The sequence below is a fragment of the Engystomops pustulosus genome, chromosome 6 (assembly GCF_040894005.1).
Source record: "Engystomops pustulosus chromosome 6, aEngPut4.maternal, whole genome shotgun sequence".
NCBI classification, from domain to species: Eukaryota; Metazoa; Chordata; class Amphibia; order Anura; family Leptodactylidae; genus Engystomops; species Engystomops pustulosus.
Genome location: NC_092416.1, coordinates 34949320 through 35021408, shown reverse-complemented (window position 1 = coordinate 35021408; position 72089 = coordinate 34949320). Strand labels below are relative to the sequence as shown.

General features: G+C 45.7%; 2 protein-coding genes across 3 annotated transcripts; one reads left to right on the top strand and one right to left on the bottom strand.

The window, feature by feature from the left end:
* Window positions 1-30135: 30135 nt before the first annotated feature.
* BCL9L (BCL9 like) lies at window positions 30136-59607 on the top strand. Of its 2 annotated transcripts, XM_072155648.1 has the most exons (9): window positions 30137-30644; window positions 40808-41115; window positions 46369-46491; window positions 49055-49259; window positions 49458-49542; window positions 50100-50171; window positions 50869-52420; window positions 53511-53675; window positions 54515-59607. In XM_072155648.1, the coding sequence occupies exons 2-9, from the start codon at window positions 40854-40856 to the stop codon at window positions 55408-55410; spliced, it is 3360 nt and encodes a 1119-aa protein (XP_072011749.1). In that variant the 5' UTR covers window positions 30137-30644; window positions 40808-40853; the 3' UTR covers window positions 55411-59607. The 2 variants fall into 2 exon arrangements, with proteins under 2 accessions (XP_072011750.1, XP_072011749.1); XM_072155649.1 differs by lacking the exon at window positions 50100-50171 and having other exon boundaries at window positions 30136-30644.
* Window positions 59608-61817: 2210 nt separating this feature from the next.
* CXCR5 (C-X-C motif chemokine receptor 5) lies at window positions 61818-71234 on the bottom strand. Its single transcript, XM_072155650.1, has 2 exons — window positions 71092-71234; window positions 61818-64583 (listed from the first exon to the last, which is right to left on the bottom strand). The coding sequence occupies exons 1-2, from the start codon at window positions 71125-71127 to the stop codon at window positions 63525-63527; spliced, it is 1095 nt and encodes a 364-aa protein (XP_072011751.1). The 5' UTR covers window positions 71128-71234; the 3' UTR covers window positions 61818-63524.
* Between the last annotated feature and the right edge of the window lie 855 nt (window positions 71235-72089).

The following is a 72089-nucleotide window of genomic DNA, read 5'->3' as shown; positions in this document are numbered from 1 at the left end:
GAAGGTATTGGAAAATGTAGATATATAGCAAGGTGACTGAGTGGGTAGCACTTCTGCCTTGCAGCGCTGGAGTCCTTGGTTCTAATCCCACCCAGGTCAACACCTGCAAAGAGTTTGTATGTTCTCTCCCTGTTTGCGTGGGTTTCCTCCGGATCCTCCGGTTTCCTCTCACACTTCAAAACATACTGGTAGGTTGAGTAGATTGTGAGCCCCATTGGGGACAGGGACTGATTTGCCAAGATTTGTGCAGCGTTGCGTAATCTGTTTGCGCTATATAAATAAAGAATTATTATTATTTATTATTATTATCTATTAAGTAAGGTATAAAAATAGGTCTAAAAATCCTAGAATGGAGCAATATGATTGTGTCTTTGATGTGGCATAAATGATGCTCCTTTGTTGCTACCGGTAGTACATAGCCCCATGTATGCATGCGTGGCCGTCGGACCACCCGACGGATTCGGAAAAACCGCGGAATTTAAAAAACGAAATGTGCCGCAAGATCAAGCACTTACATGCACTGAGAAGAAGAAGGTGAACTCCGGCGGACCTCGGCGCAGCAGCGACACCTACTGGATATCGGGCGCATGACCTTAGTGAACCCGAATCCTCGTCGGAGAACCCGCCGCGGGATCGCGGCTGGACCGGGTAAGTAAATGAGCCCCAATGGGTTTATCCACATCCAGCAATGATCCTTACTACAAGTGGACAGTGATTAGGAATGAACCAGGGAAGCATATACCTTTGTAATTCCTTGCTCGGCAGAGGCTAAAAAACCTAAGGTGTTTCCCTAGAATTCCTGGAAAGCCTAGTAGGGGCCGGTTCCTACATTGTGCCAGTACTTTTGATCTTCACCACCTCTAGTCTGGCCAGAAGTGTGACAGAGGCTACTTTGGCCAATTTTTGCGGCCACCTAAGCACATGGGATGTCTCTTCTTCTTACATCACAGATGAATTTCCGTGGTCCAAGGACACCACCGATTGACCTAAGGGAGTCCTGTGACCCTTGGCAATTCCGGCCAAAGATGCTGAATACCATTGCAATTGGGGAACCAGAGCAGTTTCTGGTTTCTTCTTTATACCTATAAAATGGCTTATTAGCCTAAGCCATGCACACTGTACTGCAGTATTTTCGGGACCAGTCGGAAGCAGGGGGAAGTATCTCAGACTAGCAACGCACAGTTTGCATGGAGCGGTTGGAACAACTGGAAACAAGGGGAAACTAGGAATCATATGAACCACACCAGAACATTTCTGACATTTTTTGGTGGATTTTAATTTTTTTGTTGATGCTTCTGCAACTTGATTTTTTGGAATCCTGACACTTTTCCTGTGCTTCAAGGTTCCTAACACTTTTTTTTAGCCCCATTTTTGGCACGTAACTAGACCAACAAAAAGCTGGTCTAATAATAATAATAATCTTTATTTTTTATAGCGCACTTTATAAATCATACCAAGTTCTATTTCACCACGATGAGTCTGCTCAAACACTTTTCGTTCATGGGCCAATTTATTAAGCCCTATTTCGACAAAATCTAAAATCCCAGTCTAAAAAAACCCACCCTATTCTGGCACCAAAAAAAAAAAATGACCCTGCTACACAATTGATGTTTTTTAACTCGGGCAGACGGCTCACATGGGGAAAGGGGTTTTTTTTTTTGCAGAAACCATTGCCGTCTATATAAACCCATAGAAATACTTGAGGATGAGTGTTGGCCATTGAGACAACGACTGGCACACATCTCGGAACAATGTTCATGTGCACAAGGGCTAATAACCTAATATTTTCCATGATGTTTTTTTATAATCTCTCTATGTTTTTTATCTTTGATATTTTGTATAATTATTCAGCTCCCCATATTTCACCCCCCCCCATTTGTCTCATGCACACCCCTCTTCTCCATCACCCCTCTTCCCGACACATTACTGAGCATCCTTCTCTAGTGTATATATTCATATGAACTATCGCTCTCTTGTCGCTGCTATGATTTTTGTCCCCGGCCTGATCAGTTGTTCCAGAGTAACAGAGAGAGAGAGAGACAGAGAAACGGAGAGAGGAGGCGTCTGTGTCACAATAAAAGTCCCATTTGTCTGGATAACCCTGCGTCAAGCCTGCCATTCCTCAAGACTCAGGAAGGAGTCAGAGGTGCATCAGTGCGAAGAGAGAATCGGGGGAAAGAACATGAAGAGCGACCATACGAGATCACTGTCAGCGCTGAGGTCACATGTTTTATAGTAGAAGGTCTGTGACCGCTACATAGTAAAGACATCAGCCCGAAATGCGATATAAAATATAATAATGAAATATTGTACACAACGAGGATAATAATGTCATATCATGCAATACGTTTTAATGTTTAACCTCAATTTGCTTGTACCATAATTTGTGCCAAACGTAATATATAATTTGGCAAATTTGACCAGTTGCAGAATGGATTTAACGCTGTGTGCGGAGATCCACTGTTTTACATTTTAATTAATTTAATTAATTAAGCTTTTGTTAAAAAAAATTTCTTTGCTCCGGTGGCCTTATTTGGACATGTTTAACCTTTTGATATCTTTAGTTAGGAAGATCTGCTTTGTACCATTTTGATAATTTTTGGAAAAATTTTTGGGCAATAAATTTATTTTTGTTCACCTTTTTGACTTTTAAACTGATTTATAACCCCCACATCCAGGTGGTTTAAATATGTAGTTATTAGAACTCTGTAGTATTAAAGGGAGCGTGTCCCAAATCGCCCCCTACATGGTCACATGAAAAAAGAACATTTATACTTACCTGCTCCTGGCACCTGTGCATTGCAGCTGGTGACGCCTGTGTAGTACAGCATGGCATTGTCTTGGGTCCCGGCTTCACTTGCCATAATGTTTCTAATATGACTAGCTGTAGCCCCTGGCATTGCCCACAGTAGTAAATAATTGCTCTGACCTATAACATAATAGTATGGGTTAACAAAAAAATATTTTGCACATAAAGATCAGTGTGACCGGGTGGACTTTTCTGCTATAGTGAATACAAATTGCCCAGTGTGACAGGAAAGGAGCTAAATTGGTGGAGAAGGCATTGTTAATCTGTAGATTAGCAGTTAGGTTACTAGACATATTTTTTGGCAAATAATTGGATAGTGTGGGATGAAAATTTCACCTTAAAACATGATCTATGATGTTACCTGAGTTACAAGGCATCTGTGCAAAATTTTGTGCTGTGACACTGAAGATTCCTTTAGCGGACATACACATTATATAACTATGTATAGATGATTGCATCACTGGATGTGACTGGAGTATCAGAGATGATATAACAGCAGATTGATACTCCAGTTACATCCAGAGCTATTGTCATCTGAGATGACCGGAGCGTCTGAAGTTATCACACTATTAATAGACAATTAATGCTCTGGATGTGACTGGAGTATTACAGTTGATAAAAGAGTCGTAATCAAGAACACATTACTTCATACATAATCTGCCTTATAATAAGAATGATAACAACAGACTGATACTCCAGTCACAGCCATAACTGCAATAATCTGAGATGATATAATGGTAGATAGATGATTGCAATTCTGGATGTGACTGGAGTATCAGTCAGGCAGGTGTACGGCTCTTTATATATCCCTGATCATGTGATGCCACACAGGTACACGGCACGTTTTATCACACAGCTCTGATTACTCTCTGTGATATAATCAGCAGGGCACCAGTGTTATATCACATGACCAGGGAATGGTTATTATCCACCAAAAGTAAACATAGAAGGTTCCCATAGAATGACAGCAAGCAGAGATCTAGAAAACCTCTGGAATTGTTGTACTGTTAGACAGTTATCGGAGATGATCTGACAGTATATAGATGATTGCAGCTCTGAATGTGACTGGAGTATATAATGGAAAGGATAAGACTGCCACTCTGGGTGTGAATGGAGTATCACATATGATATAAACATTGAAATTGAGAATATATTGGGGGTCATTTACTAAGGGACCGATTCGCGTTTTCCCGACGTGTTACCCGAATATTTCCGATTTGCGCCGATTTCCCCTGAATTGCCCCCGGATTTTGGCGCACGCGATCGGATTGTGGCGCATCGGCGCTGGCATGCACGCAACAGAAATCGGGGGGGGCGTGGCCGAACGAAAACCCGACGGATTCGGAAAAACCGCCGCATTTAAAACAAAAATTCTGTTGCGGAGCTTGCACTTACCTTTATCGGTAAACTCCAGCGCGTTCTGATGCTTTTCGGCGCAGCAGCACCAACTGGTGGACGGCGGAGGAACTACCTTAATAAATCCCGGCCGGACCCGATTCCAGCGCAGAGAACGCGCCGCTGGATTGCGAATGGACCGGGTAAGTAAATCTGCCCCATTATCTCACATTACCTCAAATATTGCCTAACATATTACTTCACATATTCACCCCTATAATCTCTCATATTACCTCACATCTTACCTCACGCATAAGCCATCTTATACTCATTGCCTATAGTAACCTAACAAAGCTCAGAGCTCATAATAATGACCTGTGGCAAAATAGAAACTGAGGTGTGATTGGTTGCTAGAAGCTGAGATGTGATTATTTGCTAACTTCCACAGCAGCCAGCAGACAATGGTCCACATTTATTAAAGCCTTAGAGACAGTTTTTTGCCTGACTTTGCACAAATAACTGGGAAATGTGATTGACTCGAATATAAACCTAGGAAGGTAAATGCATTGGTAACAGCTTTCTTGCCTAATGAAATTCCCAGCAGCCTCTCCAGTAATGAAATGCCCTGCTGCCAGCCCCCCATTGATGAAATGCCCTGCTGCCAGCCCCCCACCTATGAAATGCCCTTCAGACAACCCCCCACTTATGAAATTCCCTGCAATCAGCCCCCCCTCCCCCACTAATGAAATGCCCTTCAGCCAGCCACCCCACTTATGAAATGCCCTGCAGCCATCCGCCCTCTATTGATGAATGGCCCTGCAGCCCCTTTGTGTATAAAAAAAAAAAAAAAACATACTCACCTTCTGGCACTCCCTGATGCCTTTATAGGTAGATTTGTGGTGGTAGGTTTCTTTTAAGCTCTTCATCTGTAACAAAGTGTGTAGAGGCGGCTCATTTTATCCCTAGTCATGTGCACAGCTCGTCATATCCCTGGTCATGTGATGTGACACAGGTGCATGGCTCGTCATATCCCTGGTCATGTGATGTCACACAGGTGCACGGCTCATTATAACCCTGGTCATGTGATGTGACACAGATGCATGGCTTGTTATATCCCTGGTCATGTGATGTGACACAGGTGCACGGCTCATTATAACCCTGGTCATGTGATGTGACACAGATGCATGGCTTGTTATATCCCTGGTTATGTGATGTCACACAAGTGCACAGCTCGTCATATCCCTGGTCATGTGATGTCACACAGGTGTACGGGTAATTATATCCCTGGTCATGTGATGTCACACAGGTGCACAGCTCATTATAACCCTGGTCATATGATGTCACACAGGTGTGCGGCTCATTATATCCCTGGTCATGTGATGTCACACAGGTGCACGGCTCGTTATATCCCTGGTGATGTGATGTCACACAGGGGCACGGCTCATTATATCCGGTTTTTATCTAGTTTTTTATCCGGTTTTTATCCGGATTTTTATCTCGTTTTAACGTTTTTTATCCACTGAAAGTAAACATAGAAGGTTCCCATAAAATGACAGCAAGCAAAGATCTAGAAAACCTTGAGGAATTGTTATTCTGATATTTTTTAAAGGAATTCCAACATTCCCACTGCTTCTTTTTCTGACAGTAGAACCAGATATATGTGATGGGAACCCGACCTTGTCTTCAGGTTATTACACAGTTTAACACTATTTCTGCGTCGGGAGCGCCGCATAGAAGCAGAATCCGAAACTCACCTGACCTCGTTCCCCCCAAAGCGGTGGTCTCCACTGCACATGATGACGTCATCGGAGTTGGCGCATACAGCGGGCGAATGCTGAAGAAAGTTGCGTCGGAGTTCACTGATCTCTTCCTGGTGCATGTGAGTATGGCCCGTGCGACCAATTTTTTGTTTTAAATGCAGCGGTTTTTCCGAATCCGTCGGGTTTTCGGTCGGCCGCGCCCCCTGTGTACAGGGGGAGGGGGGACAGCATAGCTAGAGAGGGGATACAGTGTGCCTACGCGGGGTAGGGGGGGGAATGTGTGGCTACTGGAGGGCGGCCCATGAAGGGGCCAACTGTGGCTCTATCGCCCAGGGGCCCACTAAAACCTGGAGCCGACACTGGTCACAGATGACCAGAGATGCTGCTCTGCCCCTCTTGTCATGAGAGGCAACAATGCGCCACCTGCTGGTGAGAAGTTGCACTTACATACATCAGAAGTTGTGTGTCTAGGTAAAACACTAGCCCTTATCTCATAAATTATTACTTATAGTTTTGCCTTTATCATTCATACTGATGAAACAGAACAATCTTTATTCTGCTGTTAATGCGACCAGAATAACAGAAGTGTATCTGTAATATTTTGTCTCCACATAGGACACCATTGAAGGATACAGTGCCTAAAAGGTCCACATCCACCAAGTTAGAGGCGACACTTTAGCATGTTCCCTCCATTGCTTATCACGTTAATGGTAACAGGAATTCATCCTTTTTATTATTTGAGAAGCAACAACAAAATCCCTTGATGATCGGGAGAATTTTGGTCCATGGGGGGAGATTGAGCAGGGTTTTACATCAGTTTTATGGTGTACAAGCCCTGAAATAATCACAATTACTATTGAACCACCATGGTGGGGGTGGGGGGAGGGTTGAAGGGGTAGTAATATTTAATTTAGTGTGATTCCCTTCTTCCTTTCTCTGGCCCAATCTATCATGAAAAAGTTGCAATTCCTGACACACACCACGTACTTTGTGACTTTTTGCCTCTTTTGTACCACACATGTCAGGCACGGCTATGAATCAATGTACATGCACAGAGATTCGTATGCACAAAGAAGATTGTATCAGAGGGATCGGGGACCCCAAAGGTAAATACAATGGGGGTCATTTACTAAGGGCCCGAATCGTGTTTTTCCGTCAGCTTGCCCAAATATTACCGTTTTGCGCTGAATTGCCCCGGGTTTTTGGCGCACGCAATCAGATTCTGGCGCATTGGCACCGGCATGCATGCAACGAAAATGAGGAGCGTGGCCGTCGGAAAACCCGACGGATTCGGAAAAAACGCCGTATTTAAAAAGAAAAATGTGTCGCTTGACACGCACTTACCTGCACGCACGATAGGATAGTGAACTTAGGTGAACTCCAGCGGACTTCAGCGCAGCAGCGACACTTGGTGGACATCGGGCGCACTACCTTAGTGAATCCCGGCCGGACCCGAATCAGTGTCGGAGAACTCTATTGCCCAAAAAATTGTACTGGGGGGGGGGGTACAAATGTTAGTTTTTAATTATAGGAAATCTACCATTTGTTTTCATGCATTGTGAACCAAACATACATTGAGAATGCTGAAGCAACACTGATGCAGAAACATATCTTGTTTAATCCCTGAACGGTTTTGCTCAAAACAAAATTCAGAACCTTTGAAAAGCTGTTTGCTGTTTGGCTTCTGTACATAAACACATAACTTCCACATACACAGGAGCTGCAATTAGCTTTGAGGTGGTTTTAGGTGCAGTTTTGTCAATTTAACGGGTGAAAGACAGGAGCGACAGAACCTCATTATCATAATTTTATAATTGTTTTTTCAGCAAAACCACTCGGATCAGTGATTTAAGAAGTTATGTTTCTGCATCAGTGTAGCTACAGCATTCTCAAGCTATGTTTGCTTCATAATACAGCAAATCAAACGGTAAAGTTCCTTTAAGTGGGGATAATTAAGAATTTTTTTTAGCAAGGTGACAAACGCCTTCAACTTATTATATGAATGTATGGGATGGTTTAGATGATATGCTAATGTGTGAAATTCAGGAGACACTGAGGCACATTTACTTACCCGTCCGGGGGAGTTCACGAGGTACGGAGTGTCTGAAGATAATGCACTGTGTCGCGATTCACTAAGATCGTGCATCCGATATCCTGCATGTGTCGCTTCCCCGCTCAGGTCCTCCGAAGTTCACCTTCTTCTTCCCGGTGCATGTAAGTGCGTTGTCTTGCTCAGTTTGAATCAGTCGGATCGTCTGACGGCACGGCCCCCGATTTCTGTCGCATGAGAGCCAGCGCAGCTGCGCCACATCCGATCGAGTGCGAGACACAATCCCCAGTTAAATACCTGCCACAGCGGCGCAAATCCCGAAAACTTCAAAAATCCGGCGAAAGTGTGATCCCCGGACCCTTAATAAATAAGCCCAATTGTCTTGCACTACACAAGAAGGGCCCTCTTAGCTATGGGGACCATCAGTGAGTTCACCTGTGGGCCATTCTGAGACACTAATGTGCTTTTTGCCATGATTTCACACAAAGTATTCTTCTTTTTGCTCATGTACTGGTGTTAAGGAGCTGCCCCATCCATGATATGATCCCCCCCCCTGCCCCCTCCAAAAAATTTTTTATAATTTTCTAAACTTTTATAACCTTTGATTGCTATGGACAGCGACAAATTATCAATAATATCCAAAATGGTCTCCACTCTGCAGAACATGTCACAGTGTGCTATGAATTTTCATAGATTTCGGCTAATCCTATCACTAGATATTCTACAAGCAGATTCATTTGTCATGAACAATAAGTACAAGATGTTCTTTCTCAAGAATCATTGGGCATGAAAAAAAAGAAGAAGAACTACACGTTCAATGCATCGCCTAGAACAAATGGCTGCACAGTCAACTGAGATTTGCTTTCTATTAATATTTTATCTCTACCTTTTCGGCCTGTAGGTACCTTACCTGATCAATAACCTGATCTGAGATACTGAATATTTGCATTTATAAAACGGCCTAGATAGCAGCGTAACCAGTATCATGGGATTACAAATGTCTAAATTTTGGCTGGATTAGATTGACGTCATGTTCTGATTTATACTTGGAAGGACATTGGGGCACATTTACTTACCCGGTCCATTTGCGATCCCGCGGCACGTTGTCCAACGTTGATTCGGGTTCTGCCAGAATTCACTAAGGTCCGTGCGCCCATGCGCTGAAGTCCGCTGGAGTTCACCTTCTTTGTCCCGGTGTATGTGAATGCTATTCTTGCGACTTCCGACGGCCACGCCCCCCCCCCCATTTCTGTCGGTTGAAAGCCGGCGCCGATGTGCCACAATCCGATCACGCGCCAAAATCCCGGGGCAATTCGGAAATATTCGTGAAACCTGGCGAAAAGGCGCGAATCGGACCCTTAGTAAATGAGCCCCATTCTGTGCAAAAGTTTTAGGCAGGTGTAGAAAATTTTTCTGCACAGTAAAATATAAAAGAGTTAGTGGAAGTTAGTTTAAAGTGAATCTTACACACCAAACTAACAGACCCAAACTAAGAGTACTAGAGATGAGTGGACTTGCCCTTGGTGTCTGGGTTTGGCTAGTTGTTAAGGACATACAATTGCCGGATTGACTGTTCAGCCACCAATCCGGCAATATGTCCAGGTCGGAATGGCGGAACCAGAACACTGAACGTGGACATCAAGACTGCATATCTCTAAAGACTATCCTCTTGTTGCTCGGTAAGTTAAAATATACCAGCACCTGACTTACCCGGGCAAGTGCTATGGACCAAGCGTGCTGGAGGGGCCCACTCAGGTGCCGAATTTAAAAATGTAGCCCCCGGATCAGCGTCACTTTAAGACACAAATGATCACCTTCTGGCTCCTCCTAGTGGGGGGGATAGTGTGGCTACTGAGGGGTAAGTGTGGCTTATGGGGGGGTGAGAAAAGTGTGGCCTCTGGGGAGGGCCACAGTGTGGCTACGCGTGGCAGTGTGGCTACTGGGCAAGGGGAGACAGTGTGGCTACTGGGGGGTAGTGTGGCTATTGGGGTAGGGGGCACAGTGTGGCTACTGCGTGTGTGGGGGGGACAGTCTGGCTACCACTGGGGGGAGGGACAGTGTGGCTACTACTGGGAGACGCAGTGTGGCGCCCACTAAGGCTCCGTTGCCCAGGTGCTTACATATACCTGGAGCCGGACCAGCCTAGAATGTCCCGTTTCTTTTCGTTCAGTTGACTTAATATACTCATTTTGTAAGCAGTCAGTGTTTGCTTGTGATGGGACTTCTCCCACTTCTGTCTCTCTATACCTGCTTTTGTTCACTAAGGAATTTTTTTTTAAATCCTTGCAGTGGGGCATTGTATCCTAAAGCTTTCCTGTGCCATCGACAGGGGCAAATTAAGACTGCCATGCACTATATGAATTCCTACAATTCTGAGAGTCTGTCTGCTTTCAATCTGCAGCTTAAGGACCTTTGAAGGACCTTCAAACGGCCTGAAATGCATCCTGTGTACATGTGTATTGAGAGCAGGAACAGATGTATGAGGATTTCATGGGTGAAAATCCTTCTCATTATAAAATTTGGGGGGTGGCCATGAGACCCCTAGAAAGCTTGCACCGCAGGATACCGCCCAACCCGCCTGTATTATAATCCACTACCGGCCATCGATCACGAACCCACAAGCCACATTAGGCCTAGACTTCCGGTCTAGTTAGATCTGCCTGTGACCTGAGCAAGTGTATGTGATGATGGCTTCTGCATCCTAGACCCTGGCTGATAAGTTGGCAGTCAGAGGTCAGTATTTATTTTCTGATTTGTAAGGAGGACAGGAGACCATGAAAACGGGGAAAAGTGCAACATCTCCACTGTCATGGGTGCTCCTGCGACCCATGTATTGGGTCCCGGGTGCACCCGTGTACCTCCGTGTTATGGTACAGCGCCTGTGGTTCGGTGCATACGTTCCCGCCCCTAGGGCCTGCATGCGTTGGCTCTGTGAAATTTAAAGACTCAGTGCGCCGCTAATTGGCGCTGGCCACCCGCTGCCCTGCTATATAGCCTGCCTCTTCCTATAACTCTGCCTCCTGCCTTGACCGCCTGCTACGTCCCGACTCCGATCCTGTGCCGCTGGTCCGGACCTCCTGCCTGACTTCTATTCTGACTCTGTATGCCGTTCCTGTACCTCGGCCACTACCGCAAGCAAATCACGCCTGCGGAGCGACCTGGTGGTATCCCATTGCAGCAGGTCCAACCCGCTTTGCGCTTCGCTCCCAGGTGTCAGCTTACTTATCGCTTGGGGTGATTCAGTGGGTCCACCACCAATCCTGACGCCCACAGGGGGCTGACAGTGAATGAGGGCAAATACAGAACACAGGAGAACCTGCGATCCAAAACAGGGCCCACTTGAAAGGGAGCATTCTTATACACAAACATTAATATGACCCCATATTATTTATTATATGATAGTAGGCACATATATATAAGGTAAGCAGCAGGTTGCAGGGTTTGTATGTCAATAATCAGAAAAGAGAGGAAGAAAAATGGAAAACTATTTGATTATTTTGCAAATTCTGCAGAGATGAGTCATGAATGGAAAAAGTCACCGTGGCCAAGCGACTGGGCCGAAGGAAAACACTGACACAGTGAGCAAATACTCCACAGTCAACCATGACAACTGTGAGTCACGAGATTTAAAGGAGTTTAAAATAAATAAATAAATAAATAAATATATATATTGAGGACCTATCCTTAGGATGGGTCACACTGGCATTGTGTTATATTTATTACAAAAGGGACCCTGTGTAGTAATTATGAGGATGGGGCACACAATACTATTTAATATAATATGCCTACAATTGAATTAATTATATTACATTGAACAGCACTAATTACTAAATTACTAATTTATTAAACTATATAGAGGGACCACCATTATAAATTTAAGGAAATCTACCACCAGAATGAAGGATTGTACACCAAGTACACCTACATACTGGTGTGTGCCCCCTCTGACAGGATCTGTTCTTCTTTTAGCTTCTAATGTCCTGGCTTTTACCAAAAAATGGCTTTTATAACTATGCAAATGAGCCTGAAGAGCTCAAGGCTCCATTAATATCCATGGAGCTTGGAGACCCCCAGGCTCTTTGCATAATTTTTAAAGCCTTTTTTTCTTAAAAACCATAGGAAGCTTAAAGAAGAGCAGATCCTGACAGAGGGGGCACACACCAGTTTGTCAGTGTGCTTGGTTTACAAACCTTCATCCTGGTGGTAGATGTCCTTTGCGTTATACAACGCACCCCCAAAATTAATTATATTGAGGCCAAATCTATAAAATAATTAATGTAGAGAGGAACTCTACAAAATTCATATTTAAATATGTGAAGGCCTGTATGTTTTATAATTAATTGGAGGACTCTATATTATTATTATTATTGAATGAGTTAAAGTATTTTGTATATACTTTAACTCATTTACCAGCCCCCGATGTGTGAGAGGTGGTACTCACATTACACCAGCCCCCGATGTGTGAGAGGCGGGGACTCACATTACACCAGCCCCCGATGTGTGAGAGGTGGGGACACACATTACACCAGCCCCCGATGTGTGAGAGGTGGGGACACACATTACACCAGCCTCCGATGTGTGAGAGGTGGGGACACACATTACACCAGCCCCTGATGTGTGAGGGGTAGGGACTCACATTACACCAGCCCCCGATGTGTGAGGACTCACATTACACCAGCCCCCGATGTGTGAGAGGTAGGGACACACATTACACCAGCCCCCGATGTGTGAGAGGTGGGGACTCACATTACACCAGCCCCCGATGTGTGAGAGGAGGGACTCACATTACACCAGCCCCCAATATGTGAGGTGTGAGGACTCACATTACACCAGCCCCCGATGTGTGAGAGGCGGGGACTCACATTACACCAGCCCCCAATGTGTAAGAGGCGGGGACTCACATTACACCAGCCCCCGATGTGTGAGAGGCAGGGGCTCACATTACACCAGCCCCTAATGTGTGAGAGGCGGGGACTCACATGACACCAGCCCCCGATGTGTGAGAGGTGGGGACTCACATTACACCAGCCCCCAATGTGTGAGAGGCAGGGAATCACATTACACCTGCCCCCGATGTGTATGAGGCAGAACCTCACATTACACCAGCCCCTGATGTGTGAGAGGTGGGGACTGACATTACACCAGCCTCTGATGTGTGAGAAGCAGGGACTCACATTACACCAGCCCCCGATGTGTGAGAGGCAGGGACTCACATTACACCAGCCCCCGATGTGTGAGGTGTGAGGACTCACATTACACCAGCCCCTGATGTGTGAGAAGCGGGGACTCACATTACACCAGCCCCCAATGTGTGAGGTGTGAGGACTCACATTACACCAACCCCTGATGTGTGAGAGGCGGGGACTCACATTACACCAGCCCCCAATGTGTAAGAGGCGGGGACTCACATTACACCAGCCCCCGATGTGTGAGAGGCAGGGGCTCACATTACACCAGCCCCTGATGTGTGAGAGGCGGGGACTCACATGACACCAGCTCCCGATGTGTGAGAGGTGGGGACTCACATTACACCAGCCCCCAATGTGTGAGAGGCAGGGAATCACATTACACCTGCCCCCGATGTGTATGAGGCAGAACCTCACATTACACCAGCCCCTGATGTGTGAGAGGTGGGGACTGACATTACACCAGCCTCTGATGTGTGAGAAGCAGGGACTCACATTACACCAGCCCCCGATGTGTGAGAGGCAGGGACTCACATTACACCAGCCCCCGATGTGTGAGGTGTGAGGACTCACATTACACCAGCCCCTGATGTATGAGAAGCGGGGACTCACATTACACCAGCCCCCGATGTGTGAGAAGCGGGGACTCACATTACACCAGCCCCTGATGTGTGAGAGGCGGGGACTCACATTACACCAGCCCCGATGTGTGAGAGGCGGGGACTCACATTACACCAGCCCCCGATGTGTGAGAAGCAGGGACTCACATTACACCAGCTCCAGATGTGTGAGAGGCGGGGACTCACATTACACCAGCCCCCGATGTGTGAGAGGTGGGACTCACATTACACCAGCCCCTAATGTGTGAGAGGAAGAAACTCACATTACACCAGCCCCTAATGTGTGCGAGGCAGGGACTCACATTACACCAGCCCCCGATGTGTGAGAAGCAGGGACTCACATTACACCAGCGCCCGATGTGTGAGAGGAGGGACTCACATTACACCAACCCCAATGTTTGAGAGGTGGGGACTCACATTACACCAGCCCCCGATGTGTGAGAGGTGGGACTCACATTACACCAGCCCCCGATGTGTGAGAGGAGGGACTCACATTATACCGGCCCCCGATGTGTGAGAGGTGGGGACTCACATTACACCAGCCCCTGATGTGTGAGAAGCCGGGAGTCACATTACACTAGCCCCCGATGTGTGAGAGGCGGAGACTCACATTACACCAGCCCCCGATGTATGAGAGGTGGGGACTCACATTACACCTGCCCACGATGTGTGAGAGGAGGGGACTCACATTACACCATCCCCCGATATATGAGAGGAGGGGACTCACATTACACCGGCCCCCGATGTATGAGAGGTGGGGACTCACATTACACCAGCCTCTGGTGTGTGAGAGGCAGAGACTCACATTACACCAGCCCCCGATGTGTGAGAGGCAGGGATTCACATTACACCAGCCCCCGATGTGTGAGAGCCAGGGACTCACATTACACCAGCCCCCGATGTGTGAAAGGCAGGGACTCACATTACACTTGCCCCCGATGTGTGAGAGGTGGGGACTCACATTACACCAGCCCCTGATGTGTGAGAGGTTGGGATTCACATTACACCAGCCCCCGATGTGCGAGTGGCAGGGACTCACATTACACCAACCCCAATGTGTGAGAGGTGGGGACTCACATTACACCAGCCCCCGATGTGTGAGAGGTGGGACTCACATTACACCAGCCCCCGATGTGTGAGAGGAGGGACTCACATTATACCGGCCCCCGATGTGTGAGAGGTGGGGACTCACATTACACCAGCCCCCGATGTGTGAGAAGCCAGGAGTCACATTACACTAGCCCCCTGATGTGTGAAAGGCGGAGACTCACATTACACCAGCCCCCGATGTATGAGAGGTGGGGACTCACATTACACCTGCCCCCGATGTGTGAGAGGAGGGGACTCACATTACATAATCCCCCGATATATGAGAGGAGGGGACTCACATTACACCAGCCCCCGATGTTTGAGAAGTGGGGACTCACATTACACCGGCCCCCGATGTATGAGAGGTGGGGACTCACATTACACCAGCCCCTGATGTGTGAGAGGCGGGGACTCACATTACACCCGTCCCCAGAGTGTGAGAAGCAGGGACTCACATTACACCAGCCCCCGATGTGTGAGAGGCAGGAATTCACATTACACCAGCCCCCGATGTGTGAGAGGCAGGGACTCACATTACACCAGCCCCCGATGTGTGAAAGGCAGGGACTCACATTACACTTGCCCCCGATGTGTGAGAGGTGGGGACTCACATTACACCAGCCCCTGATGTGTAAGAGGTTGGGATTCACATTACACCAGCCCCCGATGTGCGAGTGGCAGGGACTCACATTACACCTGCCCCAAATGTGTGAGAAGCAGGGACTCACACTACACCTGCCCCCGATGTGTGAGAGGCGGGGACTCACATTACACCAGCCCCCAATGTGTGAGAGGTGGGGACTCACATTACACCAGCCTCAGTGTGTGAGAGGCAGAGACTCACATTACACCAGCCCCCGATGTGTGAGAGGCAGAACCTCACATTACACCAGCCCCCAATTTGTGAGCCACGGGGCCTCAAATTACACCAGCCCCTGATGTGTGAGAGGTGGGACTCACATTACACCAGCCCCTGATGTGTGAGTGGCGGGGACTCACATTACACCAGCCCCCGATGTGTGAGAGGCCGGGACTCACATTACACCAGCCCACAATGTGTGAGTGGCGGGGACTCACATTACACCAGCCCCCGATGTGTGAGAGGTGAGGACTCACATTACACCAGCCCCCGATGTGTGAGAGGCGGGGACTCACATTACACCAGCCCCTAATGTGTGAGAGGTGAGACTCACATTACACCAGCCCCCGATGTGTGAGAGGTGGGGACTCACATTACACCAGCCCCCGATGTGTGAAAGGTGGGGATTCACATTACACTAGCCCCCGATGTGTGAGAGGCAGGGACTCACATTAAACCAGCCCCCAATGTGTAAGAGGCAGGACTCACATTACACCAGCCCCCGATGTGTGAGAGGCGAGGACTCACATTACACCAGCCCCCGATGTGTGAGAGGTGGGGATTCACATTACACCAGCCCCTGATGTGTGAGAGGTGGGGATTCACATTACACTAGCCCCCTATGTGTGAGAGGCAGGGACTCACATTACACCAGCCGCGGATGTGTGAGAGGCTGGACTCACATTACACCAGCCCCCGATGTGTGAGAGGTGAGGACTCACATTACACCAGCCCCCGATGTGTGAGAGGTGGGGATTCACATTACACTAGCCCCCGATGTGTGAGAGGCAGGGACTCACATTACACCAGCCCCCGATGTGTGAGAGGCAGGACTCACATTACACCAGCCCCCGATGTGTGAGAGGCGAGGACTCACATTACACCAGCCCCCGATGTGTGAGAGGCGGGGATTCACATTACACCAGCCCCTGATGTGTGAGAGGCGGGGACTCACATTACACCCCCCCCCCCCCTCCGATGTGTGAGGTGTGAGGACTCACATTACACCAGCCCCCGATGTGTGAGAGGCAGAGACTCACATTACACCAGCCCCCGATGTGTGAGAGGTGGGGATTCACATTACACTAGCCCCCGATGTGTGAGAGGCGGGGTCTCACATTACACCAGCCCCAGATGTGTGAGAGGCGGGGACTCACATTAAACCAGCCCCTGATGTGTGGGGGGCGGGGACTCACATTACACCAGCTCCCGATGTGTGAGAGGCAGGAATTCACATTACACCAGCCCCCGATGTGTGAGAGGCGGGGACTCACATTACACCAGCCCCAAATGTGTGAGAAGCAGGGACTCACACTACACCTGCCCCCGATGTGTGAGAGGTGGGGACTCACATTACACCAGCCCCCGATGTGTGAGAGGCGGGGACTCACATTACACCAGCCCCCGATGTGTGAGAGGCAGAACCTCACATTACACCAGCCCCCAATGTGTGAGCCACAGGGCCTCAAATTACACCAGCCCCTGATGTGTGAGAGGTGGGACTCACATTACACCAGCCCCTGATGTGTGAGAGGTTGGGATTCACATTACACTAGCTCCTGATGTGTGAGAGGTTGGGATTCACATTACACCAGCCCCCGATGTGCGAGTGGCAGGGACTCACATTACACCTGCCCCAAATGTGTGAGAAGCAGGGACTCACACTACACCTGCCCCCGATGTGTGAGAGGTGGGGACTCACATTACACCAGCCCCCGATGTGTGAGAGGTGGGGACTCACATTACACCAGCCCCAGTGTGTGAGAGGCAGAGACTCACATTACACCAGCCCCCAATGTGTGAGAGGCAGAACCTCACATTACACCAGCCCCCAATGTGTGAGAGGCAGAACCTCACATTACACCAGCCCCAGTGTGTGAGAGGCAGAGACTCGCATTACACCAGCCCCCAATGTGTGAGCCACGGGGCCTCAAATTACAACAGCCCCTGATGTGTGAGAGGTGGGACTCACATTACACCAGCCCCTGATGTGTGAGTGGCGGGGACTCACATTACACCAGCCCCCGATGTGTGAGAGGCCGGGACTCACATTACACCAGCCCACGATGTGTGAGTGGCGGGGACTCACATTACACCAGCCCCCGATGTGTGAGAGGTGAGGACTCACATTACACCAGCCCCCGATGTGTGAGAGGCAGGGACTCACATTACACCAGCCCCCAATGTGTGAGAGGTGAGACTCACATTACACCAGCCCCCGATGTGTGAGAGGCGGGGACTCACATTACACCAGCCCCCGATGTGTGAGAGGTGGGGATTCACATTACACTAGCCCCCGATGTGTGAGAGGCAGGGACTCACATTACACCAGCCCCCGATGTGTGAGAGGCAGGACTCACATTACACCATCCCCCGATGTGTGAGAGGCGAGGACTCACATTACACCAGCCCCCGATGTGTGAGAGGTGGGGATTCACATTACACCAGCCCCTGATGTGTGAGAGGCGGGGACTCACATTACACCCCCCCCCCCTCCTATGTGTGAGGTGTGAGGACTCACATTACACCAGCCCCCGATGTGTGAGAGGCAGAGACTCACATTTCACTAGCCCCCGATGTGTGAGGTGGGGACTCACATTACAGAAGCCCCTGATGTGCGAGAGGCAGGGACTCACATTACACCAGCCCCCGATGTGTGAGGTGGGGACTCACATTACAGAAGCCCCTGATGTGCGAGAGGCAGGGACTCACATTACACCAGCCCCCGATGTGTGAGAGGCGGGGACTCACATTACACCAGCCCCCGATGTGTGAGAGGCGGGGACTCACATTACACCAGCCCCCGATGTGTGAGAGGCAGGGACTCACATTACACCAGCCCCCAATGTTTGAGAGGCAGGGGACTCACATTACACCAGCCCCCGATGTGTGAGAGGCAGGGGGCTCACATTACACCAGTCCCTGATGTGTGAGAGGTTGGGATTCACATTACACCAGCCCCTGATGTGTGAGAAGCAGAACCTCACATTACACCAGCCCCCGATGTGTGAGAGGCAGGGGACTCACATTACACTAGCCCCCGATGTATGAGAGGTGGGGAATCACATTACACTTGCCCCCGATGTGTGAGAGGTGGGGTTTAACATTTAATTTGTGTTGCAAGCCAAGCAATTACATGCGCCGGGAAGAAGAAGGTGAACTCCAGCAGACTTTACAGGGGAAGCGACACATGCAGGATATCGGGCGAGCGATGTAATTGAATCACGGCAGATGTGCCTTCTCGTCTGACAAAGCACCTCGAGGAACGCACATGGACGGGTAAGTAAATGTGCCCCACTAGGGCACATTCTAAGAATGTCAGAAACTTCATTAAAAGTGCTCTGCCCGTGTATAATTCTGGGTGCAACACTTTCATTAAGAACCTACGCCAGAAATCATGAATCTGGCGCTTCCCTGTACTGGCCCGACAGAGTTCACCAACTTTTTTGTGGTGCACCTTTAACGTGGCCGAACGAAAACCCGACGGATTCGGAAAAAACGCTGCATTTTAAAAAGAAAATCTGTCGCGGAGCTTGTACTTTCCTTTCACACAATGGGGTGAATAGCTTGACACAATGGGGGTCATTTACTAAGGGCCCGATTCGCGTTTTCCCGACGTGTTACCCGAATATTTCCGATTTGCGCCGCTTGTACATGAATTGCCCCGGGTTTTTGGCGCACGCGATCGGATTGTGGCGCATCGGGGCCGGCATGCGCGCGACAGAAATCGGGGGGGCGTGGCCGAACGGAAACCCGACGTATTCGGAAAAACCGCCGCATTTAAAAACCGAAAATGTGTCGCTTGGGGAGCGCTCACCTTCACCTTCTATGGGATGGTGCATTCCGGGGCGTTAAGATTATTTTCGGCGCTGCAGCGCCACCTGGTGGACGGCGGAGGAACTACCATCTTAAATCCCAGCCGGACCCGAATCCTGTGCAGAGAACGCGCCGCTGGATCGCGAATGGGCCGGGTAAGTAAATGTGCCCCAATGGGGCAGATTTACTTACCCGTTCCATTCGCGATCCAGCGGCGCGTTCTCTGCGCTGGAATTCGGGTCCGGCCAGGATTCATTAAGGTAGTTCCTCCGCCGTCCACCAGGTGGCGCTGCTGCGCTGAAAAGCATCGGAACGTGCTGGAGTTCACCAAGCCAGGCTGAGTGAAAGTAAGTGCAAGCTCCGTGACAGATTTTCTTTTTAAAATGTGGCGCTTTTTCCGAATCCGTCGGGTTTTCGTTCGGCCACGCCCCCCGATTTCCGTCGCGTGCATGCCGGCGCCGATGCGCCACAATCCTATCGCGTGGCAATTCAGGGGAAATCAGCGCAAATCGGAAATATTTGGGTAACAGGTCGGGAAAACGCGAATCGGGCCCTTAGTAAATGACACCCAATATGCATGTTAAATCTGGCGCATGGTCCAACTGAGTGTTGGAACGCCCCCTAATTTGTGTTGCATGGAAGCCAGCGTAGCTGCTCCACAAAGGGGTCGCGTGCGACACAATAGTGGCACAGACACTTTTGAAATACCTGTGCAAGCCGTTTACACCTAGATAATGTGCAAAGTCCATCAGAAATGCAGTGCAAAGCCTTTAGTAAATGAAAAAAAAAAATGGTGCATTCTGCTGGAGAAGTGCAGGGGGCGCCACATTCATTAATCTGCCGCACATTACACCCTCTACACATAGGGGCAGATTTACTTACCCGGTCCATGCGCGTTCCAGCGGCGCGTTCTCTGCGGAGGATTCGGGTCTTCCGGCGATTCACTAAGGTAGTGCGCCCGATGTCCACCAGGTGTCGCTGCTGCGCTGAATTCTGTCAGAGTGCACTGAAGTTCACCGTCCTACGCTGGGTGCAGGTAAGCGTGCCAAGCAACACTTTTTTTTTTTTTAAATGCATCGGTTTTTCCGAATCCGTCGGGTGTTCTTTCGGCCACGCCACCCAATTTCTGTTGCGTGCATGCCGCTCACTGATACGCCACAATCCGATCGTGTGCGCCAAAATCCTGGGGCAATTCAGGTAAAATCAGCAATATTCGGATAACCCGTCAGAAAAACGGGATTCGGGCCCTTAGTAAATGACCCCCATAGAGCAGTTTGCACCAATTTAGATACATGCGGGCCAATGTGTATTTTTCAAGATATCCCCATTTTTGAACAATTTTTTTTACCCATCTTGATTTTTGGCGCTCTGAATGAAAATGACTTGAATTTTAATCAATGTAATTTTTCCTGGGGAATCCGAATATGAAATAAAACATGGGGGTTCCCAATCAGGGGGTGGGGTAGGGACCAGGTGTGGTACCATTGGAAAGTTTTTTGACACATATATTTTAGTTTTTCGATCTGATGTGTATTTCACGAGATATTCCACCGTCCGACCTGTTTGTTACAACCTGTATAGCACTGTGCAGTCTGGGAGAGCCATGGGGAGTTTCACAAAATGCAAACTGCAAAACCTGTTTGCATTTTGTGGATATTCTGTGTTTGACTTGGCTAAGCTTTAGTTTGTATATCTGCTTACTGATCCTGTCTATATAATCCAGATATAGGATTGAACTGATCCAATGTGACTTCATCTCTAACCCAACCAGCTACCTGCAGTCTACTGGAGAGCATAACTGCTGAACATAACTTGAGTAGTTGACATCCAAGTCTACTCGCCTGGCTGATTACCTGGTTACCTTAGACCCAACACTATAGTTTAGACTAAATCAATTATTGCCTCAATTCCATTTTTTTGGAGATTACAGGAAATCTACCATCAAACTCCATCATGACACTTACTCATAGATCCAGGCACCGTGACTGTGGTAATCTTCTTATATTTGTTATGGCCTCCTTCCTTCTAAAGCCAACTTTAATAATTATGCTAATGAGCATAAGGGGCTCTGCTTTACAGACTGTTACACTGTCTCACTCCCCCCCTGCCCCCTCAGTAGGAAGTGCTCACTGCATTAGGGCTGGAGTAGGAGGAGGGGCAGTGTAACAGCCTGTAAAGCCAGCTCACAGAGGGGATAGAGAAGCCCCTGAGACTCATTTGCATGATTTTAGAAGTTGATCTTAGAAGGAAGGAGGCCATGGATAACAAATATAAGAAGATTATCACAGTCAATTGCCTGGATCTATGAGTAATGTCCCTGGTTTATCATGCTAGATTTTGATAACGGATAACTGGATAATGGATAACTGGCTTCCATGAATGTACTTGTTATCCCCCCTACTATTATCTCTTCACCATGTGAAATCAAGATTGCCCCAATATCATGGATTGTTTATAGTTTTATGTTTTGTTAAATTATATCTAATTGTAGAGCATTTTCAGACTTATAGTAACAGCCACCAATAATAATAATAATTATCAGGTATGTACTTATAACTAATAGCAAGTAAAGCCAGATCCGGAAAAGGAGAAATATGAACCAACTGGGGCTCATTTACTAAGTGTCCGCAGACCGCACAAACGTCAGATATTCCTACAATTACCAATTTGCGCCGCATTTAAAAGGCTATTGTGGCGCAGGCGATCGCATTTTGGCGCAATCACGTCGGCTTTCATGCGAGCACAAATCCGGGGACTTGCCATCGGACAATCGTACGGATTCAGTCTGCAAGCCATGCACTTACATGCACCAGGAAGAAGGAGAACTCCGGCGGACCTGAGCGGGGAAGCGGCACATGCAGGAAATCGGGCGCAGAATCTCAGTGAATCATGCCAGAGTCCAACATCGTTGGAGAACGCACTGCGGGGATCGCGTCAGGACCGGGTAAGTAAATGTGCCCCACTGTGTAGCAGTGTATATATCAGTGCATACATAAGTGTATAAATGTGTGAATATTTAAATATATATATATTTTCTGAGGGTGTAGGGGGGGCCCATTCAGAAGTCTGCTTAGAGGCCCTGCCTCATCTAAGTTATGCTCCTGACCACAACCAGACCCCAATATAAGCTTGTGCTCTAACTGAAATATATACCTGGACAACTATCAAAAAAAAAGAAAATAAATCTCCAGGATCTTCCTCCTTGGATCAACAATTGCCTTGAGGTTGTGTTCTCATATTCAGGTTTTGCAATGCAGTTATTCAAGCCAAAACTTATCGATACACAAGCAAAGAGTCTATAAGGAACAAATGTACATCAGTGACTTTTGAATAATCTTTGCATAAATATAGTGTACAAGTGAATATAAGAGACTCTGTAAAATACCTTATCAAGCTAAATTGCTTCCTGAATATTTCCGCAATCGGATTGTGTCGCATTGGCGCCGGCTTTCATGCGACACAAATCGACTGATTTGGACAAACCGCAGTATTTAACAAATTTGTGTTGCAAGATCTGCACTCACACCGGGAAGAAGAAGGTGAACTTTGGCGGACCTGAGTGGAGAAGCAACACATGCAGGAAATTGGACGCACGATCTTAGTGAATCGGGGCAGCTCCGAATCCTCGTCGGACAACGCACCTTGAGGATCGCGACGAGACGTATATGTGCCCCACTGTGACAGTCTTCTAATATTTATTATCCATAGCCTCCTTCCTTCTAAAATCAACTTTTAAAATTGTTAAAGAGTCTGAAAGGATCCCTGGGTTGTTACCAGAGCCTCTCTGAGCTTCACAGGTTGTTACACTGTACACGGAGCACTTCCCCCTCTCACAGTGTGGTCTAACTTCCTCTGTTGCAGTGAGATTACATCAGGGAGAAAGAGGGGTAAGTACTGATAGCAGAGAGAAAGTGGGAGACAATATAACAGCATATGAAGCTACTAGAGGCCCTGGTAACACCACCTAAGGAACACTTTCAAGCTCATTCACAATATTTTAAAACCTGGCAACGGTAAGATGAATGTAGTATCAAAGAAAAGTTCTCTAGCAGTTCAGAAGATAAAAATTAAAAACTTGACTTTATTGAAACATGATGAAAATTGTGCAGTATATCCAGATTCTGTTTGTGGATGTACAACACAAATTTATATAGAGTCTCTATAGTGTTCTCTGAAGTGCTGGAGAACTTTTCCTACCTGGTTCATCATACTTGATTTTGATGGTATATTTCCTTTAAGCTTCCTGGCTTTCTTCATAAAAAAGCAAAAAGCACACAGATAAAAAGAAGAAAACCAGATAAGGAAGATAGGGAGAGAAAGTATATAAAGGAGAAAGAGGGAGAGGCGAGGTAAGGATATGGAACCAAGAGGAAGAATCTAAACTCTCTGCTGCAGCCCACGTTGCTGCAGATGGTGCTGCCTGAGGCAAGAGGCTCAGGGCTAATGCACCCATGATCTGCCTCCCATTTATCCGCATAGGATATTTGCATTCTACTGTATATGTGGAGTGAATTGGGTCCGAGTATACCTGCAAATTAAGACCCAAGGGATGTGGTTATAAAAAAAAGTACATTAAATGAGGCATGAGGGCTTGGGGGATGAAGTGATAAAGTTTCTTGTACCTTTCAGAAGAGGGGAACCCAAAACAGGATTTTAATTACTTAAAGTAAGTCAAGAGAAAGGAGATTATATGTTACACAATCCATTGCTCACCTGGGATCTAGGAGAGATCAGGTGAATATGCAGAAGGAGAAATAGGGGTAGGTGGGATGAGATAAGGCCTTGGGGGAATCCTTTTGAGGTCCATGTGTGTAATGTACCAGAGTTAAGCCATTATGAATCCACACCTGGGGTTCAATGCTATATGGACCCAGTGGAACGGATCAGTCTACTGAGGTTTTTAGCAACTCATGTTCAGAAGTTCACATGTAGGCTTCACAGGTTCACAAGTAAGATAAGGGCCTAAATCCTGGTCATAATTGCATTTTCTTCCCCTCTAGTTAGGCTGCATGGAACAACACTACCACCATGTGTTGGAAATAGGTAGACATCTGTGCAATGCTTTTACATGTACTACTGTGTAACCCAAGGGTTAACTTCAGTTCTGTTGAAACTAGCTTGAAACATATTGTATCAATCCTGTGGTAATCCAGGCTTGACATTGGCTGGCACCTCATAGCATGGTTACAAGAAGACCAGGGCTGCAGCTCGGAGTCAGTTTTGCCCAGTGAGTCTATGGGAATGGAGCATACATTTTGACATGGATTGCTGAGCTGCTACTGCAGCAGAGCCAAACAGGCTCCAAAGGAGGTAATGCAGACTACTTTACCCATAGGTCCATTGCTGTGGCACAAAAACATTCCTACAAGTAAGGATTGGTACCCACACCAGAAGCCAGCAAAGAGACAGACCAGAAACCATTTCCAGCCTATTACATGCTGTTTGCCATTAAAGGAACTGTACATTTTATCCATGTTATTTCAGTGTCTCCAGTGTGCATCCCTGGCCTGCCCTTAACATCAACAGCCTCCCTCCTGTCAGTGATTGACCACCTCTATACACCGGTAGGGCCCCAGGGGGGGGGCTATCTACCATACTGTTCTACTAGATAAGAACTTTGTTTTGGTCATCTTTTTGTATATTTCAATTGTTTTAATTTGTTTGGGATATCTTGTAGTTTGACAGCACATCTGCCGATATTGATTGCATCTGTAGTTCTGTAGTTGTAGAGTCGTGCTATACATCTGGTGTCTGCGGCTATAGACTTAGACTTCTTGAGGCTCACTTTGCCATGTTTCCTCAAAGGGACGCAGCATTTATCCTTATGTACGTTGGGTCCTCCGAATGAATTTAGTAAATCTTTTCCTTACCCATTTATGCCCCCTCCCCGACAGATGGCAGCATAAAAAAGGACATTCGCTATTGCAATTTCGTAAAACAGCTTCACTATTTCTGTGCATATATTACACCACTTGAGCCTTCTTAAGAGGTACAATCTGGACATTGCTTTACTGTACACCCTTTCGTTGTTTGTTCTCCAATCTAGCCTGTCAGCATTGTACACACCTAAATACCTGTACGATCTGACCTGCTCAATAGGTTGCCCTTAGATCACATTCTGTTTTGGGGCTGTTTTGTTCCTTCTCAAATCAATCATCTTTGGCAATATTAAGAACCCTAACCTCCCCATCGTTCATGCTGATACAATGTGGACCTCTCTACCCTGGTAATGGAGCCCTGCCATAGGATACAGCCTCTGTAGTGTCCTCCTCCTCCTCTCTTCCCCCTTAGCCTCTGTAGTATCCTCCTCGTCCTGTCTCCCCTCCTCAGCCTCTGTAGTGTCCTCCTCCTCCTCTCTTCCCCTTTAGCCTCTGTAGTATCCTCCTCGTCCTGTCTCCCCTCCTCAGCCTCTGTAGTGTCCTCCTCCTCCTCTCTTCCCCCTTAGCCTCTGCAGTATCCTCCTCGTCCTGTCTCCTCTCCTCAGCCTCTGTAGTGTCCTCCTCCTCCTCTCTCCCCCCTTAGCCTCTGTAGTATCCTCCTCGTCCTGTCTCCCCTCCTCAGCCTCTGTAGTGTCCTCCTCCTCCTCTCTTGCCCCTTAGCCTCTGTAGTATCCTCCTCGTCCTGTCTCCCCTCCTCAGCCTCTGTAGTGTCCTCCTCCTCCTCCTCTCTTCCCCCTTAGCCTCTGTAGTATCCTCCTCGTCCTGTCTCCCCTCCTCAGCCTCTGTAGTGTCCTCCTCCTCATCTCTTCCCCCTTAGCCTCTGTAGTATCCTCCTCGTCCTGTCTCCCCTCCTCAGCCTCTGTAGTGTCCTCCTCCTCTCTTCCCCCTTAGCCTCTGTAGTATCCTCCTCGTCCTGTCTCCCCTCCTCAGCTTCTGTAGTGTCCTCCTCATCCTCTCTTCCCCCTCAGCCTCTGTAGTGTCCTCCTCATCCTCTCTTCCCCCTCAGCCTCTGTAGTGTCCTCCTCATCCTGTCTCCCCTTCTCAGCCTCTGTAGTGTCCTCCTTGTCCTCTCTTCCCTCTCAGCCTCTGTAGTGTCCTCCTCATCCTGTCTCCCCTCCTCAGCCTCTGTAGTGTCCTCCTCCTCCTCTCTTCCCCCTTAGCCTCTGTAGTATCCTCCTCGTCCTGTCTCCCCTCCTCAGCCTCTGTAATGTCCTCCTCCTCCTCTCTTCCCCCTTAGCCTCTGTAGTATCCTCCTCGTCCTGTCTCCCCTCCTCAGCCTCTGTAGTGTCCTCCTCCTCCTCTCTTCCCCCTTAGCCTCTGTAGTATCCTCCTCGTCCTGTCTCCCCTCCTCAGCCTCTGTAGTGTCCTCCTCCTCATCTCTCCCCCCTTAGCCTCTGTAGTATCCTCCTCGTCCTGTCTCCCCTCCTCAGCCTCTGTAGTGTCCTCCTCAGCCTCTGTAGTATCCTCCTCGTCCTGTCTCCCCTCCTCAGCCTCTGTAGTGTCCTCCTCCTCCTCTCTTCCCCCTTAGCCTCTGTAGTATCCTCCTCGTCCTGTCTCCCCTCCTCAGCCTCTGTAGTGTCCTCCTCCTCCTCCTCTCTTCCCCCTTAGCCTCTGTAGTATCCTCCTCGTCCTGTCTCCCCTCCTCAGCTTCTGTAGTGTCCTCCTCATTCTCTCTTCCCCCTCAGCCTCTGTAGTGTCCTCCTTGTCCTCTCTTCCCTCTCAGCCTCTGTAGTGTCCTCCTCATCCTCTCTTCCCCCTCAGCCTCTGTAGTGTCCTCCTCCTCCTCTCTTCCCCCTTAGCCTCTGTAGTGTCCTCCTCGTTCTGTCTCCCCTCCTCAGCCTCTGTAGTGTCCTCCTTGTTCTCTCTTCCCTCTCAGCCTCTGTAGTGTCCTCCTCATCTTCTCTTCCCCCTCAGCCTCTGTAGTGTCCTCCTCATCCTCTCTTCCCCCTCAGCCTCTGTAGTGTCCTCCTCGTCCTGTCTCCCCTCCTCAGCCTCTGTAGTGTCCTCCTCATCCTCTCTTCCCCCTCAGCCTCTGTAGTGTCCTCCTTGTTCTCTCTTCCCCTCCTCAGCCTCTGTAGTATCCTCCTCGTCCTGTCTCCCCTCCTCAGCATCTGTAGTGTCCTCCTTGGTCTCTCTTCCCTCTCAGCCTCTGTAGTGTCCTCCTCCTACTCTCTTCCCCCTTAGCCTCTGTAGTGTCCTCCTCGCCCTGTCTCCCCTCCTCAGCCTCGGTAGTGTCCTCCTCCTCCTCTCTTCCCCCTTAGCCTCTGTAGTATCCTCCTCGTCCTGTCTCCCCTCCTCAGCCTCTGTAGTGTCCTCCTCCTCCTCTCTCCCCCCTTAGCCTCTGTAGTGTCCTCCTCGTCCTGTCTCCCCTCCTCAGCCTCTGTAGTGTCCTCCTTGTTCTCTCTTCCCCCTCAGCCTCTGTAGTGTCCTCCTCCTCCTCTCTTCCCCCTCAGCCTCTGTAGTGTCCTCCTCGTCCTGTCTCCCCTCCTCAGCTTCTGTAGTGTCCTCCTTGTTCTCTCTTCCCCCTCAGCCTCTGTAGTGTCCTCCTTGTTCTCTCTTCCCCTCCTCAGCCTCTGTAGTGTCCTCCTCGTCTTGTCTCCCCTCCTCAGCCTCTGTAGTGTCCTCCTTGTTCTCTCTTCCCTCTCAGCCTCTGTAGTGTCCTCCTCCTACTCTCTTCCCCCTTAGCCTCTGTAGTGTCCTCCTCGTCCTGTCTCCCCTCCTCAGCCTCTGTAGTGTCCTCCTCCTCCTCTCTTCCCCCTTAGCCTCAGTAGTATCCTCCTTCTCCTGTCTCCCCCCCTCAGCCTCTGTAGTGTCCTCCTTGTTCTCTCTTCCCCTCCTCAGCCTCTGTAGTGTCCTCCTCGTCCTGTCTCCCCTCCTCAGCTTCTGTAGTGTCCTCCTTGTTCTCTCTTCCCTCTTAGCCTCTGTAGTGTCCTCCTCACCCTCTCTTCCCCCTTAGCCTCTGTAGTATCCTCCTCGTCCTGTCTCCCCTCCTCAGCCTCTGTAGTGTCCTCCTCTCTTCCCCCTTAGCCTCTGTAGTATCCTCCTCGTCCTGTCTCCCCTCCTCAGCCTCCGTAGTGTCCTCCTCCTCCTCTCTTCCCCCTTAGCCTCTGTAGTATCCTCCTCGTCCTGTCTCCCCTCCTCAGCCTCTGTAGTGTCCTCCTCATCCTCTCTTCCCCCTCAGCCTCTGTAGTGTCCTCCTCGTCCTGTCTCCCCTCCTCAGCCTCTGTAGTGTCCTCCTTGTTCTCTCTTCCCCCTCAGCTTCTCTAGTGTCCTCCTTGTCCTCTCTTCCCTCTGTAGTGTCCTCCTTGTTCTCTCTTCCCCCTCAGCCTCTGTAGTGTCCTCCTCGTTCTCTCTTCCCCTCCTCAGCCTCTGTAGTGTCCTCCTCGTTCTCTCTTCCCCTCCTCAGCCTCTGTAGTGTCCTCCTCGTTCTCTCTTCCCCTCCTCAGCCTCTGTAGTGTCCTCCTCATCCTCTCTTGTCCTGTCTTCTGTTGTCCTGTCTTCCTCCTCATCCTCTCTTCCTCTTCAACCTCTGTAGTATCCTCTTCATCCTCTCTCCACTGTCTCCCCTCAGGCTCCGTTGTCCTGTCTCCCCTCGGCCTCCGTTGTCCTTTCTTCCCCCTCAACCTTCCCTGTCTCCCCTCAGCCTCCGTTGTCCTGTCTCCCCCATCAGCCTCCCCTGTCTCTCCTCGGCCTTTGTTGTCCTGTCTCCCCCCTCAGCCTCCCCTCGGCCTCCGTTGTCTTGTCTCCCCCCACAGCCTCCACTGTCTCCCCTCGGCCTCCGTTGTCCTGTATCCCTCCTCAGCCTCTCCTGTCTCCCCTTGGCCTCCGTTGTCCTGTCTCCCCCCCCTCAGCCTCCGTTGTCCTGTCTCCCCCCTCAGCCTCCCCTTCTCCCCTCGGCCTCTGTTGTCCTGTCTCCCCCTTCAGCCTCTCCTGTCTCCCCTCGGCCTCTGTTGTCCTGTCTCCCCCCTCGGCCTCCGTTGTCCTGTCTCCCCCCTCAGCCTCTTCTGTCTCCCCTCGGCCTCCGTTGTCCTGTTTCCCCCCTCAGCCTCCTCTGTCTCCCCTTGGACTCCGTTGTCCTGTCTCCCTCCTCAGCCTCCCCTCGGCATCCGTTGTCCTGTCTCCCCCCTCAGCCTCACCCCTCAGCCTCCTCTGTCTCCCCTCGGCCTCCGTTGTCCTGTCTCCCCCTCAGCCTCCCCTGTCTCCCCTCGGCCTCCGTTGTCCTGTCTCCCCCTCAGCCTTCCCTGTCTCCCCTCGGCCTCCGTTGTCCTGTCTCCCCCTCGGCCTCCGTTGTCCTGTCTCCCCTCGGCCTCCGTTGTCCTGTCTCCCCCTCAGCCTCCTCTGTCTCCCCTCGGGCTCCATTGTCCTGTCTTCCCCCTCAGCCTCCCCTGTCTCCCCTCGGCCTCCGTTGTCCTCTCTCCCCCCTCAGCCTCTCCTGTCTCCACTCGGCCTCCGTTGTCCTGTCTCCCCCCTCAGCCTCCTCTGTCTCCCCTCGGCCCTTCGTTGTCCTGTCTCCCTCCTCAGCCTCCCCTCAGCATCCGTTGTCCGGTCTCCCCCCTCAGCCTCCTCTTCTCCCCTCAGCCTCCCCTCGGCCTCCGTTGTCCTGTCTCCCCCCTCAGCCTCCCCTCGGCCTCCGTTGTCCTGTCTCCCCCCTCAGCCTCCCCTGTCTCCCCTCGGCCTCCGTTGTCCTGTCTCCCCCCTCAGCCTCCCCTCGGCCTCCGTTGTCCTGTGTTCCCGGGCTGCGTGTCCCAGGTGTGCGGGAGGCTGGGAGGACTGAGCACAGGAGACAGGAGGAGGAGGGAGAGCAGGAAGCAGTTACAGGGGAGAGGCTCTTATTTTGACAGCGGGCAGGCAGAGCGTCTGTGGATCCAGTGTCTTCCCACATCCGAGCTCCTGAGCCCCCGGGAGGGAGCGGGGAGAGCAGTGCTGCGCCGCGGGGAGGGGGCTCGTCCTTCCCGGGGTGCGCGTCCATTCTGTGGCCGGATTGTGAGGCGGAGGTGGCGGGCAGGCGGCTTCCATGCAGCACGGAGGAGGGGGCAGGATGAGAGGGGGCTCCGTGCTCCGTGCCCCGGCTGCGGCTCCCTCTCCCCCTCTGTCCCCGAGCTGCGGATGCTGAGAAGGGGAAGGATCCCCCTCCAGGAGGCCGGAGACAAGATGGGAGGCCGCAGGGGAGAGCAGTGACAGGTAAGGACAAGGCGCCAGGTGCGGGCACCGTGCCCATCTGTGCTGGCATCTGGTATGTGTGCCCGAGCAGCCATACAAGGAGCTGCCATACATGTGACATCATAATCACCAATACGTGTAACATGGGACGTCATAGCCAAAAGGGTAACAATTGTGCAGCGTATACGGTCATATTCACACCTGGTTATCCTCTGACCACTGTTGTAATGTGGTCGTGGCTCTTCCCCCACGTGTGACCAAGGCCTAGGGGTGTCCATAAGGGTATCGCGTCCGATTAATCATCATTAGGACCGTGGACAGCACCCATGACCCATTAGGGATCTACCTACGTAGTCACAGAGACGTCAGCTAAAGTGTAGTCGTAGTCAGAACAAAGTATCTTCCTTACAGTTTGCTATGTAGAAAATAAACCGGATAAGATGGAGAAAAATAAACATCGGAAATTAAAAGTAATCGAAGTGGCAACGTGTGTTCTGATCACGGCTGGAGCACTCACTCCCTTAGGTGGTCATTTCATATTGCAGATTTCACCTTCTCCCATTGAAATATGAGATTTTTTTTATACACAAGACCAAATGTTTCTGTGTATTACAATACCTTGTGGTTACAAAGTTACTGAGATGAGCCATGGATTGTATAATGTGCCGCATGTTGTTATTCCGCACTGGATTTCTCCCCTCTGAGGCCGGAGACAGGTGACCGTGGTCGGTCTGTGAATCCTGGATCATGATTCCAATTCGGTCCCTCTGTTTTGAATGGAAGCAGGGACTCCTTGCATCATTATGAACGTGATCCTTGGAGTCCCGTCCACAACACTGTGTTTTGTCTGTGAAATCAGGCCTACACAAGCACAGGGATCCTAAGATCTGAAAGATTATCTGTGGGTTCTGGAGAAAGTCTGAGGTGAAGCCACGATTTTCCACATACATTTAGGGGCACCAGAATCCGTATGGATGTCCATCTTTGGCTCGGGAAACCTAGTTCATGCTTCCTTTTGACCGCAGCTCGGCTGAACTGGACCCACAACATCATAGATCTCTACAATACAATACTACAGACGGTCCCCTACTTAAGGACACCCGACTTACAGATGACCCCTAGTTACAGACGAACCCCTCTGCCCACTGTGACCTCTGGTGAAGCTCTCTGGATGTTACTATAGTCCCAGACTGCAATGTTCAGCTGTAAGGTGTCTGTAATGAAGTTTTATTGATCATCCTTGGTCCCATTACAGCAAAAAATTTTGACACTCCAATTGTCCCTGGGGAAAAAGAAAACTTTGTCTCGATCTACAATTATAAAATATACAGTTTCGACTTACATACAAATTCAACTGAAGAACAAACCCAAGGAACTTATCTTGTACGTAACCCAGGGGCTGCCTGTATTGAGTTCTGTTCCATCAAGCTGTGATTGGTCCTTACAAATTTGTTAACTTTATTTTATAGGCACCTGTGTCTGTCCTTAGTGGATATTCCCATTCAGCAGAATTGTTGCAGGTTTTCGGATTGAGGCTGTGTTTAGCGGGAAGCACATGGACTTTTGCAAACCCTGCTCATGTAAACGGAATAGGACCTGCTGTATGTCAATACCGCCCATACATGGATTATAATATTGGCGTTTTCTGTGATAGTCCAGGGCCTAAACCTTCTTAGGTGCCCATGGCTACCCAAATCACCCACAAAATGTTTATACTGAGAAGGATCTTCACCCTTGAAATCTTCTTACATCTGTTCCTGCACTCAATACACATGTACACAAGAGCCATTTTAGGACCTTTAAAGGTCCTGGAGCAGCAGAAAGGACACATCCTCCATTCCCTAAGAAGCTGATTCTAGTATGAGATGTAGGAAGTGACTCCAGACTTGTAGGGACTATAATATTCATACAGCCCAGGGCCTATGGCAGTCTTAATCCGCCCCTGATTCATCCTAATAGTTTCTATCACTCAGCACAGGTTCTATTTTCACGGCAGATTATCTGCTGCAGATTTGCCGGGGTGTAATCCTTTGTTATATAGAGTAGCAGCAAAGTGGTGGAGATTAACCCAAGTCAGATCCACGCCTGCACGAGCTGCCCGGTGGTGTAAGGCTGCAGCATGTCGATTGATGCTGCAGGTTTTTCCCTATGTGGATTTAATGTATCTTTTATGCAATGTATACTAAATAAGGAAAGAACGTAGCAATGTTTCTTCCCATAGGTGTCTAGTGTTGGCCAGTATAATAAGGTCCTCAGCCTTAAAGGGGATGTTTGGTTTTTAGAAGTTGATCAGCTTTCCTTAGCACCAACTCCACTTCCATCCATCATATGAATAGGGTCAGTGTACAATGCACAGTACAGGCGGTCCCCTACTTAAGGACACCCGACTTACAAACAACCCATAGTTACAGACAGACCCCTCTGACCTCTGGTGAAGCTCTCTGGATGTTACTATAATCCCAGATTGCAATAATCAGCTGTAAGGTATCTGTAATGAAGCTTTATTGATAATTCTTGGTCCCATTACAACAAAAAATGTTTAAACTCCAAATGTCACTGGGGCCCAAATTTTTTTTTTGTCTGGATCTACAATGATAAAATATACGCTTTCGATGTACATACAAATTCAACGTAAGAACAAACCTCCGGACCCTATCTTGTACGTAACCCGGGGACTGCCTGTACTGCTGCTATACTAGTCCTCGGGTTACGCACAAGATAGGTTCTGTAGGTTTGTTCTTAAGTTGAATTTGTATGCAAGTCAGAATTGTGTATTTTATAATTGTAGATCCAGACCAAATATTTTTGGTCTCTGTAACAGTTGGATTTTAAAAATGTTGGATTGTCATAAGAACCAGAATTAATAATAAAGCTTAGATAATAGCCGTTTATTGTAGTCTGCAATCACACACTTTGTTTGCGTTTAACGCATGCATTTTCCAAACAGCTGTAGAGGAGATTTGCCTAATTACATTGTTGTCAACATTGTGTTAACTTTTGCGTTTCATTTTGTAACCGCAATGTCAACACACTTGTTAACAAAGGCATGTGTGCCTTTAACTCATTTGTTAAAGGGATTATCCGGGTATAAAATTTTACTTAGGACCGGGCTAAAAATAATAAACGTGTACTTACCTCCTCCAGCGCTGCTGATGTCCCGCGCCGCGGTCAGTCTCCTCTGTGCGCCGGTTTGGTTACTAGAGCACACAGGGAGCTTCCTGCCGGCCGGAAGTTCCCATCCGACAACGTCACCCAGCACTTACAACGCTGAGAGATAGGGACGGATGGGAGGAGCTGACCACATCGCCGGCTGGAAGCTTCGTGTGCGCGGCTTCTGTGGCCCTGTAAACAAACAGGGGCATGGATCAAACGGATTGTGGCACGGGACATCAGCGGCGCCGGAGGCGGTAAGTGCATGTTTATTAGTTTTAAATAGCACTGCCCTAAGTACATTTTTATACCCGGATAACCCCTTTAACGAAGTGTTAACTGTCCAATCACAGCCATGTCTAGTTTCTAGGAGCGTAAAACTGATTGGCTTCGTTTGGCGCAGCTTCCGAACAGAAGATGCGGAACCGGAGGGTGGTGTCACACGGTCAGTTTTTCAGATGCAGTTTTTGATGCCCAAACCAGGCGTGGAGTGAAAATAGAGGAGGAGTAGCACTTCCTAATGATGATACACATCTGCTTTTGGCTTCAAAAACTGCATCGGAAAAACTGAACGTGTAGACGCACCTTTAAGTTCGGGAATGCTCATCTCTAGTAAAGATTAAAATGATCAAATCGATTATTTTAGCCATCAGCAATACAATGACTTTTTTTTATTAACTGTCACCAGATGGAATAAAGTCTTGCGCCTTCCGTGAATGTTTTTTCATCCTTGTAAACTGAATATTTCTGTCCATTTCTGTCTAGAGGCCTGCAAACACAGGAAATTATTGTCTAAGTGCAAATTTTAAAAAAGGCACAATTTGTTGTGCAAATCATACCATTGCGCTCATATAGGCGCATATCAATGTTACAAAAGGCGAAAACACCTGGAAGCCGGAGAAATACTAGGACAAATAAGGCTCAAACCAGGAGCTACTGGAAAAAGGTGCAAAAAATTGTGCAATAACCCAAAGCGCTCAAAAAGTCACTAAAATACAACCAAAAAAGGCGCATCAGACTAAGATAAATGACCCCCATTGGGCATGGGGGAGTATGGTGTACGGCTTCCTAAATATTTCTGGCCACCTCAGTGCTGTATATCCGGCATATTTTGTCCTTCCTAGTAGTTTATCCATCACATGTTGCTTGTGCCACATCACTAATAGATGTTGGCTCTCTGTGCACTGACTTCCTGATGAACTTGGATTTTGGATGCAATCAATGGAATCTACCATCCAAATCCAGCCTGAACAACCAGGGGACACTTACTCATCGATCCAGGCACCGTGACTGTGGTAATCTTCTTAGGCTGCAGTCAAACATGGCGTTTTGAACCCATTTTTGGTCCGTTTTTAAGCAATCCATTAAAAACCGCATGCGTTTTTGACAGGTTTTACCAATTATCTTAATTAGAACTTGTCAAAAAATGATGCGTTTTGAGTTTTAATTAAGATAATTGGTAAAACCTGTCAAAAATGGATGCGTTTTTTTGACGGACTGATTAAAAACGGGCCAATAACAGGTTCGAAACGTAACGTGTGACCGCAACCTTACATGTGTGATCCATGGCTTCCTTACATCTAAGGTCAAACTTTAAAATCATGCAAATGAGTCTTAGGGGCTACCCTAGCCCCTCTGTGATCTCACTTTACAGACTGTTACATTTTCTAAGAAGGGGACTTAAAAACGGAAACGCAAAACTGGAAAAGGACCTGGTAAGAAAAGGGTAAAACATCCCCCCCCCCCTCCTAGACGATAAGATTTTGCAGGTTTAGGATTGAGTTTCTTTATTTGGCCCTGCAGGATTGGTTGAATAAATTAGCGCCATGTGTGATATTATGGTCCGGATGAATACAGCTGACGTGTGATGCAACAAAATGGAAATGTAAAAGCAGAAAAGAATTTGATTGTGAACCCTTTGCAGACGTCTCCTTTTCCCGTGATGGATGTATTCCTGTCCCTGCGCATATATAATGCATATTTTATACTTGGCGAGTGACCTGAGCTCTGCTGTGTGAGGAGCAGCGCACCGCTGACAGTCATGTGACAAGGACATCGCTGCGGAGGATAACACACAACGCTGTCCCGGGGGCTCCTCAGTGTGATGTTTATCAGATGTCTACAAATAACCCGGCAGATCTCTCCTGATCACATGCCTGTCTCTGTCACTTGTACATTTCTTCTACACTGTCAGGTTGTGAACATGTGAAACACTTTATGCAAATATGCAAAAAAAAAAAAAAAAACTTCTATCACCGGGGCTGGGGGTCCATGTGCTGTGCCCACTTACATGCACCGTATTGGCTGGGATCATCAGGGGTCACAATCCATTGCTGGGACAGTCGGGAGTCTCTTAGAGACTCATAGAGCGATCTGTAATGAAAAATTAACTAACAATCATAATCATGATAGTAACGATCTATCATAATATAAAAACAATTACTCCTGGTGGTAAACCTATAAAAAAAAACACAAAAGTTTGAATCATCACTTTTTCATCCGACATAAAAATTAGCATTAAGAAAGGCCCCAAAAAGGCTCAGAAGCGTAAAAGTTATTGGCCGTAGAATAAGACATTGCGACAGTTTTTTCCTTTCTCAAAAGATTAAAATTTTCTTAATGGCGTAAAAACACAAAAGAAAACATAAATTTTGTATTTCTGTGATCATACTGATTTAGCTTCCAATAAAATCCCCCGACCCATTGTTTTTACTATAGTCACCAGCGGAGACTAGAGCTAATCGAAACAATCCTGGTCTAAACAGGTCTGACAGGCCGGAGCCTATAAGTCGGTTCTGCGCGCTGTCCACTGGTGTGGGGGGGGGGGGGGATTTTAAGACTGGGTGCAAAGCGGCAGTTTTAAAGGGGTTGGGCACTCTTTTTCAAAAGTTGCTCATGTGCTTTTACTGCCTAAATAATAATCCCTTAATGTTCATCAAGTTATTAAGTAGTCCCGCTACCTACTTTGTGCAAACTTTCTGTGATTCTTTGTTTATATGTCTGAGCTCTGCTGAATAGGAGGAGCTGTAGCAGGAGAGTTATGACACATCCTGATCCCTCCGTTCTTCCTTTCTATCAGTGAGGATGGACAGTAAAAAGAGAGACACAGTGGGTGACGCCATGAGGACAGCCCAGAGCAGTGAGAGGAAGCTGTTTTATATGCAAAGGGCAGCATGGTGAGAACAGGGAAAGGCTGAACATATCAAAGGAGGCAAAGACAAAGATTGAAAAGTGGACAACCCCTTTAACTGGTTCATGACCGGTTCATATTCACAGCGGGCGGTGGGTCCCGGTGCATGGAGAGGGCTCACGGGCTGAGTCCTATCCATAGCCGGTAAGTCTTTGCTGCATATCCCAAGGCTATCTCGTTTTAACCCTTTCATTACAATGAATGAGGAGGAAAATCCCCATACACTGCCACACTGTAGTATGGCAGTATATGATATGATCGATCAGACAACCTAGGGTTAAAATATCCTATGGAGTCTGAAAAATAGTAAAAAGAAAAATGTAAAAAAGTTTTAAAAAAAACTAAAAATCCTAATCCTCCCCCTTTCCCTAGAACTGATAAACAGTAAAAATCATAAACACATTAGATATTGCTGCGTCCAAAAATACCCGACCTATCAAAATATAATAACGTTTTTTTTACTGCATTTAACCCGTAATGGAAAACAGCGCCCAAAGTCGAAAATGGCACTTTTTTGCCATTTTGAAAAATATTTAAAAAATATATAAAAAGTGATCAATAGGTCGTACAGTCCTAAAAATGATATCATTGAAAACATCATCAAAAGTCGCAAAAAATGACACCATCCACAGCTCCATAAAACGAACTATGAAAAAGTTATTAGCACCAGAAGATGGCATAATCAAAAAACAATTTGTACAGGAGGTTTTAATTTTTGTAAATGTATGAAAACATTATAAAACCTATACAAATTTGTTATCCCCGTAATCGTATTGACCCAAAGAATAAAGTAGACCTGTCATTTGGGACACACAGTGAAAGCCGTAAAATCCGAGCCCACAAGAAAACTGCAAATGCGTTTTTTCACCATTTTTCACTGCATTTGGAATTTTTTTCCTGCTTACCAGTACACGGCATGGAATATTCAATACCATCACTATGAAGTGCAATTTGTTACGCAGAAAACAAGCCGTCACACAGCTCTTTACTAGTAAAAATTAAAAAAAAGTTATAGATTTTTGAAGGTGGGGAGTGAAAATTGGAAATTTAAAAAAATTGGAAAGGGCCTGATCCTTAACCAATGAGAGCTAGCTTCCTAACTGGGTAATTTTATAATGTTGGCTTCCCTTGACTTTTACTTTCCTGTTGATACAACGTGGTGATAATATGTAGCAGAAGTTGTCAACTCTCCCCAAAATATTTTGCTAAAGAAAAAAATTAGTTCAGTCTTAAGCTACGGTTCTAACTCCTGATTCACTGGTTTAAATTTTCGGGTGCAAGGTTCCTTGATTTTTGTACGGTTCGGTATTTTGTGTTCCGGCCCTGGTTGTCAGCTGCAGGAAGCCGTGTAGCTGGGTAACCGGTTTGTTTTGGAAACACGTGGGACGATGTGTGTATGTGACAGCTTATATAATGTACAACAGGAACAGTTTGTTTGCAGGATTTTCTGTTCCACATCCTTGTTGTCTCCCGATCTCCCTGCTGTTGATTATTGAATGCGCCTAACAGAATTCAGCAGTCACCTTGCCAAATCACGGAGAACATGCAGACTAATGGAGGGGGACAACACAGAACAGCCAGAACTTCTGCATTTTCTGGGCAATGCTTGCAGATTCTATTTTCTTTTTGAAACTTATCTGAAGATTCCAATTCCGGAGGGAGCGGCTGACCATCTAATGTATATGGGGTCATCCTAACTATCCCCCAGCTGCTGCTCATACATAGCCAACAATCTCCTCCACCCACAACATTAATGTGCCTGCACGTCCCGCTTTCTTTACTTCTATTGGGAAAAACCGAGCAAGCTATGTTTTCGTTTTCTGCTGGACTTAAAGGCAACGTATCAAGGATATTTGGGGCACTAAACCAGGCAAATGTTTTAGTGATTTAGTGTCCCCAAAACACCTATACGGGTGCAGTAGTGAACCATGTTCAGAAATCCAACTGGTTACCCAGGTCCTTTTCCATTTTTTTTTTGCCCCATTCCAAAAAAAACAGAACATTTTTAGTTTTTATGGACTTGTATTTTGTAGGACAAATTGTACTTCCTGATGGCACTATGTAGTGTTCTGTGCAATGTACTCGGCAGCTGGTAAAAATTTCCTGGTAGCTGATGGCTTCCTTGGCTGAGATTTTTTATTTACACAGGTCTCTCTGTACATGGGGCCATTCATCCTTCCGACAATTTATGAGAGATTTGCCAGTTCTGGATGCTGAAAAATAGCCCTATCCTGTGATGTTACCACCTCCAAACTTTACAGTTGGTATGGTGCTTTTGGAGTGATATCCCGATATAGGGGGGAATTTATCGTATTCCGGCATATGATACAGGCCACATCCCCGTGTCCCACTGGATACATTGAGGCTTCTCCATGTATCCATTGGACGTTGTAGTCACCCGGCAAAACTATGCCAAGTCCTGGCAAAGTTTTACATAAAAACCTTTTGAACAAAAGTTTTTAAAAGGTTTTTAAAAAGTAAGCTGTCACAGAGCAGGGACGCCCCATGCCCTTTCACACCCACATGATGTAAAGGTGACATAATGTGGCATTTTTTGAAGCAGAGACCTTTTTATATGCCATCAATTGAACCAGCAGATATTATGTGTCAGGATTGCTTTCTAATTACTGATAGATTTCAGTTGGTGTCATGACTTTCCTTGGCCTTTTGCACCTCTCTTTCTTCATGCGTTCAATAATTTTTCCTAGTGTGACCTCTTCATGTCAATACACCCTTACATAGAAATAAAGATACTTCAAAAATTGGTGTTCAATACTTCATCTGTATTTTGTATTGCCCGACACTTTTTTTTTTTTTTTTTTTTTTTATATACTTTGGTCTACAGAGCTGTGAAAAGTTTTTATCAGACAACCTCTCATGTCTAGTTCTTTTGCTAACAAGCTCCAAAATGATAAAATTGGATCCACCGCCATGGGTAAACACTGTCATACTGCTTAGGGTGATGTCACACATGGAGTTTTTTTGGGCTGTTTTTAGCTGTTTTCAGATCGTAAAATTGCGCAAATTCGGAAAACTGTTTTGTTTGTTTTTTTACGATCTGGAAACGCACTAATAACGACCTAAAAACGCCATGTGTGACATCACCCTAATGCTTGGAAGTTTGCAGTGAGTGACTGAAGAAGATCTTAATATTCAGTAACTTTATAGATCCCAAAGAGAGGATTTGGAGCTTTGTTAAAGAGTAAAGGTCTACCCACAATATTTTATCAAATTAAGTCCGAATTTCTGAGCTTGAAGGTCTTGGCCACTCTGTTACATAAGATTGCCATGTGCCTTTACTGTCTTGTGGATAATTTCTGAATGTCCATCAAGTGATTCGGCACTCCTGCTGCTTATTTTTGTACTGTGTGCAGACTCTCTGATTCTTTGTTTATATGTCTGAGCTCTGCTGAATAGGAGGAGCTGTAGCAGGAGAGTTATGACACATCCTGGTCCTCTCCCCTATCTCTTCCTGTCTCTGTCAGTGTGGATAAACCGTGAGAGAGAGATATGCACACAGAGGGTGACACCATGAGGATGGCTGGAGCAGTGAGAGAGAGGAAGCTGGTGTATGTATATATATATATATATATATATATATATATATATATATTACTGTGTATATTTCTCATGAGGGCAGCATGGTGAGAACAGGAAAAGGCTGAGGCTCTCAAAGGAATGAAAATTGGCCAACCCCTTTAACATGTTAGAATGGTAAAAAGTGGACACTCGCCCACATTAAATATATGAATGAAATATATTTCATAAAAATGTGGCTTGTAGAACGTTTCTGTAGAATATGTTATAATTGATATTAATGGATTTATTTTTTCTTTTTTTCCAGGTTCTTCACATCCCTCTTAACAACAGTGTAATTCTCCGCCAATCAAATGCACCCTGAAAGCAAACTGACCAATCATGGGAAGGCATCTAGCAATGGTGGACAATCACAGCCTGCAAATGTGAGCCAAGGATCCAAAGGGACAGGCCTGCTTGGCCCCAAACCCAATCACATGTCACCAAGTGGGTTGGGTCTGAAAACCACACAGAACCAGGCTCCTCCAAATCATGGGAATGGGCAAAGAGAGACCGCTCCAGAGGTAGTAGAGCAGAAGGAACCAGGAACCCCTTCTCTGGACGCAGAACCAAAAGGTAAGATAGTAAAAAAATTCCTAATCTCCAATGTCAGCCGTGATACACTACAATACCATAGCACCTCCTAGGACAAAATAGATCCCCCCTTATCCCATTAGAATTATTGTATTATGGTAAAAGAAATAAAAATGACAGTCATAATGCCCTGACCTCTTAATATGATCCATTATCTAACACACTTATTGAATGCCATATAAAACAATGAATAAATTGTGCAATACCATTCAGTACAATCACACATAAGATGAACCATTAAAGAGGACATGTCACCCATAAAAAGGACACTAGGAACTGCTTACTAAAATAAACAGCTCCTAGTGCTACAACCGATGTAGCAGTGTTACACATTTAAGAAGATGGAGATAAAATTAGTTTTTCTATTGTAGGAATTTTGCTTTCATTATATAACATTAGTAACACCTACTCCCCCCCCCCCCCCCCCAACAACAACAAAAAATATATATATATATGCATAGCCATATTATTCTTACCCTGATGAAGCTTCCCAGTGAGCCCCAGGAAGCAGAATTAGGAACTTCCTATGACTTTGTGTCCTGCTGGTTTCTGGAGGGCCGTGCAATAAAAACCTTATCACAGTAAATATAATATAGGTGATCCTATTAGGGTTTTATACATTGTAGGGGTTCAGCTCAAACGTGGGGGGTCGGCAATGACAAAGCTCTTTTGGACAGCAGGATTCAAGTTGAAACTGTGCATTTATTCCAGAAAAACACCAGTATCACACAAAATCCTTGCCTGTCCGGCTCTAACTATACACGTGGCGGCCATCACTAGCCACTGGAGGGCTTCTCCCTGCCAGCATGAAACATACGTTCAGTAACTCCGTGTCACGTGTGGCTCTCACACAGTCCAGCTTCTGTGTCTCCAGGTAGAGAGCCCCTTCTGACTGCTCCACACCCTTCTTTAAGGGATTGCCCACCTGGTGCATTGTTAGACCCATTAGAATCTGGATCCTTTGGTCTGGAGCAGTGATCACACTTCTGTCTCCACTCCAGCAATTAGAGTCCTGTACCAGGTCTTCCAAGAGACCAACACATGGAAAACAGCTTCCAGTGTGACCTAATTCACATTGTGGTCACTGTAATACACATAAACAGGGATTTTTCTCTCCAATTCAATAGTGACCTTGTCACAACTTGTTAACATTTTCTATAAGTGACCAATGTGTAGCTTGTCTCGCAATAAATAAGCCCTCAACCGGGGGACATTAAAAGAACAATAAAATATATTACAGCTTTTAGAACTCGACAGGACATACAGTAAATCGTGATTGTCTCCTTTATGTGTTAATATTCACACAAAGCTTGTAAATAAATTTAATGTTTTAAACAACAATACAGCCATAGGGTACATTCAGACAGCCGTCCAGGGTTATGTATATGCAGGCGCAAATTAGCGGCCACAAATACGTCCCCATAGACGGCAATGGCGGCCCGCTGACAGTATGGTGCCACGTGTTGCACCGTTCCTTGCCGTACACGGGAAAATGGAGGGGTCACCTCCTCCTCCTCTCCAGCACACAGCGGTATGCCGGCCCAGGTGCATGAATGTACCCATAGTTATGGTCTCCACCTCCACCAAACCAACATTGTTTATTATAAGCAGAAGTTATCATTATTTCAGGGAACATTTAACACAAACAGTAGCAATTTATATTAATAATTGCCTGATAGATGGTTAAAGCAGTAACATAACGTATATACTCGAGTATAAGCCAACCTAGGGTTGGAAATGCATTGGTCACAGCCTCCCCTCACTAACGCAATGCCCAGCAGCCTCCCCTCACTAACGAAATGCCCATCAGCCTCCCCTCACTAACGAAATGCCCATCAGCCTCCCCTCACTAACGAAATGCCCAGCAGCCTCCCCTCACTAACGAAATGCCCAGCAGCCTCCCCTCACTAACGAAATGCCCAGCAGCCTCCCCTCACTAACGAAATGCCCAGCAGCCTCCCCTCACTAACGAAAAGCCCAGCAGCCTCCCCTCACTAACGAAAAGCCCAGCAGCCTCCCCTCACTAACGAAAAGCCCAGCAGCCTCCCCTCACTAACGAAAAGCCCAGCAGCCTCCCCTCACTAACGAAGTGCCCAGCAGCCTCCCCTCACTAACGAAGTGCCCAGCAGCCTCCCCTCACTAACGAAGTGCCCAGCAGCCTCCCCTCACTCCCCTGCAGCTCCTTATCTCCCTTGGAGGTTCTCTTACTGTTACTCTTACTATGTAGCAGTACAGGTAGAGATGGTCCATGCACTCAGAACACATGGACCTGTCTTTACCCGCGCTGCTATACGTACCGTATATACTCGAGTATAAGCCGAGACCCCTAATTTTACCACCAAAAACTGGGAAAACCTATTGACTCGAGTATAAGCCGAGGGTGTAGCATACAGGCAGCCCCAAGTGGTATACAGCCTGCCCCCCTAATGTATACAGCTTGCCAGCCTGCCCCCTCACGTATGCAGCCTGCCAGCCTGCCCCCTCACGTATGCAGCCTGCCAGCCTGCCCCCTCACGTATGCAGCCTGCCAGCCTGCCCCCTCACGTATGCAGCCTGCCAGCCTGCCCCCTCACGTATGCAGCCTGCCAGCCTGCCCCCTCACGTATGCAGCCTGCCAGCCTGCCCCCTCACGTATGCAGCCTGCCAGCCTGCCCCCTCACGTATGCAGCCTGCCAGCCTGCCCCCTCACGTATGCAGCCTGCCAGCCTGCCCCCTCACGTATGCAGCCTGCCAGCCTGCCCCCTCACGTATGCAGCCTGCCCCCTCACGTATGCAGCCTGCCAGCCTGCCCCCTCACGTATGCAGCCTGCCCCCTCACGTATGCAGCCTGCCAGCCTGCCCCCTCACGTATGCAGCCTGCCAGCCTGCCCCCTCACGTATGCAGCCTGCCAGCCTGCCCCCTCACGTATGCAGCCTGCCAGCCTGCCCCCTCACGTATGCAGCCTGCCAGCCTGCCCCCTCACGTATGCAGCCTGCCAGCCTGCCCCCTCACGTATACAGCCTGCCAGCCTGCCCCCTCACGTATACAGCCTGCCAGCCTGCCCCCTCACGTATACAGCCTGCCAGCCCCCATGTATGTTGAGCACATTTAAAAAAATAAACTTAATTCTCACCTTCCGGCGATACTCACCCCCGATCTTCTGCGGTGCTCTCGATCCCCGGCAGCGGCTTCTGTCTTCTCTTGCCGGCGGAGGCGCTTCCATGCGATCTCCCCGGTGGCGCTCACTATGATGTGGCGGTGTCGCCGCTGATGACGTCACACCGCTGCATCATCGTAAGCGCCAGCGGGGAGATCGCATGGACGCGACTCCGCCGACAAAAGAAGAAAGAAGACAGCCGCAGCCGGGGATCGAGAGCCACCAACGAGGATCGGAAGCCGGCGCCGTGGATCGGGGGTTAGTATCGCCGGAAGGTGAGAACTAAGTTTATTTATTTAATGTGCTGAACGCCGCCGGGTATTGGGCCGCCGCCGGGTATCGGGAGCCGCCGCCGGTGGATCCGGGCACCGGAGGGTGAGTATTAAAATTTTTTTTTTAATTGACTCGTGTATAAGCCAAAGTGAGGTTTTTCAGCACATTTTTTGTGCTGAAAAACTCAGCTTATACACGAGTATATACGGTAGCTCCGGAGGTAAGTTTATTTTTCATACACTCTAATAGAAGCCAAGTGGGGCTTTTTCGGCACATAAATTCTATATGGTATGCTTGGACTTTGCTTTATTTTGGGGCACTATGTGGTCAATGGTGTTTTGTACTCCTGTCCTAAAGCTGATTTTACTTCTGGAAATGGCTTGGCCCCTGTACTCCGGCCCTTTCATAGAGATGAGACTGTCTGCCCACGACTTACCTAACATTCAGGTCAGTCGGGCCCCCACCAGTTACACACTTATCACCTTTTCTTTAGATTGATGATTATGTTAAAACTTGACTTCTATAATTCCTATATTTACAATACATGTCAAAAAGTAAGTGAACCCTGAGTCTTTGCTGCCCCTAGTGGACGCACAGTAATTGCAACCTTCTGCGCGTTTTATCCTTTGCCGTATTAAGCTGGTTAAATTGGTGTAGAAATTGCTTTATAATGTTACATTGAAAGGTATTTTTTTATCATATTTAAGCCTATAAATTAGCTTTTTTTTTGCCAAAGGGCATATGTTCAATGCAGCATTTTGCATAACCCATTTAACCCATAAAGTCCTCTTTATGACTAGCACTTCAGAAGTGTTCGTACAGGATTATGCATGCAGCGCTCCAATTTCCCTTCTTTTTTTTTTTTTGCGGGAGTGTAATTGGATTTTCGCATTTATAAATCAGTTTGTAGGTGATATAGAAAGCTGATACCTTGTGAATGCATTTACTGCACAAATTTATGTTGAGCTCGGCACTTCACCTCGGGTATTGTAGCGGAACTGTTTCCAGTTCTGGTTTAATTCCAATTTAATCAAAAGTAAGTGATTTTAGAATTTCTGGAGTACAAATAATTCCATCCCGGGACAAAGAAACTGATTTTGTGTTAAAACAGAATAAGGGCGCATTCACACTGTCGTTGCCCACCCGAGGGCACACGGTGGAGGCGGGAGATGAGGAGGGAGTGAGCACTGCCCCTCTCCATAGAAAGAATATGGCGCACAGCGTCGTATGCCCGGAACAGATAGGAAATATCCTATCTTTTCACGGGGTAATGAGCGGTATAGTGCCGCACCTGTGCTGCACAGTACCGCTCCCGTAGGGCGGCGTGCGTCCATTGCCGTCTATGGGGGACGTATATAGGCTATACAGGCAGTCCCCGGGTTACATACAAGATAGGGACTGTAGGTTTGTTCTTAAGTTGAATTTGTATGTAAGTCGAAACTGTATATTTTATCATTGTAGTTCCCGACAATTTTTTTTTTTGCCCCAGTGACAATTGGAGTTTCAAATTTTTTTGCTGTAATAGGACCAAGAATTATCAATAAAGCTTCATTGCAGACAATTTTAAGCTGATTATTGCAGTCTGGGACTATTTTAAAGCATCCAGAGAGCTTCACCAGAGGTCACAGTGGGCAGAGGGGTCTGTCTGTAACTATGGGTTGTCTGTAAGTCGGGTGTCCTTAAGTAGGGGACCGCCTGTATATACGCCGGCCCTATATACGTCCCCCATACGGCAATGTGATTGTAGCCTTAAACCCACACATGTATATAGAAATAAAACGGTTGAGTTTTTCACCTGCCATAAGTAGTATAATTTATTTTTCAGGAGAGATTCCTCCTCGTAGCAAGAGGCGTTGTGTTTTGGAACGAAAACAGCCATACAGTGGAGACGAATGGTGTTCAGGTCCAGACAGTGAAGAGGATGAAAAGAATCTAGTGGTTTCTCACCGTAAGGCAATTCTATAGTCATAGATTCTCTTTTTTTTCTTCTTTTTTTTTTAGTTCCTATAATGTTTGAAATTGGATAATTGTGTAGTAAAAATCAAAATCATTCCAGCTGCTCATGTATCCCGCCACATGAGTAATAGAAGCTCATTGCACTAGGAAGAGTCTCTAAATATTCTATTCAAGTTTCTCTAGTTACAAAACTTTCCTGGACATCTTTGTACTTCTGTTTTTTAAATTGTTCACCTGCTACCTGCCGTATATACTTGAGTATATGTCCACCAGTGTATAAGCTGAAGTCCCTAATTTTGCCACAAAAAAACTGGGAAAACTTATTGACTCAAGTATAAGCCTAGGGTGGGATATGCATTGGTCACAGCCTTCCTCAGTTATGTATTGCCCAATGCAGTCAGTCCCCCCTACTGATGATGAATTGCCCCATACAGCCAGCTCCCCCTGCAGCCCCTCGGCTTATAAAAAAAAATCAACTTACATACTCTCCTTCCGATGCTCCATGCGGCTCCTCTTCTTTATGCTCTTTGGGTGTAACAGCAGGCAGAGGAGCCTCCATGTGCTCTGCCCGTCGGCTCACACTATGATGTGGCTGTGTCGTTGCTGATGACGTCATAGCGTGCGCCGGCTAGCAGAGCGCATGGACGCGCCTCTACCTGCTGTTTCACGCAAAGAGAAGAAAGAAGAGGAGCCGCACGGAGCATAGGAAGGCGAGTATTTAAATAAATTTTTTTATACAGTCGTGTATAAGCCGAGCCAATTTTTTGTGCTGAAAAAGTCAGCTTATACACGGGTATATACGGTAAATAAAAAATTCACTCTAATTTCCAAACTTGGAAAAACCTTTAGCATTCCAGGAAGGTTGTAACAGACAAAGCTAAGTAATGAAAACATGATGACTAACACATTTAGGCTTGACCTATGCCTTAGTCATGACCTTGCTGGAGGTTTTTCCAGGTTCAAGTATTACCCTGCTTCAGGGATAACCACATGCATGTGTATAGCAAACAGCTGCCAAATGGACTCGCCAACAGCAAGAGGATGAGCCAATATTTTCATATTCATTTATCATAATTTCTTATTAAACAAATTAACTAATGTTTAGTTGTGGAGTCTGTGTTATCCCTGTACATAGCTGGTAGTCCTGCTGAATTTGGCATATATCTAGCAGCATACTGATCCTGGCTTTCTTAGTCCTTTCTGATATCCCTTTTCCCAAAAAATTCAGCAGTACTATGGAAGGAGAGGCAGATGAGAGTATGGAGAAGAGGAATTCTCAAGGCATTTAAGATTTAGGAAGATCACAAAGACTATATGTATAGAGGAAAGCATAGAAGAATGGAGAGGAATCACAATGGTTGTGTATCTGTGTACATAAAGAGATAAGAGCCCACAGCAGACTCTGCAGGAGAAGTAGAGGGCAGGGAATTACACTCTCCTCAGCATTAGTGTGTTGTTGTTGTAGAGTCTGTGCTAACTCGGTACATAGGTGGCTGTCCTGCTAAATTTGGCATTTATCTGGCTTTCATTGTTCCTTCTGCTCTCTTACTCCATTTTCTTAGAAATTGCAGCAGAACTGCAGAAGAAGAGGCAGATCAGAGTGTGGGGAATTGTCAAAAGTTTAATATATGGAGGAAACATAGAAGGGAGAGTAGTCACAAAGGCTCTGTATCTGTATGCAAGGAGATATAAGACTTTCAGGAGAAGTAGGGGGGCAGGGAATTACAGTCTTCTTGGCATTAATGTTTGTTACCATTCTAATGTTTTGATGTTTTAGAGTCTCTGTGCTATCCCTGTACATAGCTGGTTGTCCTGCTAAGTTTGGCGTATATCTAATGGGAAACTGCTCCTGGGTTTTTTCTGCTCTCCTATTCCCCTTTCTCAGAAAGAGCAGAAGTATTGGGGAATGAAAGGGAGATCAGAATGCAGTCAAGAGGATTTGTCAAAGCCTTTAGCATTTAAGAAGATTGCATAAGCTTTATATATGGAGGAAAACCTGGAAGAAGGGTGATGAATCTCAAAGGCTGTGTATCTGTGTACAAGAAGAGATAAGAACCCAAGGCAGACTCTGCAGGAGAAGTAGGGGGCAGGGAATTACCCTCTTCTCTGCATTAGTGTTTTGTTGTTGTAGAGGCTGTGCGGTCCCTGTACATAGCTGGCTGTCCTGCTTATTTTGGCATGTATCTAACAACTTTCTGCTCTCCTCCTCTTTTCTCACAAAGGCTGTATAGGGAGAGATACACAACCTATGGCAGACTCTGCAGGAGTGGTAGGGGGCCAGGTGTTATATTTTCTTCTGCTTTGAGTCGTTGTTGCCCCCAAGGAAGAAGAGATACTTCATGAGCTGTAAAATGTGTGAGCAGTAGAGGAATTAAGTTGTGGTGATACATGAAGGAAGAAGCATTCTGAACCTAAAGACCTCCATGTGTTACTGGGAGCGACATGGGAGGAAAGGTTGCACATGTATATAAATATAGACTGTTTTATATATAATTTGCCTAGAATGTGATTGATTACGTTATTTCTTATGTTATTTTCTCTCTCCTTATCGTTAGACTGTGGCGTTAGTGATTCTGCAATATCCGCTCCTACCGTGCCAGGATCGGGATCGGCTTCCCTTCCAGGACTCAATGACACCAGTTCTTCCAGCACACCCCATGGAGCTAACCAAAGCTTACACGGGGAGGGAGGAGGCCCAGGAGGTCCTTCCAAGGCTCCGTCACCATACGTTTATGTCTTCACAACATATTTGGCAAACACGTGAGTGTTGTGCTTCTTTTTTTTTTTTTTTATCAAATTTTTTTTATTGATTTTTTTTTTCCAACAATTTTAATATATACACAAATACCCCCCTAACCCACCCCAACCTGAGTGTTGTGCTTCTCATCGCCATAAATGACAATACCTAAAAAAAAACTTCACAAAAACTTATTCCAATTTCCCTTTGCCGTCTCTCAGGGCCGCCGAAGCTGTGTTGCAGGGCCACGCAGACTCCATTCTGCTTTACCACCAGCAAAATGTTCCTCGAGCCAAGCTGGATGAGGTACACTTCATTTTCATCTGCTTCTATGTATTCCCCACAATATTAGTGATGGAAAAATAACAAAAAGTGTGGTCTAATTGGGTAATAATCGTAATATAATTAGTCCCTGTGTTGCATGATATAGATTATATATTCTATTGGGGACTTGGTTTTGGTTTCTTCTTGACCTGTATTCTGTATTTGTAGCTGTTTGTTCCTCTTAAGGGCGGCACGGTGGCTCAGTGGTTAGCACTACAGCCTTGCAGCGCTGGGGTCCTGGGTTCATGTCCCAGGTCAACATCTGCAAAGAGTTTGTATGTTCTCTCTGAATTTGCGTGGGTTTCCTCCGGGTCCTCCGGTTTCCACCCACACTCCAAAACATGCTGGTAGGCTGATTAGATTGTGAGCCCCATTGGGGACAGGGACTGATTTGGAAAGCTCTGTGCAGCGCTGCGTAATCTGTGTGCGCTATATAAATAAAGGAATTTTTATTATTATCTTTTCTTAGCTGCTATGTTTTCTCCCAGCTGCTAGTTGCTTCCTAACGTTAACGCTCTTTCTATCTTTCTCTTTCTCAGAAACATCAGCAGGATCATTTAGAACACTTTAGAGAAGTACTGACCTGTACTGATGTGAATAAAGCACTAGGGGTGAGATAGAAACTTACTTCTTATTGTAGCTCCAGCTACTTCTTTCTGTGCCTGTGTCACTTGTCTCTCAATCATCTACTCCCACCTCCCCTATCCATTGACTTCTATGTTATATGATTCCTCTTTGTGTCCATTTAGCAGAAATTTAAAAGGGAATGTCAGGGAGGGGGTGGAGGAAGAGAGCCTGATAAGTGGGGAAAGAGACTTTTTTCCTAATATATTGTGAAGTTTCTTCTCGCTTATACTGTATGTAAAGCTTGTTAAGTTTATATGTGGGTATAAATGTACGTGTAAATTAAAGCTAATTTGGGGGTTCAGAAAGATTTGAATACTGTACTGTGATTCTGTAAATCTTTTTTAGCCATAATAAGAAAACGTTTACTTAAAAAAAATTAGGCGATATATGTCTGATTCGCTTCTAAGTAGTGATGAGCGGACCGAAACTGAGCGCTCCCTGTGACGTGACTGTGAGATCCCATGCACCGACGGCATTTAAAGGGCAACACCTGCTATCGGTTCCAGCACTGATTGTGGGTATTACCAGTGGGGGCTAATAGGACCTTCACAGGTCCGCTTATCCCTACTTCTAAGGCTTCAACCAGAAGGGATTCCTACAACAATTGCTACAGTAACATTTCTCCTTGCCACATAACAATGATTTAACATATTTTGATGTTCATATATTTGTTTTATTCAGGATACTCCCCAGAAACCACCTAGCACTCCAGATCAAGCAGTAGAGGATCCCGTGCCCACATTACCACCTTCTGCTTCACCCACAACCGCCAGCCATCCAACAGGCACACCTATCCCAGCTCCTTCCAATGTGCTGCAAAGTGAAGCAGCGGTGGAGGAGACCAAACAAGAATTGACCCCGAACACGGTGGGAAATAACAGTAGCCGTCCTGCCAGTTGCCACTCTAATCCTCCGCCTGCAGTTTCTGCCCCGTTACCTGTTGATGACCCTGGACTCCTGGAAGGTGCACAAGAGACTGCAGAGACCTTGAACACAGAGGGTCTTTCAAGAGAGCAGCTAGAGCATCGAGAACGATCTCTTCAGACTTTGAGGGACATAGAAAGGCTGTTACTTCGAAGTAGAGCCGAAAGCGAGTCGTTTTCACGGCACGACACAAGTCCAGTAGAAGGGTCTGTACCTTCTCATCCTCCTCCTCATGTCCCTTCAAACCCTCCAACTCCAGTGAAAAAGTACGAAGAACCATTGCAATCTATGATTACACAAACTCAAAGTTTAGGAGGTCCAGTAATGGAGCAAGAAATGGTAGGTCCTCCTTCAGGACCTGACATGGGTCATCAGATGAGTCTTATGATGCAGAGGTTGGGACAAGACAGTCTTACACCAGAGCAGGCAGCATGGAGAAAACTTCAGGAGGAATATTATGCGGAAAAGAGGAGGAAGGAAGAGCACATGACTTTACATGGGAGGTCAGCACCTGATTTGATGCTCAGGGGACCTCCTCCACCTTACCACAACAAGCCTGGAGAACAGTGGGTCGGTAATCGGTTACCTGGATCCTTAGAGGGACAGGAAGCCATGCAAATGCGAGGTGGGGGGATAACCTTCCAGGGTCCAAGATTTCCAGGTAGATACGGGATTGTCCAAAATATACAAATGGACAGCATGGGAGTCATGCAGAGACCAGCTCGATGGCCTGAAGACATGACACCAATGGGTGGAGGACAAGGTAACTTTCCACAAAGTGGAATGACCTACCCTGGGGCAGGTCAAGGAGAAGTAGAAAGATTTTTGAGTCCTCCTTCCCGTGATGAGTTTTTGAGGCAACAGTTGCTGGAGAAACGTTCACCCGTTATGCAGAGACAGCTGTCGGTACCTAGTGGACAAGGCATCGATATGGAACGAATGATCATGCAACAGCGTCCGGGTGACCCTTCTATGTTCCAAGGAGATGGATTGGGTGGTGGATCTGCCATGGGCATGGATTTTGGAGGGTCTCGAAACATGGTAAGCCCCACCATGGGGCGTCCAGGCCCAGGCAGAGAGTTGGAATCAGCAGGAGGAGGTGGAAACCTTAATATGAACATGAGTGTCAACATGAATATGAACCTTAATCTCCAAATGACACCCCACCAACAAATGTTATTGTCCCAGAAAATGAGAAATGACCTATTAGTTTCCCAAGCAGGAGTAGGATCAGAAGAGCTGGTTCGGACAGCACGAGTGCAAAATGGCAATGGAATGGCAGGAGGTGGCCAGAAGATGGTAGTTCAAGGTCAGTTTTTTTTCCAAGATCCGAGAGGCGGTTTCCATATCATAGCATGCAACAAAAAATAAAGGGAATCTGACAGCAATTTAGACCATATAAAATTGTAGGTGGAGTTATATATTGGCCCTGGAGATCTGTGTAACCATAACTTTATGTGTGGTGTTAGTTGCATTTATATATTCCTGGATTGTAGCTGGACTTTGAGCACTATGGTGCACTTGTCTGTGAGATCTCTTCAATGTGCTGCTGCACAACCCCTCTCCCAGTTGTAGCAGCTTCTATTTGGGTACTACTGCAGTTATTCAAGGAGAAGGGGCAGAGCTATGCTTAGGGAAGAGATTTCCCACACCAATGTGCCATAGTGCTCAGAATCCAGTTACAATCCTGGTATATAAAGGCAAATGTTTGGGCTGAGTCACAGTTCTGTGGAAAGCCCAATGTCACAGCCCTCAACAACTGGTTACAGTACATTGGGCACTTGTCCAGTACACAGACTACAAACGGAAGTCACAATTTACAATCTACATAAATCTGCGGCCTCATCTAATGTATATAGCCGGCCTCATCTAATGTATATAGCCGGCCTCATCTAATGTAGATAGCCGGCCTCATCTAATGTAGATAGCCGGCCTCATCTAATGTAGATAGCCGGCCTCATCTAATGTAGATAGCCGCCCTCATCTAATGTATATAGCCGGCCTCATCTAATGTAGATAGCCGCCCTCATCTAATGTATATAGCCGCCCTCATCTAATGTATATAGCCGCCCTCATCTAATGTATATAGCCGCCCTCATCTTATCCATATAGCCGCCCTCATCTTATCCATATAGATGGCCTCTTATGATGTATAAAGACGACCTAATCTAGTATATTAAGCCGGCCTCATCTAATGTATATATACCCCAACCTCTCAGGGAGTTCCCACTGTCATCCTTTTTTGGTTGAAACAAGCTAAATATTCTTGAATTGGTTCTGAATATTTAGTACCTGGCAAATTTGTGACTTCAACTAATATCTACAAACAAATCTGCTTTGTCTTCAAGACTTTCTAATCCATCATGAAGAGTGTAATCTTTTTTTGTTTTTTCTTTAAGATGGTGCACCGACCCCAAATCCTTTATCCTTGATGATGTCACAGATGTCGAAGTATGCCATGCCTAGCTCCACCCCATTGTATCACAACGCAATTAAAACTATTGCTACATCTGACGATGAGTTACTACCAGATCGGGTTCTCCTTCCCCCTGGTAGTCAACAAGGTTAGAACGTTTGTCAATTTTGCTTCGATTTTCACGTTTTCTGTAATATTTGCGCACATTGTGACCACCCTGTATGATATTATGTTATTCTCATGAGCACCTTCATGCAAATTTGTGTGCAAAATTTTGGGTTAATCGGCAATTTGCCGGTTTATGCTCAATCAACATTTATTGATGAATAACGAATATAAACAGAATTTTCAGGACAAGAAGGGTGGTCTCGCAGGACCCCTGCAATTAGGTACATATCACAACATGTTGCAGAATGGCAAGGCAGCAGGCTGTACATTTATATTGAGATGTAGATCGTGAGATACCGGCTGTGGGGGTCTGCCCACCCTCTCTGATGATAAGACGAGACAAAGACACGAACAGGGGGTAGACAGTACAAGACATAGACGAGAAGGGAATGACCGGGTGGAGAAAAAGGGGGGGGGGGGTCTGGGGGTAGGGATGGCTTCCGTGTCATGTTTTGGCAGTGCACTACAGGCATGTTAATTAATTGCAATGCAAGAGTTCTGAAAGGGACAGATTCGGGAAGAGACCGAGTTATTTTAGGCCAAAAGGTCCTGGAAGGCCGGAGTTGACTGGTAGTCTTCCCAGGGGGTCCACACAGTGGCTGTCTTACTCGGGTCAGGCGTGTCCTCGGCCACCATCTCCTCCATTCTGCGTATGTATCGGAGCTCCTGTATCCATTCCACAACCGTGGGTGGATGAGGGCCAATTTGCCGGTTTAGACCACCATCGATTTGAGATCAGTCCGAGGAAATGATCCTCTCAGGATATGGAGATGGTGGTTTAGAAATGTATATTTACAAGTGATATATTATTTGTTTCAGGTCCTGGGATGAATCCTCCAATTTCTCTGCATCTGAATTTGAGCTCTTCACAAAGCCCAGTAGGAAACCTTGGTCTCCAAGGACAGCCACCCCTCTCGCATGAACCCCCTTCATCGATGCTCAATTCTCCAGGTCCTCCCATGCACCCATCTATTGGCCCGATGCAGACACCTTTGATGATCCCCTCACAGGACTCTTGCTGTCCCGGTCCTGGATCCCAAATGATGTCCTCCAACCCATTGGTCTTCCCACCACGTCTCCAACCTGGTCCTCCGCACAATCCACAAGGTGTTGGAAATAATGGCATGCAGCAAGGCTATCCAGATGAAACTCCTACCCAGCCCCGTCTACCACCACGGATAGCAGAACCCTATGGCCCCGGTCTTCCTTCTGTGCTCACGGACCCAGAGCTAGGAGAGGTAATCCGACCATCGCCCAGCGGTATTCCAGAATTTGACTTGTCTCGGATCATGCCATCAGAAAAGCCAAGCAGTACCCTGCAGTACTTTCCTAAAGGGAGCACACAACCTCCAAAACCACACCCCACCAATATGCACCTCCTTGGCTTGCAGAATATGATGGTCGAGCAACATTCGGGTCGCACAGGCCCAAGTCTTCCAGGTCCGCAGAGAACCCTGGGAATGCCTCCTATGCACCCTATGGGTAGGACAGGAATGGCGCCTCCATCTCAGACAGCGCAACAAAACTTCATGCTAATGAAGCAGCGGAGTGTGTCCGGAGAAATGTACCCCCAGAGTTCGAGTATGTTGTCACCACAGGGCGCTCTCGCCGGGCATTTGCATGGACAACAAAGCATGATGGTTGGGCATCAAATGAGACAGCGTAGCGTATCCCTAGATACCTACATCCCCGGACCAGGACACCTACCATTTTAGTGTCAGAGACTCGCTAGCACCAACTGAGTTCTTTCTTCCATGATACCATTTTAAAGATGGTTCTCAAGGTTGAACAGTCTTAGCTTAAAAAAATCATATTTCAGAAGCAAAAAAAAACAAACAAAAAACTTCAAAAGGATGTCCACTTTTGGGTGTGTCTCTCGAGCTGCATTGTTTGCTTAATAATATAGTTGTTATGATTGAAAAACAATGTTTTTTTTTTTTTTAATTCAGTGCAATCTCTCATCTTCCTGCAAAATGGACGAGATCCTTCTGAACCATAGAGAGTTCAATTTGGCTTTGGTATATTCCAGCATTTCTTTAAATTTTTTTTTTTTTTTTAGCGATTATGATAAATGATGTGTGGATTAAAAGTAGAAATTTGAGCTTTTGGGGGGATAATTCACCCAATTTTTCAAAGGGAGGATTGCACGTAAAAGTAATTTTCGTAATTTAATGGATGTCTCGGTATAGTCTTTATAGGAAATCTACCGGCAAAATCAAGCATCATAAACACTTACTCATAGATCCAGACACTGTGACTGTGGTAATCTTCTTATATTTACTATCCATGGCCTCCTTCTTTCTAAAATCAACATTTACTGTGCTCCTTGCACAGTGTAACAGCTTGTGAACTGTGGCATGGAGGGGCTCTGGTAATGCCAGCAAAATTGGCATAATTGTTAAAGTTGATTTTAGAATGAAGGAGGCCATGGATATCAAATATAAGAAGGTTATCGCAGTCGCGGTGCCTGGATCTATCAGTAATGTACCTGGTTTTTCATGATGGATATTGGTGGTAGATTTCCTTCAACGATACACCTCTAGAAGATGATATTCATGTCCTATTGGTGGAGGACGACCTTTGTGTCTAACACTGATGACTAAAACCAAGTGGCAGGGGGACTAGGAAGAAGTGGTGTCAGTCCATATACCACCACATGAGGCCTCCTGGAATAGTGGAGTGGAGACAGAGGTACATAACCTTCCTTCCACTGTTGCCATATTGTATGAGTGATGAGTGATGGAGTTTGTATCGGACCTTAAAGCCTCATGCACACAAACGTAATGGGGACCATGTTCCGGCACAGTATGCAGCTGGATCGCTGTCAGCATAGACGTCTATGGCATCAGATCATGTCCCACAGCACCGTGACTGTGCCCCGAAAAATATAGGACATTTTCCCATGTTATGGCACTGTCCGCTAGTCTTTCTATCGAGAGGGGAGGGGTGAGCAGCGCCCGGATGAGTATTAGTTTGTGTGCATAAGGCGTAGGTTGAATCTTTCTGCTGGTATTGGCCCTGGAGATCTGTGTAATTAAAGCATTCCGCATGTTGTTAGTAGCAGCAGGACTGTGGAAAGGGATCTATATTCCAGCATTGTGTCCTGCCACTGCTGTGCTCTTGGCTCTATTCATTGAGGTGCTTCATAGCCTAAAAATCTGAGTAAAAGTTTTAGCAGACTTCTAGTTGACGACAACACAAGTTACCCAAAGCAGAGAGACTGTGGAACAGCAGAGCGCAAAGAACACAGCAGTGCTAGGAAATTCCACATTGGAGAAGCTGTAATCCACCAACATGAATTCATTTTCCACAGTCCTGCTGCTACTAAAAACCACACCAAGAGGGGATTTAACTTCTTTCCAGGGCAGTCTCTTGTTTTGCATGGCCAAAACTGTTGACAGATCCCTTTTAATCGGAGAACTTAGCAATATAGGTCGTGAATGTCCAAATCGAGACAACCTATTAATGAATCCAAGTTCTCTAACAACATCTTTCTCTAAAATGATTCTTCAGAAAGTTCTCTCATTCCATTTTTAATATTCTGCCGCAAATATCAGTGTCCACGGAAGGAGTCGTCTACTGTAGCTTGATACAACACACATCATCCATAGTTATAAGCTTTTAGAGAATTTTTGGAAAATCAATGCAGTGTTCGGCCTGTTGTACTGCTGTAAATTTGATCTTGTATTTTTTATTTTCCATATCTGCTTGTAGGGGATTGGTGAGATTGGTTTTATCACTCATTCATTTCTTACCTTCATCAGCTGACCATTCTGTATTGTAAGATAATTTAGTGGCAAGTCTATGCCTGCCCACCAGCTTTATGGTTTCCAAGTATGGAGGGGGGTGTAAATTAGGCACATATCCAACATCCTAAGAAACTGGAATCGATCCATGTGACTATTAAGGCAAAAATCTTTGAAGCTTTCTGATAGGTTGAAGTCATACAAGTCTAATGTCGCAGGTTGGGGGTTTGGCTATTTCCAGAACTCTTGTAACGAGTGGGTAGAGAGACGTGCACATACACAACCGTCTCCCATTCACTCGTAGCCATGAATCGTAGCCCTGTTCTCAGAGGTAGATGCAGGTCCCACCTCTTTCAGGCTATTTTTGGCACATCCTATGGAAATATCTCTGCATACTTTGGAATAGAGTAACTTTTCTCAGCTGAGTTTATAATCCTCTGCAAAACATGTGGTGATCTGGAACGTGATGGTTTCAGTTTTCATAGCCTACTAGCAAATCCTAAAAGGGCCATCTGATATCTAAAGATAACTCCTGTTCCAGCACTGCAGCTCCATTCCCATTGAACAGGAAATGATGATGTCACTTCCCCTGTTCATGTGACTGAATGGCAGCCATTCATGTACTGAAGCCAATGCGCGAGTGGTCATGGAAAGTGCGGACGTGACGTCATCACTTCCTCTCTGATGGGAACTAGATAGAATAGCTTTAGTACAAAGACCTCTAGAAGGTGAGATATAGATTTTGTTGGTGTATAATTGAGTTCCATCTGTGACGTGAGGTCCATATCTTGTAGAACCTGGAAAAGCTGGTTGTTCTCATAGTGGCGATCATGTAACAATACGATCATGAGCGGTAGTGGATTATAATATAGGCAGTTTTGGCAGTAGCCTGGAGCCCAAAACTTCTATTGGGCCCATGGCCACCCACTAGAACTAGATCGTGAAGGATCCTTGTACATCTGTTCCTGCTCTCAATACAGATGCTCACCGTTGAAGGTCCTCCAAAGGTCTGATTGAAACAGACAGAAGGGACTCACTCATCCTCCATTCCCCCAAAGCTGATTCTAGTACAATATGTAGGAAGTGATTCCAGACTTGTAGGGGCTATAATTTCCATACAGCACCGGGCCCATGGTGGTCTTAATCCGCCCCTGAGCACAACAGGGTGGATTTCGTTAAAAAAAAAAAACAAAAACACTGCATTGGATGATGTCTTCTTCAGGTCTGATCACCTTCAGGTCATGATCAGGACAATAGAGTCTGCATACATGTTCTTCATCAATAAGGAGGATTAGAAATGTCTTGATACCCTAGTTCTACACTGCACTGACCTCAACAGTATTTCGTTTCTTCAAGGATCTCTTACAGTTGTCTTAATTACCTTTAACTTGGCCATACACCATTGGTAGCTGTTGGGAGAACGATTGTCCCGGTTGCTAGCTATTCCTCTGCAGGGAGTTACCAGAGACCCTCTGTGCTGTAGCTTCACAGGCTGTTAGAATGTGTGCTGAAACTCCTTACTGCTGTGAGATTACATCACTGGGAGGGAGAGACAGTGTAACAGCCTGTGAAGCTGCAATATGGAGGATCTCAGGTAACTCCCCCTGGAGCCCTTCTGTCTCATTAGCATAATTTTAGAAGTTAATTTTAAGAGGTCATAGATGACAACAAATGTAAGTAAATTACCATAGTCACGGTGCCTGGATCTATGAGTAAGTGTCCCTGGTTTATCATGACAGATTTTGACGATAGTTTTCTTTCAAGCAAGATGGAATTCAGCAGTAACTTTTTGGTCTCATTCTTTGAGATTGAACATTACCAACTTTTTAAAATCTGTAGTTGTGGAAGTAGTTGTCGGTATTACAATGCCCATCATTTGTAACGCTGTAAAACTTATAGGTTTCCACACATTTTGGGTGTCTTTTCTCCAGTCATTGCCATTGATCATGTACTTAAAAGCCAAATTGAGTCTTGTCAATAAGAAATGTTTATGGTAAGAAGACGCAGTGGAGTTGGTGCAGTGTAACGTCTCTGTACAGTGCTGTCTCTTCCTACGTATATACCTTTTTGTGAGTGTGGCTTTTCTCTCTTTTTTTTAATAAAGCAGTGAAATGTGAAAGCATTTTTGGAAAAAAAAAATGTAAATACAAGAAATGAAATGTGAAACGGTGTCATGTGCCTTTTGTTCTATATCTATGGTTCTATATCTAAAAATGCAAATTGTACAGTAATGGTGGCTGGTATGCTTTATAAGACCATTCTAGTAATTGAAATGTAGATGAAGAAAGTGGATCTGCTCCGCTCCTCCTGCTCTATTATATGCTGCCTACAGATAGGACACTATGTACAATCTGCTCCGCTCCTCCTGCTCTATTATATGCTGCCTGCAGATAGGACACTATGTACAATCTGCTCCGCTCCTCCTGCTCTATTATATGCTGCATGCAGATAGGACACTATGTACAATCTGCTCAGCTCCTTCTGCTCTATAACATGCTGCCTGCAGATAGGACACTATGTACAATCTGCTCAGCTCCTTCTGCTCTATAACATGCTGCCTGCAGATAGGACACTATGTACAATCTGCTCAGCTCCTCCTGCTCTATAACATGCTGCCTGCAGATAGGACACTGTACAATCTGCTCCGCTCCCCCTGCTCTATAAAATGCTGCCTGCAGATAGGACACTATGTACAATCTGCTCAGCGCCTCCTGCTCTATAACATGCTACCTGCAGATAGGACACTATGTACAATCTACTCTACTTCTCCTGCTCTATAACATGCTTCCTGCAGATAGGACACTATGTATAAACTGCTCAGCTCCTCCTGCTTTATAACATGCTGGCTGCAGATAGGACACTATGTACAATCTGCTCAGCTCCTCCTGCTCTATGTTATGCTGCCTGCAAATTGGATGTTATTTCCTTGGCGAAAGTGGAAACGTAAATAGAGAAAATGGGTCATGGATGGATTCTGCTTGTCTAGTGTACAACTTAATTTGAATTTTTTTGCACTTTGATTGCAAGAAACAATAAAGGGCCAAGTGTGCCAGAGGTGACCGAGCAGTTAATCACATTGTCAACAGAAAATAGGTTGGACAGGGAGGCGGGAAAAGAAGTACTTTTCACATTCCTTTCGACCTTTCTAGGAAGGACTTTTTAGAAATGAACCCTTTCAGTTCCTGAGCAGGTCCAATGCAGAAAACTGGAGGGGATGACTGGGTGACCTTAGAGCAAGGGGAAGAGAAGGTGACAGGTAGGAATATGGATGGACAAGATGAGTGAAAAAGTAAAAAAAAAAAAATGCTTTCTGAAGGCAGGTTTGTCTCGCTGACACTCTGTAAATGACCCCACACATGTAAATGACCCCACGCTTATTCGTGGATTACCAGACACATACTGGTGTTTGACAACATACAGGTGATGATTATGCTTTATGACGACTTCTTCAAGCCATTGTCACCTATTGCTACTGAATTTGCTGCCTAAATGTACTCCGCTCCACACTGCACCCCTTTAAATATCACAGTAACTTCCATTATAATGTCCCATGGATAACACCTATTCCCCACACTGTGCTCCAAAACAATATATCCCCCACACTGTGCTCCTACATAAACACATAGGGGGAGATTTGTCATCAAGTTTCTGAGGTAAAACTGTTATAGTTGCCCATGGAAACCAATCAGAGGTCAGGTTTAATTTTATAAACCGCTGTGGGAAAATGAAAGCTGAGCTTTGATTGGCTGCCTTGAGCAACTACAACAGTTTTGCTCTAATAGACTTATGATAAATCTCCCTAATATAGAAGATACACTGTGACCAATCAATATGTTATAATACACTATATACACAGGACAGGTCCCAAAAGCCTCATGTATTGTCCAAAATGTACATCTTATGTGAGTACAGAAGAGCCCATATTTCTCTATTCCTTCCATTGCCTGCTCTTGCAGATTTGCAGTATGAACGCTGGCATGTTCTCTACAAGACTTTTTGGCTTTTCGGTGCACTCTCTATAATAACACACTGGGCTCCACAGCGTAGGTTATGATAAAGTATGTAATGAAAAATGGTCCAACATCCAGAACCTCTCGGATCAGCTTTTATTAGTATCTGATGGTTACAGATGGTAACAGGAAGCAGACAGCTCCGTTTTTTTCTGTAGTGGCTGAACCATGTGATTGCAGCTTAGCTCCCATTTAAATGAATTGGAGCTAATCTGCAGTAACCTGGTTCTACCACTACACTGAGAATGGAGCTGTCTGCTTCCGGTTCTCATATCTTTGTATCAGATTCTGAGAACCGTGCTAGGCCCTGAACCTCACCAATTTATTATCAAGATTTTCTGTGAGAAAAACCACACACACAATTACAATAACGACTTCTTTGGATTTGCATTATATGAGGTTTTAATATACAATGATTACAATATTACAGAGCCATTGATGAGGCTATATGTTGCCCTCTGGTGCTTGTATATGTCACCTTATTAAGAAGCAATGCTATCATTTTCCACATTAAATTGGAAACAGTAAGACAGTCTTATGTATGAGCTCCTAAAGGGGACATTTATCATCAAGTTTCTGAGGTAAAACTGCTCCAGTTACCCATGGAAACCAATCACAGCTCAGCTTTCATTTTATAAACAGCTGTTGGAAAATGAAAGCTGAGCTCCGATTGGTTGCCAGGGCCAACTAGAACAGTTCTGCTCTAAGAGACTTATGATAAATCTCACGATTCTATAAAAGTAGTAAATACCATCAGTTATATACAATATCGGTTACAAAAATGAAATACAGAAGAGGAATGACATATAGACAGAATAGATATGAAATATATTGTAACGAACGATAAAGAGCATAAAAGCTATTAACAACTTTTTGTACAGCAGTAATGCCGCATTCACACGACCGCCAAAGTGACCTATATCCGCCGACAAATTTGTGGCCGTATATATGTCCCCATAGACGACTATGGTGCCTGGGCTCATTACGGTGAGCACAACGCTCTATTTTTCGCCATAAGAACGGCCTGTGCACAGTATTTCCAATGGAGAGGCGAGGGTTGTGTAGCGCTCATCCCTCCTCCTCCTCAGCGCACCTCCCGTATTCTCGTCTGGCTACAGCCGGGTGAAGATACGTCAGTGTAATTGCAGCCTTACTCTATCATTCAGGCCTCTTTGACATGAACGCATATGGCGGCCTTATGCTAAACGTACGAACGACGGCTACCGTAGCATACGCGCAGCATAGAAGTGCGTTATATGTCACCCTACCGTGCCGTACCATTCTGGCTGCATAGTACAAGCACTTACCCCTCTCCTTATCAAGCCAGCCGTGTGCTATGCTTCATGTGTTAGCATTGAGGCATGTGTCAATTCACTAAGCTTCAGGTTCAGACTACGTTTCCCATAAAGCCTTGCAGGCTTAAGGCAGACTCTGTTTCCTGGTCAGCTTCTCACTACCTGTCATTTCCATCCAGTGACTCCCAGGAAGCACCCAAAAACCATGGAAAAATCGCCTGTGTTCCCTATTAGTTATATAATGAATGATATCGCTTGTTGCTATGATTATTGCCGGTCACGTAATAGGCAACTGGAATGTATATAAGGCCATGTCTCTAAACATAAGTCTATTATAATGATAAGGTTACCTTTTGTTTTTAATCATCTTTTTCCAGAATCTGTGGATTCGTGCAAAAATCTGTGACTTTTTTTTGGGAGTACGAACAACCCACTTTTTTTTTTTTTTAACTTCAGACATTTTACTCTATTATGTGAATTTACATGTTGAAGAAAGATTTTTTTTTAAAACTCACACATACAGGTGTAAAACCACTGTTTTACCGGAAGGGGCTAAACAAACAAACACAGGAAAAAAAACTGAGAAATATGAAATTAAAACCAAATTTATGAAGCAGTTTAAACCACTTAAACTACTAACCTACAAAATACACAAAAAAAATAATAACCAAAAGCTGGTATTAAGAACAACTCTTCCCCAATGTTTCAAAAACTTTAGGATTAATGATATAAAAAAAACCGAGAAAAACATTAAAAAACAAAACCTGATCGCAACGATTTAGATGCTGGAGATGGCCGTCCGACTTTCCGATTCGGTGGTGCTGCTCTTCCTGCTGACTGTCGAGACTCGGTCAAAAATTTTTTGCTTGAAGCATCCAAAATGTTTCAGAACTTTCAGAGCGTCATTCCTAAACTTTGCCCCGACGAATGCGTAGAGCAAAGGATTCAAACAACAGTGGACGTATCCAAGTAATTCTGTGACTGTTATTGCCATAGGCATATTGTTACTTAGCGCACAGCTATCTATCCATTGATACTGCTCCAAGGTATCTAGAAATACGGCCACGTTGTATGGAGACCAGCACAGGAAGAAGACGATGGTGATCACTAAAGCGACTCTGACGGCTTTTTTCTTCTCTCGCCTCGGGGATCTACAAAGCGTGGCTATTATGTGGGAATAGCATACGGTCATGATGATCATTGGGATTAAAAACCCCACAATATGATTCACAAATCTTCCAATTTGCCACCAAGGATTGCTAACAAAATCACTCTGGTTGTAGGTGCACCAGGTATAATTGCAAACATGTTGGGTCCCCAAAACAAAAAAGTTTGGCAATGAAAGCAAAAAACAAATAATCCATATGATAAAACAAGAGAGGTGTACTACATGGATACTTCGTCTCTTGAAGGTATGGATAGCATAGATTATAGACAGATAACGGTCAATGCTTATAATGCCCAGAAGAAGGCTACTACAGTAGAAATTTAGGCGGCTGATGGCTCCCACAAGTTTACAGAGGAAATCTCCGAATTCCCAACCAACTATAGCCTCAGCGATAGCAAAGGGGAAAGTAATAAGCATCAGCAAATCCGCAATCGCCAAGTGCAAAAGGAAATTGTCCGTACTGGATCGTGAGCGATGGTTCCTCGTGAGGATGAAGAGGACAAGGCTGTTGCCTACTGCTCCGACCACAAAAACCAGGCTGTAGAGTATCGGGAATGCAACACGATAGACTTTATTGTGTTCCTCATGTTCTTGTGAGGGATTGTCACATGTAAACTCAATAGTTATATTGGGAAGATTAGATGAATTCTCACCATACAATAAATCTGCCTGTTCATAAAAGAGAAAGAGAGAGAAACTTTAGTACAATACATCTTAAAGGGGTTGTCTAACAACAAAAAAGTTATATAAAATAAGGGTCTACTGGGGGGTTCACCCCTGTTCCTTAGTCCACTTCCTTGTCTCTTGCAACAACCATTGATTGGCTGTCATTCCTGTCAGGGCCGGTGCCAGCACTGGGCATACCTGGGGGCCAGGTGTGATGGGGGGGGGGGGGGGGGCCACATAAGGCTGTACATAAGGAATCCATGGGGTTTAGGGGGGCTGTATCTAATGAATCCATAGCGGGTGAAGGGGGCTTTATATAAAATAACCATGAAGGGGATGTATATAAAATAACCATGAGGGGGCAGTATATAAAATAACCATGAGGGGGCAGTATATAAAATAACCATGAGGGGGCTGTATATAAAGTAACTAAGAGGGGGCGGTATATAAAATAACCATGAGGGGCTGTATATAAAATACCCATGAAGGGGATGTATATAAAATAACCATGAGGGGGCAGTATATAAAATAACCATGAGGGGGCTGTATATAAAATAACCAAGAGGGGGCTGTATATAAAATATCCATGAGGGGGCTGTATATAAAATAACCATGAGGGGGATGTACATAAAATAACCATGAGGGGGCTGTTGGGATGATAAATTAGATAATATTTTAGGGAACAGGAGACTGTTTTAGTTTTTGAATTTTTAATACTGCCATGTGAGTTCACTCCAAAGGGGCCTATTGAGGCTGTGTCACCCAGGGGCCTACTGATACCTGGAGTCGACCCCGATTCCTGTGATATCAGGAGATACACAGGAAGAAGAATTCAATGGAAAGCAGGAAGGGTAGAGTAGTGTTAAATAAAGTTTTATGGGGGGGGGGGGGGGTTCATAGGATGATGGTGTCCACAATAGACCCAGGAAAAGGAGGATGTTTGAAAATACACTCAGATGGTCATCAAAATCAATAACATTTTATTGAGAAGTGCAAAACATAAGACAACGCATTTCACACCCTTAATGCAGGTGCTTCATCAGATCTAAAATGAGCAGAAAAATCTGCATGTTCATACAATAATGTATTGGTAATGAATTAGAATGTATTGGTAATAAATAAATACAAAATAATGTAGGATAAAAAAAAATACTAAATGTGTAAAGTTTTCACAAGAACGCCGGGTCTAATTAGACCCAGTCCAGCTCTGATTGGAATCCACAGTCACAAGTGGTGGTTTTCCTCTGTAACTGGGGTTCTTACAGATGTCTCAGTTACAGGGGAAAACTTGTAAAAGAAAAAGAATGAAAATGTCCCCCAGGGGTCTTTTATGACCTCAAGGGGAACATATTAAGTAAAAACACACATACACAAAAAATAGTAATAAATATAAACATATAAAAATACATTCACATTTCCCCATATAATTAAAAAAAATCCCCAGCTGACCCATTTTTAGAATAAATCTCTTCAAAAATCTTCTACCAGACAAAAGCTTATTCCACCCCAATCACAAGCTTTGTCCATGCACACACGCAGTAGTGGATTATAATATAGTAGCCCGGGGCCCGTGGCAACCAAAATCATCCACCAAATTTAAAATATACAACATTTAAGAGGGTCCAAAACCTTTTTTGGTCACCTCTGTGACAGTGGTGACCAAAAAAGGTTTTGGACCCTCTTAAATTTACAGCTACACTCACAGCTATAGTAGCCAAGACCTGCCAATACTACCAGTAGTTACTCAATAATTACAGCAATAATATAGGGGAATGGTGTTGGGGGTACAATGAGTTAAAGTGAACCTGTCACCAGGAATGATCTTTTTAGTTGGTAGCAGATTTCAATAATTTTAAAATTTAAGATTTCTAATTTTAAAATGCCTTTATCAGCATTCTGAATATGGCCACTACTTAATAAAACTTTGTTTCACATTACCTGGCTCTTTGTCAGAAATGTGTTTTCAGTCCCGGGCAGTAAGGAGGCAGCTGCAGCCCGTCTCAGTCTTCTCAATGCATTCTTCCTCTCAGCCACACCATCCCCCTCCTCTGCCTGCTCAATGCACATGAGGGGAAGTGGAAAGGCCAAAAGAAGAGCCTGAGACATAGACACACAGGCTGATGTGGCTGCCACCATCTCTCCCCCTTCCCTCCCTTGGGACTGAACCCATTACTTCTGGCAGGTTGCCTGGTAATGTGAAATAAAGTTTTAGAAAGTAGTGGCAGTGTTCTGTTGACAAAGGCACTTTTAAAAATCAGCATAGCATAATCTATTGGAACCTGTCACCAGCTAAAAATGACATTCCTGGCAATAGGTTTGCTTTAAGTCTGCTTCACCCTCCTGGGACTGTCATCAGTTCACCAAAATAAGAAGAGTTTTATTTCAGCGTGAGATTAATAAGGGTTAGTGTGTTAGAGGGATGTGGGGGTAAGCTCCAGGGGGTTTGTTCAGCTGCAGATACATAGGGAGCAAGTAAAATAAGTAGTGTAATATGTGTGGGTGCATATGAACAAGCTGCTGTACGGGTTTTAGGATGTGCTGTGACTTCCTACTGTGAGAAGGGCAGAGAGAGCTGCTTTTTCATTGCCTGAACTCTGACCTGTTGACAGTGATACTTCAATAACATTAATAGTAAAGAGATAGTGGACATGATTGGATTGCTTTTAGAAGAGACTGTGAGCAGTTATCATACAGAGACTGTTGGAGATGGAGGGGTAATACCTCCCTCCTTCCCCCGTACACCCAATAACGATTACATGGGTCTCTTCTTGGCACAATGAAACTATTTAATACTATTTCTCAAAGCACATATCTTGCTCACCACTATGACCGGTCGCTATAAGGTGCTGAATCCTCACATATGGTAGAATTTGTTCAATTTATAGTTAACAAAACGTTCCGATAAAAATCTTTCCTCCTATGAATCATTCGCTAAAGAAGCTTCAATAAATAATAGGTAGTTTTGCATAAAGTGTTCGCAGTCTGTGTCAACGATCTTGTAATGAGTCTCCTCTGTTTTCATTAAAGGTAAAGCTCATCGGCATATCACAGCTGTACGGTATAATACCGCACCATACGCCCACACTGTGCTACCCCTTCACACATCATTTCATGTTTACTGATAATGAAAGTTCACACTTCCTGCATCAGTCGCCTACCTATCATATATCTGCACAACATGTGCGTGCACGGTAAAATCACTTTTCTGCCGTGCCATACCCTCCCGAGGGATCCGAGGTGCTGCTATCAGTCTATCCATACATTTCAAGCAGTAAAAACACAGTGGGGCTTATGTACTAAGGGTCCGCGGACCACACTATATTTAGTAGCAGATTTAGCGCATCGGTGCCGGCTTTCATGCAACAAAAACCGTGGGGCGGGTAGTCGGACAATCCGACTGATTCGGACTGAGCGCGGGATTTAACTTTGAAATTGTGTCACAAGCCAAGCACTTACATGCACCGGGAAGAAGAAAGTGAACTCCGGGGACCACATGCAGGAAATCGGGTGCACGATCTACGTGAATCACTTGAGTTCATCCTCGTCGGACATTCCGGATCGGGGATTGCGCAGGGAGCGGGTAAGTAAATGTGCCACACAAAAACTAAATGCTGAGTTATAAGGAAAGATTTTCCAGAACAGTTTTTCCACTGCCTGGTCCTTTTTCATTTCTTAACCATTTTCACTGGAGTAAGCACTTACGGTTCCGGCTGTGGGACACTTTGTAATTAGGGGACTTTTCTAATAAAAAAAGGGAATGCGGTTTCCCATTTGCAAGCCCTGCTTTTATTTAAACCAAATTTTACTTCATTAAACTACTAGCACCCTAGCTCCCAGAATCTAAAGCCTTATGTGTTCTGAAAGATGAGATTCTCATCTTTAATATGACACTAAAAGCGTGTTTCTAGGTGCTATAGAACAAAAGATGGGGGTGTATGAAGTCCACTCTCTCACTGCATCCGCTAAACCTGACTTATCTCAGGCAAAATGTGACTGTTCTATGCTCATTTTTACTATGGAGGAGATTTTTTTAAAATAGGTAAACGGTGAGGTTTCACATAAAAAAGGAAATTTTAGAAAGGACTTTTTATATGCTACCTAAAGCAGCTGGTAGTTTAAAAGGGGTAAAATCTGGTGATAGTTCTGGATGGGGACTAGCTGCTATGATGTCTCCCATACACTGCATACAGAAAGTAGAGAAGAATCTGCTTCAGAACTCATTTAGGATATTATAGAGCAGTAATAGGGATGGTAGATTTCCTTTCTGAGTTGCAATTTGACCTGAGATTTGAATGGAAGATTTCTGAATGAAAGTCATTTTCGAAGGGAGATTGCAGAAAGAGTCTGCTAAGTGGAGAAAGAAAGACTTTTCTCTATTAGGACACTGTACTAAAGTTTGCTAAAAATGAAAAAATGTTAAAAAATTCTGTAAGAGTTGAGTTTCCTTTAAAGCAATCCAAGTAATCATGCGAGGTAGGACTTCACTGATTTCTACAGTTTTATACAATAGACAGTAATGGAAGAAAATTCTGATTTATGCATTTTTTTTTGTAAGACAAGTGATTTGTCAGTCTATTTTTATCAGAAGCATCTTGATATTTCACAAATTCTTCTACTCACACCAAATGCATTCTAAGATAATACAGAACGCTACCATTTTGTCCAGTTTATCACATTAACCCCCACAGGTAACTATTATAAACCACACTGGGGCACATTTACTAAGAACAGCGCAGTGTGTACTACGCGCAGTGTCCTGTGTGTAGTGCAGGGGGCGCCAGATTCAGGATTTCTGGAGCTTGTTCTTCATGAATCTGGCGCCCCCTGCGCTGCACCAAGAGAGTTCACCACTATTTTTTTGGTTTACCTTTAACATGGGGCTTGCAACACAATTCTGTCAGACTTAGGGTCCAACTGAGCACCGGAACCCCCCTTCAGAGCAGAAATTTGTATCACGTGAAGAATAGTGCGGCCGGGACACAAAACAGTTGGATGCGACACAAATGTGGCGCAGACACTTCTGAAATACCTGTGCAAGCAGTTTGCACCTAGGGACAGCATGGTGGATTAATGGGTAGCATTACAGCCTTGCAGCGCTGGGGACCTGGGTTCAAGTCCCAGGGTCAACATCTGCAAAGAGTTTGTATGTTCTCTCCGTGTTTGCGTGGGTTTCCTCCGGGTCCTCCGGTTTCCTCCCACACTCCAAAACATCATACTGGTAGGTTGATTAGATTGTGAGCCCCATTGGGGACAGGGACTGATTTGGCAAACTCTGTACAGCGCTCTGTAATCTGTGTGCGCTATATAAATAAAGGAATTATTATTATTTATTATTAAAGGAACGTGCAAAGTCAGACGGAAAACTGGTGCACGGAGCTTAGTAAATGTGTCCAACAGATTCCTAATGTATAGACTTCTAACTTATGATTGTATACATTGTATGACAAATAATCCATATCAATAAGCGATTTTGCCTTTGCTTGTAGTGGGGAATGTCTGGATAATAAAGTGCCGTATTGTGCTTGGTTCCGAGAAATTTGTAGACTGTATTGCAGCAATATGTTATGGTGCTCAGCATTACCTGTATAGTGACCTACACGGACTGGAGAGGGGGGAGGTCTGAGTATGTAATAAGACCCAAAATCTAAATACTAATTACACCTTCTCTTCTTAAGGACTTTTAAAGCATCACTAGCCTCTCGTTCACACCTTGCACCAGTTTAATGACAACTTACAAATGTCCAGACCTACAAATTGGAGACAATCATCAATTTACCTCCTATATAATTACACACAATATACAGGCGGTCCCCTACTTAAGAACACCTGACTTACAGACAACCCCTAGTTACAAACGGACCTCTGGATATTGGTAATTTATTGTACTTTAGTCCTAGGTTACAATAATCAGCTATGACAGTTATCACAGGTATCTGTAATGAAGCTTTATTGGTAATCCTGGTTCTTATGACAATCCAACATTTTTAAAATCCAATTGTCACAGAGACCCAAAAAATTTTGACTGGGGTTACAATAATAAAGTATACGGTTCCGACTTACATACAAATTCAACTTAAGAACAAACCTACAGAACCTATCTTGTATGTAACCCGGGGACTGCCTGTATTTGAAATGTCTTTAAACAAGGTTCTAAAGACTTAGTTATTTAAGATTTGTTATACAGGCGGTCCCCTACTTAAGAACACTCGACTTACATACGACCCCTAGTTACAAACGGACCTCTGGATATTGGTAATTTATTGTACTTTAGTCTTAGGCTACAATGATCAGCTGTAACAGTTAACACAGGTGTCTGTAATAAAGCTTTAGTGTTGATATTGATTCTTATGACAACCCAACATTTTTAAAGTCCAATTGTCATAGATACCAAAAAAGTTCTGGCTGGGGTTACAATGATAAAATATACAGTTCCGACTTACATACAAATTCAACTTAAGAACAAGCCTACAGACCCTATCTTGTATGTAACCCGGGGACTGCCTGTACTTACATCATCAATCATCTGGATGTAGTCCTGCATATTCATGGCCAATGATGATCACCATAGAAAGAAAGTAATAAAAATGCCGATGATATCGTGTCAGTGACTCGCTCCACAAATGATGTGCTCTTAGCTTGTGGTCAGAACTTGAAGTAATTTAGAGAAATTTGGTAAGAAGATATTGATGGTGAGATGCGATCTCTGTCAGCTATTGCTTGTATGCAAAATGTGTGGGTTACACTGCCAGCGACTGTGCACCAGAGGAAACTCCTGTTCTCTCCTATTGTTACAATGAGACAAATGCTACAATCTTTAGATTTGCTGTTGATAATCTGCAGCTTACACTGTATTTTATGTTGTACATTTGGGACATATGTGATTTGCTGGAAATGATCAAAAACATTAAGAAGAGTCAACAAATTTCACAGAACTTTACGACTAGAGGAACAAAACAAAATCTACAAACAAGTAATGAAACGGTCACCAAACTTTCTGCAATTGTTGTGTTTCTTTTCTATTATTCTACAAGTGAACATAAGACAGAGGGCTTCTTTCTAGCCTTGCGTGGCTCCTCTTGTGCCCACTTCATTGAATTTTAAATCGATTTCTGTTCAATTCCATCTTGCTGAACAGAAGCTCACATAGAAGTCTACAGCGAGGTGGGTGAGATTACATAGAAGTCCACGGAGAGGGGAGTAAGATTACATAAAAGTCTATGGAGAGGGGAGGCAGATTACATAGAAATCTATGGAGAGGGGAGTCACATTACATAGAAGTATATGGGGAGGGGAGTGAGATTACATAGAAGTCTACAGCGAGGGGAGTGAGATTACATAGAAGTCTACAGCGAGGTGGGTGAGATTACATAGAAGTCCACGGAGAGGGGAGTAAGATTACATAAAAGTCTATGGAGAGGGGAGGCAGATTACATAGAAATCTATGGAGAGGGGAGTCACATTACATAGAAGTATATGGGGAGGGGAGTGAGATTACATAGAAGTCTACAG

Coding starts and splice junctions, on each gene's coding strand:
- BCL9L (XM_072155648.1), top strand. CDS start 40,854: ATGCACCCTGAAAGCAAACTGACCAATCATGGGAAGGCATCTAGCAAT. Junction 46,492..49,054: donor GAATCTAGTGGTTTCTCACC/GTAAGGCAATTC, acceptor CCTTATCGTTAG/ACTGTGGCGTTAGTGATTCT. Junction 49,543..50,099: donor CTCGAGCCAAGCTGGATGAG/GTACACTTCATT, acceptor TCTCTTTCTCAG/AAACATCAGCAGGATCATTT.
- CXCR5 (XM_072155650.1), bottom strand. CDS start 71,127: ATGAATATGCAGGACTACATCCAGATGATTGATGAT. Junction 64,584..71,091: donor ACATCCAGATGATTGATGAT/GTAAGTACAGGC, acceptor TTTTATGAACAG/GCAGATTTATTGTATGGTGA.